The 72089-nt window shown below is 44.4% G+C and overlaps 1 protein-coding gene across 3 annotated transcripts; it reads right to left on the reverse strand.

Annotated features, from left to right (window-relative positions):
* Positions 1–7080: 7080 nt before the first annotated feature.
* On the reverse strand, positions 7081–52296 carry LOC310709347 (uncharacterized protein C6orf132). Of its 3 annotated transcripts, none has more exons than XM_083508818.1 (5): positions 52061–52296; positions 33674–33789; positions 17154–17229; positions 10496–13529; positions 7081–9385 (listed from the first exon to the last, which is right to left on the reverse strand). In XM_083508818.1, the coding sequence occupies exons 4-5, from the start codon at positions 13360–13362 to the stop codon at positions 9280–9282; spliced, it is 2973 nt and encodes a 990-aa protein (XP_083364944.1). In that variant the 5' UTR covers positions 13363–13529; positions 17154–17229; positions 33674–33789; positions 52061–52296; the 3' UTR covers positions 7081–9279. The 3 variants fall into 3 exon arrangements, with proteins under 3 accessions (XP_083364944.1, XP_083364945.1, XP_083364943.1); XM_083508819.1 differs by having other exon boundaries at positions 52039–52296; XM_083508817.1 differs by lacking the exon at positions 52061–52296 and adding an exon at positions 50256–50749.
* Positions 52297–72089: the final 19793 nt, after the last annotated feature.

Consider the following 72089-nt stretch of genomic DNA (forward strand, 5'->3'; position numbering starts at 1 on the left):
AATTGAGACACTTGTTAATTTGGGGGACACGATTCACGACCTTTTTTTATGCCCATCAGGCCAAAATGTGACTCACCTCGGCTAGAAAAGCATTACCTGAATGTACCCTGCTCTGCTTTTGGTGCTTTATGTTGTCTTCAGGTGTTGTAATGTTTTATTCTTATTATGGTTAGAGGCTTCAAAAGCTGGAAGTGGCCTGGGCTTCTATCAACCTCAGGGCCTATGTCCATGTGGAGTGGGTAGTTTTCAGCAAGAAATTAGGGCCGGCCTCCGACGTACACAAACTGCAGTGTGAGTAATGAGTCACTGGTAGGTGGTGCACATGTTCCACTTGTGTTTCATCACAATTTTCCACATATATCACCGATGTCACTTCAGTGTGGCGGAGGGGTTGTATCGAATCCTGCACCTCAAAACAGCACCGCCACACCCTGCTGTGCCTGCCTGGTATCTGAACTCTGCCTTAATAGCTTTGTACATTTTTCTATACTGGGTTTTTCTCTGTACCACAAGGTGGCAGCTGTTGCTTATTTCTTAGTCTAAAATGGTAAAAGGTTTCCCTTGCTGAATGTGAGATTCCCATGCAAGTATAACCTGAAAAGTTTGGTGAGGGAACTTATATTGATGTGTGACTTTATCTCACATTGTCTCTTCCATTCTGATGAATCCTGCTAAAGAAACTGCAACAGGTGCCTGAAAGATTGCTAGATCTGAGGAAGTCGACTCATCTACAAACACAATAAACCTATTAGTCTTTAGGGCAGGGGAAGCCAACCTAATGCCTTCCAGAAATTGTTGGACTACAACTCCCATTAGTCTCAGCCAGGTTGACTCCTGGTCAGGGATGGTGAGAGCTGTAGCCCAAAATACCTGGAGGGTACCAGGTGGGCTGCCCATCCTTTATAGTGTCACAAGATTCTTTGTTGGGTTTGCTGTATGAGCTAGTTGATAGAATTAGCTTGAACAGTAACGTTGAGGCTTTCTGAAAGTGTGGAAAATTACACAGCCCTTAGTAGAAAAGGCTTAACCTTTCAGCTGCATCCTTATCTTTTGAATTGCAGGTAAGTAGCCTAATTGGGTAGTTTATGACCGGCCCAGCTGCTCACTTGTGAGTAGAAACCCTTTTGGCAAGATTGTCAGATGGACCTGCAATGTGTGGGGCTTCCCTTAAGTTTGATCTGGAAGCTGCGCTTAGTGCAGAATGGACTGAGACCTTGTCACCATATAACATCTGTGAGCAGAGAAGTGCTCTGATTTGCTACCAGGCCAAGCTCAAAAAGTGTTACTATTAATATATATAGCCCTTAACAGCTTGGGACCAGTCTGCCTGCAATGTAACCATATTTGCCCAGTCAGTCACTTCAGTCTATGAAACTTGCACCCCATAATACTCATTCTACATTTGTAAGAAATCAGTATTTTAGCGTGGCAGTGCCTACACTTTGAATCTCCCTGCCTATTGACACTGGAAAGGGGCTTTTTGTGCTTTTCGGCACCTGCTAAGCACGTTCTTGTTTAGACAAGCTTACCTACATATGCAAAATGTTGGCATGTGTTTTAATTTATTTTTAGTCTATAGCTGATGTTTTTTATTTTTAAAAAAATCTTTTAAATAGTTGCTTTTAATTGTTTTTACTAATAATTTTTTCAGTAATTCTTTCAGCAGTTATGAATACGCTCCCTGGCTGTGCGCAGAAGAAGGGAAATACAGTGGTACCTCAGGTTACACACGCTGCAGGTTACAGACTCCGCTAACCCAGAAATAGTACCTCAGGTTAAGAACTATGCTTCAGGATGAGAACAGAAATTGTGCAGCAGTGGCATGGCGGCAGCAGGAGGCCCCATTAGCTAAAGTGGTGCTTCAGGCTAAGAACAGTTTCAGGTTAAGTACGGACCTCCAGAACGAATTAAGTACTTAACCCGAGGTACCACTGTATTGATTCCAAAGATTTTTAAATAGACAGTTCTCAGCAGAGCATGGAATCCAATAGTGTTCTGGGCACAAGGCTTCAGATGAGAGTCAGGTTTGGGTCTCGGCTTAGTATCCCAAAAGTTGCTTCCCAAACATGTTTGGTCAAATTCTGCCTCTTTTCTTTGCTAACTTACTGGGATCTTACGGCGCCTTTGCCGCCATTTTAAAACAACATGAACACACTTGTACACTTAAGATACCCATTATACAAAATTAGGATGGTTGTGGTGTTTTTTTAAGTTTCAGAGAGTTTTGTTTTGTGCCTCTGAGAGGATTAATGCAAGTATTCGCCATTTCAAAAGACTCTCCTGTTGGGGCTTGCTGAAAGTAGTTGTATGGACAGCTTTGAATACATGTGTTTTCTATTTATAGCTTGAGTCTTCGTAAGCAGCAGAACAAGCTTTTCTGCTCATGTTGCCCCATCAGATGTGCATCTCTACTTAAGATGACTCATCTGGTCTTGATATTAAAGACAACAGCGAGGGAGGTGGAGGCTGGATTAATATGGATCATCTACCTGGAAGCCAAAAACCTATCCCCAGTTGCCTACAAAAGCAGAGTTTGTGTACACTACCAGAATGAGATGGTATCTAAAGCAGTGGTAGGAAGCATTAATTTGTGGGCCTAATTAGGCCTGTTCAGGGTAAACTGCACACCCCTTTCCCATGCCTGGCTTCATAGGATGTTTGGGGCAGGAAAGTTTTGAGTCGTTTGAAAAGGAAGGCAGCTGAAATTCAGCATCTTTTGAACATAGCTGTCAACCGTCCCTTATTTGGCGGGAAAGTCCCTTATCCCAGCGCCATGTCCCGCTGCTTTCCCTTATTGATGATGTCCCTTAAATTTCCCGGGTTTCAAAGGAAGCAGCTCCTCTCCCTCCCTCCCTGCCGGCCAGAGAAGAGGGAGGCTCCAGCTGTGTTGCTTGGCTGCATTGTTCACCCAATAAGGAGTCTAACAACGACTGGGGGGGTGGAGCTTGCATGCCTTGTGCCGATCAAATCGGCCGCGTTGCCTGGGGACTTGCCTTTGCTCAGTGCTTCCCAGCAGAGAGGTGATGGGTGGTTTTCCTTGCTGCATCCCCTTTGCTGGGTTGCTGTGCTGTGGGAACCACTGCTTGAGGCTTTGGCTGCTGGCTGGGCTTTCTGCCTTTGGCTCGGAGGGGCTCAGAAGTTGAACATACCTGGGCTAGGAAAATCCCTTATTTTGGCTGCTGATCCCTTATTTTCGAGGCTACTGGTCCCTTATTTTCGAATCTGTAAGTTGAAAGCTATGCTTTTGAACCTGATGCTTTTTTCTGTCAACCTGCATGGCAGCAAACTTGGCATGGCAGTGGTATGCCCCTGAACACCAGCTACTGGGGAGCACTGGTAGGGAGAGTGTTGTGCTCATCTGTTCACAAGGTTTCCACAGGCATCTAGTTGGCCAGTGTGAGAACAGGATGCTGGGCTAGATTGGCCTGATCCAGCACAGCTCATAGACCAGGCCGCTTAAAATATGAGAGAGTTTTATGTGCCCCTCCCCTTCCCAGTTTATGATTCTTCTCCCACAAGCATGTCTGCACAGCTGGAAGGATTATAGCTTTACTTTTTAAAAAAACTGAAAGCAATACTTCAAGGCTATATGTACATTTCATGTACTGTGCTTGCACTGCATGATGTGGAGATTTTGGTCTGCTCTCTGGAATGAAAACGAGGAGGGCTGCAGGCTAGAGCTGTAAGCCAAATTCTTTGAAGCAAAGCTTATGCACACAAAGTCTGAGTCCAATAAGCTCTGGCAAAAAAACAACAACCCATTGACAAAAAGCCACCTTATTCCATGCATATCTTAAAAGAAACAACCCACTAGGTTATGTTGCATTTTCTTCTAATCCAAAGGCTTGGTAATGTTGCAGCATACAAAGCAGTACCTGCAGTGAAATGATGGATATAGTTTTGCTGAATTTGGTTTAATACATTGCTTTGGTTTTGGGTGTTCCAATTGAAGACAAGCTTTTATTATTATTTATTAGTTGAACAGTTACTGTACCATCCTATGGTAGGGTGTGGTGGCAACCAAAGGCAGTAGCGCCTGTCCAAACAGGGTTGGAAATGAGGTTGGAGGAGCGCTCCTGCAATCTTCCCTCTTTCTTTATCGGTGTCCCTGCCCAAGGAAAGTATTTTCCTTCCCATTTGAAACAATCTCCTGTCCTGGCTTAAATTTGTTATGGGTTTGGAGGGCTGTTAGGCTGTTTAGGAAGGAGCTGGATCCTTCGGGAGCCATATATTTTATCCTAGTCACTCCAAGACCAGATATGCCAGCTTGCGAGGGTGATTGGGGGAGCTGGTCATACGTGCAATGCCAGGACATCAAGAGGAGCCAGGGGGGTGGAGCCGAATGCAGCTGCAAACCATCCCCAGTACATCATTTTTTTGGCTGTACCGAAAAGGGCCATGACTACAAAAAAATTCCACAGCAATGGAGCCAGGGGCATCTGACATCAGATTCTGGAAGAAATCCAATTTCTCCTTTGGTTCCAGGGATGTTCTCCCTGGAGCTTGACTTTTAAAATTAAGCTTTGGAGTTCAACTTTTTATTTCAATTTGTTGCCTCACAGCATGAAAGAAAACCAATAATTTCAAAATCACCTCTTGTCAATAGGACTTTTGTCAGAGCAGACATGTTACACAATTGCAGTCAAAATTACATTTGTTCTTCCACAAATGAAGCTTCCAATATTTCTCATATGCTAGGTACTGCAAACCAGAAGCCCTTTGCAGGCTTTGGCGATAATTTACAAGTGGTAAGTTACTGATTCCTTTGGTGTTCATTAATGTTTAAAAATAACTATAATATATTCCTTGCTACAGCAGTTGCATTGGGTACCAATCTTTGGCAGTACTACTTAAATGTTTAATATATGGATATGTGGATTAGAATCCTATGCTGTCTTATCTAAGAGGAAGACCTTCTGAAAACGGGGTTTACTGATGACATGTGCTGTTAACAATAGGATGCCACGGAACGGTCAGGCTTTCATCCTGAGTTCTGTGGTTCATAGAACACCGACACAATTTGAAGGAGGGGCGGCAAAATATTCAGTGTTGGGAGTATTAATTTTGCATTGGTATTGCTCACCATTTTTGTGCAAAGCTCTTCAATCATGCTGTGCTCTTTTCACACTATCGCACAAGAAGCATGCATAATGATGCGCAGAATCATGCACCTTCATGGATTAATGCATCCAACATAGATATGACGGCTGCCAGTATTACAGCTTGTTTAGTACTCTGCGTAGTTGTTTCTATGAACTTTGTTCATGCACAGCTCACTGTTGATTATAGCCACTAACAGTAACTTTTGCATTCTTGTTTTACTCAGAGCAGAAAAGTACAGTAGTTTGGAATTTATTGCATTTTTATCGAATATTATCACTATCAAAAATGATTGTTCATATAATATATGGCAAATAAACACACTATGGCTTCTACAAGTACACACACTTATTGTAAAATTGTTTTTTAAGTGACTATAGTCGAGAATCATTCTTAATTTTAAGGCATTAGAATATTGCGTGAAATTTACATATACATATTTCCACACATTATCTGGAAAAGTGTATGGATGCAATTCCATACACACTTCCCTAGGAACAAGCCCCACTGAACTTGCACAAGACTTACTTCTGAGTAAACATGTAGAGGATTGCACTGTTAGTGAACTAAAGAGATGCTGCATATGGAGGAAAATTAAAAAGTGCATTCAATACGCTTGTCTAGGGTTGCCATATTCCAAACAGTGGAATTCTGGAAGGAAAAGTTGTTGAGCTCTTTTTGGCAAAGTTGTTGAATTGGGGGGGGGGGGGGGTTCCCCGGACATTTAGCCAATTTCTGCCTGGACTGCTGCCAGGTGCAGTATTCCGGATATGTCTGGGAAATTCCAGATGTATGGCAACCCTATGCTTGTCTCAAAGTGCTTTATTTTTCCATAATACAATTTATTCTCTACATGTTTTACATCTATTTTACAGTTCTTTACATTGCCTTATGATGGCAAACTACTACACGAGCTTGTTTCAGCTTTATAACTTTTGAAAGTAGGGTGATCTTTTACAAGTGTTGGCAATCTGAAATGAATTGAAAAATCCTCGATAAGGGCTGAGAATACAAGTCGCTTGTTCCCCTATCTCATATGGATATTCCCTTAGCAGCAACTAATTTAGAACATTGCATGTCAGGAAAAGGCAGCCTCCAAATCAATAAAACAGGCAAACAATGCATGCAAGTATAAGGCACTGAGACTGTTTCATGTTACGTTTCCCCAACACTGCTGTACATTGGGGGGGGGGGGGCTATAATGTTTGGAAGACACTCGAGGGACTTGTGTGCATAATGGAGAGAGCTTTGCAGCTTCTAAACATAATGGTTCGGGTCTTGATATAAGTTAACTTAAGGAAGCTCATGGAAATAAAGTTTCCCATCCCCTCCTTCCCACCCACAACTCATCCCATACTGTTCAGAGGGCCCCAACAACCCTCCAGAGAGGATTTGGGTATGTGTGAGTGCATAGGACACCATGCGGAAGGACAGGATGGGAAAAGTTCCTTCTATTAACATATTTTAAGAAAACTTAGGCTTGGATCCAAGCTTATGGGTTCATGTGCAGAGAACAAGTGCCAGAGGCAGGGCAGTAATGCATGAAAAAGGCAACTGTAGCAGCATGACATGGCAAGCTAAAATCCCTTAAAATACAGGACTCAAAGGTACAGGAACCCTTTCCTGTGTGGTACTTGGCCACTGCATGTATGAAGCAGTCTTAGGGAACAGAGTAATACCAGCCACCTAAATAAATTGAAGTGACCAGAGGAGGAATGGCCACTGGGAGGAGCGCAGAGAGAAGAAATGCCGTGGTGCATCTGCAGCAGCACAACCGGATGTCTTCATCTGCCCCAGCTGCAACAAAACATGTCTCTCTTGCATTGGTTTCTACAGCCACAGCGGATGCTGTAACTCTCTAACAGTTTGTCTTCGTTCCCAAAGGAACACTCTTCTATTGTCTCCTGAGACAGACAGATGTCATCAACAACAACAAAATAAATGGACCAGAGCCGAGACTAAATGAGACAGGAAAGAGTGTTTGTTTTCAGGCCAAATCAGCAAGATTTATATGAGTGGTATCCAGCTAAGTCAGACTTTGAATAGAGCCACAGAATTCAATAGTCTTAAGTTAGCCATCCTGCACATTTTATTGTTTACAGTATTATCTACAAGTGTGAAAAGCTATTCAAGAGGAAGGGTGAGGTGTAACTTCAATAAATAATAATAATTGGGTATGTAATAGTTTTCTTGCAAAATCCACAGCATTTTTTTTGCGAGGTGGGGTGTTTTTGGTTTTTTGCAGTCTTGAAAGTCATTGCTGCTGCACGTGTCAACATGGGACTAATTTAGGAATAAGCTATCCAGGTTTATCACGTAATCACTGACAAAAGCATGACACTTGTCAGCCGTTAAACAGAGACCAGACCAACAAATTCAACACATAGAATGAACAGCTCTCATAAATGGGCAAATAAGCCAAGGTGGATTAATACAATCCCATACTTAGCTTTTTGGAAGTAAATCTCATTGACTCAATAAAACTTACTCAAAGGAACAGGCTGCAAGGCTCACATTTACAGAGCCGAACTTTAAACCTGCATTGCTTCTTTGATATACATCAATATATAACTTGGCTTTAATTTTTATAGGTGCCAGCACCTAAAGTTTTTAATGCCCCATAATGTTAAAACACACACACCTTAAAACCAAACTGTTTGGTGCCCACTTTGACATATTTTGTCACTTTGTATGTAAGATGTTCAGACTGCGAAGGAGATGGGTCCAATCTCCTTAAAAATTTCCAGGACAGCAGAAGAAAGATACAGCCTTTTATGCCTCCCATTTTGTTCTTCTGCCCATATCCTGTTGCTTGCTGTGATTAGGCACAGTAGGCAAGGCAAAGGTGAAAGGACCAATGGAGGCACAGGTCAGAGGTCACAGTTACTGTGTTCTTTTAAGGAGACAAACAGGATCTCCAGACTCCATCCTGGCAAATATGGCATTTCGACTCATTTTATCCTGGTGCAGTTTCTTAATTAAAACCTCTCCCCAAAATTCAATTAACAAGTTGCATTTTAAAGTGACAGTACTACACTTAATATTCTGTATGTGTATTGTAGGGGTATTAGTGAATGCTGTGAAGTCTCATTCTTTTCTCTAGAGGTGATTCATACAAAACGCTAAACTTCCTAGTCTAAAAATTGACCTGTAGAATTGTCTGAAGAAGGTGCGATTTCAACTATTTCCAATGGATTCAATAACACCTGGGTCTGACAATGCCTTCTAGGCTAGCAGATTTCTCTCAAGGTTCCTGTGTCTTTTGTACTTGCATGACAAATGGAAATCCAGTAAGTTTGGCTTTTTCTGACACGGAGATGCAGTGACGAAATTTTTTTCTTTCTTTCTGTGGAGTTATTAAAGCAGGGACCGAGAACTAATGGGCTTCCAGAGGTTGTTGACTTCCAACTCCCATCAACTTCAGCCACAATGGTAAGAGATGATGGAAACTGAAGTCCAACATGACCAGGAGGACCACAGGTTCTCCATTCCTGTGTTAAAGCCACAGCTACCAGAAAAAGTAAGCAACCTTAGTCCTTCTCATCTATTTGCTTTCTTCTGCTTTATCCCTCTAAACCCTTCTTCCCCTTCCCTACTACTATGCCATCTTCTTCCAACCACTAGGCTCTTCAAATTTCAATTCTTGGCCCCACATACCTATTGGGGCCACTGCCATTTAACCTTGGCTCCTGCTCTCCTTTTCTGCAGCTAGATTCCTCTTCTGTTCCTTGCCTCCCACTAGGATGAAGGCATCCATCCTTTCTTTGCTGCTTCGAAGTGTCAGATGCACATTCAAAAAGGAAGATGGTGCTGAAAATTTCTTCCATAAACTGCTAGTCTAGATATAATCTTCTACAGGCCAAGCTGGCACTAGTCACTAGGAAGTCTATGTAATTAATTACTTAAATGCTTTAAGCAAAGGTTGCTGAGTGACTATGTGGCATAACTTGCCCCCTTATCCATTTTGCACAGAAGCCCTTAGAACTCATTCTTACCTTGTCCCTAATAACTTACAAACAGTCTATTTACAAGCGGACACTTGGACTACTTTCAGTCTAGGACAGGCTCTTATGCCTCATATTACAGCTATCAAAGGAAGAGCCAGAACAAAGCAGAGAGGACGAGGCCTATAACTTGGCCAAAGCTGGTGCAAGGCGATACAGCTTCCTCGTACATGCCTTATCGAAGACCTCCTTGGTACGAATAAGAAATGGGTTGTCGTGCTCCAGGCCTGACGGTAAATGTATTTGCAGTTCCACTATATTGTTGATTTCCATGAGAGGATCTGAAGAGGGAAGGGAGAAAAACAAAAATGTCACCACATGAATGGAAATAATTAATCATACAATACAATACAAAGTCCTGAGAAGCAATATGGGGTGGGAAAGTAAGAAAATGATCTTTGCTCAGCCCCAGCTCAACGTATTTTGAATGTTTTCTATGCAGTCAATAACCTTGCCAAACAGACATGCTGATTTTAAGAGGAAAAGTGCTTCACGTGTGCAGTTTTCCTTGCTCTTTACCTAAATCTGGTATTGTGACTACATACCCTTCAAGAGTTCTGATTTTCCTGGGACATCCCAGAATTACTTTGATCCCAGAATGTCCTGCCCCCCCCCAAGTGCTGCCACCGCCAAGCTTGGAAAAGAAGTTGAGCTGGGGCTTGCAGTGGTACTGCACTTCTGTATAAGTCAGCTGGCGAAACAAGGCTAATATTCCAGAAGTCCTTGTCTTAGACTCTGTGAAAGGATTCTGTGGAACTGTAACAACCCTTCATGTGGATTATTGGACTCTAGGAACTGACAGGTAGAATAGACACTTATACATGTATGGACCTGATGCATGAACGGAATATAAAATGAACGGATCCACTGGGTCTTCTGCTTTTTTCATTGAACTTTATGAGACTTCTGTTGAAATCTACAATTTGAAACAATGGATAGTATACCTTATTTATTCAAAAGTACAGTCGGTTACGTCTTGTGTGGGGTACTGAGAAGAATGTGATAAAAAATGTCCCGTCAGGGATTTCCTACTCTTCTCTAGAGAGGGGGAAAGGACTGGATCTACTAGGTCAGGGGTGGAGAGCCTCGGGTCCAGAGAGCCATACATAAGCACTTCTAAGTTTTGCACGGCTGGAGTGGAGCCAACAGTACAAACATAGAAGTCATATCCCTTGCCCCCACCCACTACTGGCAGGTGGTCCCTGGAAGGTTGCCCACCACAAGCGAATGAAGCCCCTGGCTTGAAAAAGGTTTCCCCACTCCCACACTAGACAGTGCGTACTGGAGGATTTTATAGTTGTCGCCTGTATGCCTACACCTTGCCAGCAACACTTTCCTTGAAGCTCCCAGATCACATCACAATTCCTGCATTTATGGCAAGCAGAACATACCTGCCAGCGGCTGCTGTGTTGCTAGTGTATTCTCCGTTCTGGCCTTTATACGTGGCTTCACTGGCAGCATTACTGTAAGTCACCATCTTCCCAGGTAATTCCAGGGACACCCTTCGCCCTTGTGCGCTGTTTGGACCATTCCTGTGAGTGGAGTTGGCCCGGCGCATCCCTTCCGCAGCCTGAGAGTTGTATGACATTGTACTGTGGCCATAGGAGGAGGTGGGTGTGCTCATGCTGCGAGAAGACATGGTGGGCCGGCTATACGACCTATCTGTCTCTGTCACATAAAGGCGCTTCTTGATCAGAGGACGGCTGTTGTCATAGGAACTGAGGTAGCTAGAGGAGTAGCTCCCACCTGGGTAATGGTGACTGTATCCACTGGGCCTCATGCTGTTTTCCAGAATTGATTTGGATGTCAGGGAATAACTGTTACTGTAGTTATAGCTTGAAGGGTTGGAATTAATTTGCTTATTTGAGGCCTGGTTGCCACCTGGGATATTAAAGGCTTTGTGGTTCTCCTCCCCTTTTGAAGAATCGTCTGGGACCACTTGGGCATCGTTGCTGAACTCGGGTGGAGGGGGAATGATCTCATAATCAAAACCCTCTTCCACCTCGTCGTTGTCTTTGGCATGGTTTTGGGGTGCTGTGAGAGAGTGCAAGGGAGCTTCCTGCCTGCTGTGACTTAGGAGGCCTTGAACTAACATGGAAGTCCCATGCCTGTTTGATGAGGGAAGATTCTGGGAGACATTCATCTCCTTGACCTTTTGCGCATTCCCACATTGTTCTGAGGCACTGGAAAATGTCTGAGGCTTCTGATCCCTCTGCCCCTCTGACAAGCCCAAGGTGCTGCTGTCAGGTATACCTGCTCCATTACGCTGCTTGTTTTCGGAGGCTGCAAGTGATTCCTTTTGAGGAGACTTTGGTACAATCGTGACAGAGTTGGGCTTGGAGTCACTGTAGTAAATAGTGGGTGACCCAGTCTCTGACTGGCTGTTGCTGTGCAACTTCTCTGATAACTTGAACTGGGGCCTCTCTGACAAATAGCTGTTCTGTCGGGAGGCAGAGGCAGAAGATCTACCTCTTTGGGCCCTCTGTTGTGCAGCTAAGAGGAGAGCCATTGGGGATCCCCTCTCTACTTTTTCTCCTGTAACAGGGTGAACCAAAACTTCACTATTCATTTTCTCTGTCTTCCAAGAGGATGTGGATGTCTCTGAGGGCCTGCGCTCAGCTGAGTCTCTTTGGTTTTCATTATTATTTGTGCTGGTGGTTCCGTCTTCTGTCGTTTGGGAAGAACTCCCAGAAGCCAGGCTGTCAATGGAACCGAACCTCGTCCTATGCATCTTGTATTGGAAAAGAGAGAAATCCGTGTTAGGAGATGCAGTTAGTAGAGGTGAGGCCGTGCCAGAAGAGGCTGGTGAAGGCGCAGATGGAACCAAGAGTTCATTCTTTGGTTTCAGAGGAGAGGCTGGGGGTTTACAAGTGTTGTCAGGTGCCGAGTGGCCAGCAGAGGTGCTAGGAATCTTAGGCTCTTTCTCTGTCACTTCTGTCATTGGTGTATTCGGACTTGTTGTGGGTTTTGGAAGCCCGGGCTCGCCACTATTGGTCTGGCTGCCACCAAACTGAAGAGTAACTTGCTTCTTTGGTTCTGGAGTATGTCTTAGGTTTGCAAAAGCCAAAGGTGGCCCCCCGTCCTTGGTTGGTGACAACAAAGCTTCCAGTTCATCTTTGAATTTCAAAACACTGTTTGCTTGCACAGAGGTGGATTTGTTGTCTAGTGTTGAGGAAGCATCACTGGGGGATGATTTGCCCATGGAAGGTGTATTAGCAGGCCTGATTCCTTTCCTTTCACTTTCTGTAACCGCTGGTGATTTTGGGCTTGTCACGACAGACCTAGCTTGTTTTGGTTCATCTGGAACAACTTGGTTGCTGTTGGTAACGTTGACTTTAGTCTTGGGAGATACAGTTCTGTCTAGTGGCCTGTCTTCCTTTCTGCACGAAGAGGACAGCAGGGCAGACAATTCATGCTTTAGCTTGTCCAGGTTGCTGCGTTCCTTCCAGTCTTCATCATCAGAGGACGCCCAGTCCGAAGAATCTGTTTCTTTGCCTGGTGGTGCCTCATGCTTCAGCAGGGAGGCAGAGGAGCCATTAGACTCTGATGTCCGTTTTGAACTTCCAGCCTCTGTGGTTAACATGGAAGGCTTTTCCACGGTGGCTTTCCCTGCAACTTCTCCCTCTGGGTGAACCGTGGCTGCACTTCGTACAGTAAAGTTAGATGGCAGGGCAGGTCGGCCATGAGGAGTCAACTTGGGGAGCTGCTCATCTCTTGGACTGGATTCTTTTTCTGCCGAGGATATAGAGGACGTTCTCACGGGAGTCGGGGGTGGTACTTTTAATGACCTCGGAAAGGTAAGGTGAGGCTCTGGGCTGGATTGTGGCAATAGTGACGCCTTATGGGTGGGAGTGCTTGGAGAAGCAAGATTCGGATTGGGGGAAATGGTTTCGGGCTGCCTCAGGTTCAGAACAGTCTCAGATTTCCATTTGGACACACCATTGGAGAATGGTGGGGTGTGAAGTGCTGGTGAAATGGGAGGCATACGAGGGGCTTTGCCATCCCTAAAAGCCAGAGGCGGAGGAGTAGGAGGAATGAAGTCGGGTGGGGATGGAGTACTGGGGGAAGACAAATTGGAATATGAGAAGGAAGGTGGAGCCAGGGATGAAGGAGATGGCGCTGGCATTCCTGGAAGAGGTGGCGGGGGTGGAGGCACCATTGGTGGAGGTGGGGGTGGGGCTTCCACAGAAGGTGGAGGTGGAGCTTCCATGGGAGGTGGAGGTGGAACTTCCATGGGAGGTGGAGGTGGAACTTCCATGGGAGGTGGTGGTACATCAACCGTTGGTGCTGGTGGTGGAGGAGGGGGAACAGGTGGTGGTGGTGGAATGTATTCATCATCCAAGTAGTTCTCTTCAAATGCCTTGGGCCTCAGATCAAGAACCGAATTGTACTTTCTGTAATTGCCATTGATCTGAGAAGCTAGTCCTGGGGAGAAAACAACACATACAGTGGTGTTAAGGTGGCCTCTCATTTTAGTCAACATTAAGGCAGGCAGACATTTTCTGTTAGGCAATGCTAAGAAACTCTTTAATAAGATGGGTAGGCGGGGATAACAAACAAACAAACAAACAAACAAACCCCGCCCATCTGACTGGGTTTCCCCAGCCACTCTGGGCGTCTTCCAATAAAACACTAAAATACAATAACCTATTAAACATTAAAAGCTTCCCTAAAAATGGCCCCCTTTCACTGAAAAGTGAAGAAACAGACATAAAATCATACAAGTCCATTCATAATAGTTTCTACTTTTGGTTTCCTTCCATCCTTCCATTCTAAGTAAAACATTCTGTCCGCCCCCCCGTTTTATTCACCTTGAGTGGACCAGAGTGAAGCCTGCTCACTCGCAGTCCGCTCGGCTGGACCCACCTCTATCAAAGCCTCTGATTGGATTATTTGAACTGGGGTTTGGTGGGAACCCCCAACGACTGCGACATCAGGGAGGCGGGCCAGCACAACCAGGTGGCAAGTCTCACTTGGCTTGGGGGTGCTGCGCGTGGTCCTGCAAAGGGCACCCACAATCGGAGGAGTGAGCGTTCATTCTGTCAGCACAAGGACTGGCAATTGCGTACTGGATCTCCCTTCCCCCACCCCTCGGGGGGGAGGGCTTCCCCCCAACCCTTTGGAGCAAATTTGGGGAAGGTGCAGGGTATAGGAGCCAACTCCTAGGGGCCCTGGGGGCTTTGGCCTCCACAATAAGCACCCACAAAGTTGATGGGCATTCCCATTCAAATGGTGTGTGTACACTGTGCCATGTGATTGATTATGTGGGTTGGGGTTTACCTGGGTCCCCACAATATTTTATTCAAGTTGGCACCCCGGTGCAGTGTGTGGGCAGGGAGAGGAGAGGGGTCTGGGTTCTGTTACACAAGTGGAAATTTTTGTGCTGATGGAGGGCATTGGATAAGTTTTAGAATTCCATGAAAGTGAGAAGACTGCTTTGGTCCCTGACAGTTTTTTCTAACTAAATAGCTTTTATCAGTTTTCAGAAACTCTTTCAGATTCTAAAACTGATACAAGTTGGCGATGCAAAAGGAAAACTTTATCAGTAACATGGCAACCACAAAGCAGTTCTTGTCTCATTCCAGAGAACCATGTGTGCTCACATGTGGTTCATAATCTCCTGTGCATGCGAAGGAGGTCTATGCAGGTAATTGGAGGGAGATCAATCATCTGGATCAAAAAACCATAGAATCATAGAGTTGGAAGGGACGCTGAGGATCATCTAGTCCAACCCCTTGCAATGCAGAAATATGCAGCTGCCCCATATGAGGATTAAACCTGCAGCCATGGTGTTATCAGCGCCACACTGTAACCAACTGAGCTATGCAACCTCCCAGATGATTAGATAACTGCCTTGTTTCTTTTGCTGAGGCAGAGTAAGGGCCAAACAAAATGTAATTCATTAAATGGACATTTACATCTAATTGAGCAGGTTTTTACAAATGAAAACAAGATCAGCAGTAGGGGGTGGGAGCTGATTATTGGGACTGCAAAAGGTGACGAGAGGGAGTTGAAGTCTATCGTCCCCTGCTGCAGTTTTGGGGAAGATCCTTCCACGAAATATGCTGTTTGCTTTGGAGAACCCTTGCCCAGCTAGTGCTATCTGCAGTTTTAAAAACCTGTACAGTAAATGCAAATATGCACTGAGAAATTCACATCTAGTTTAGAGCTACAGAGCAAAACCACACATTATGGAAACACAGGAGTCATTTGAATGGGCAGTTTTCTCCTGAAACTGCTTCTTCCCAGCTCTTTTGCTGCCGGTGCTGGATTTGTACTGTTTTATTGCTGTTAGCCGCCCTGAGCCCGGCTTCGGCTGGGGAGGGCGGGATATAAATAAAAATTTATTATTATTTATTATTATCACCTTCTGATTAGAAACATCGCTGCTTCAATTTTAAAGTGACTGGCACAGGTGAGGGATTAGCTCCTTTTCTGGCACCTATCTGTCGATGCTCTGGTTTAAACAGCCCCCAACATACCATTCATGTAGGCTGGGTGGTGACCCAACAGAAAAATTCATCTACCACTGTAACAGCTACATTTGGATTTTCTAGAACAACCAGCAAAGCAATCTCGATAGGAATCTAATGGTTTTTTCTAATAGCTGCTCTGTGAAACTACATTCAGCACTCCACATTGCTGGTGTCCAGGAAATGTTCCTCCCAATGCAGGAACAGATACTGGAGCCTGCAAGACTGGCAGCTTTTTCCTGGGCTGATATCAAAACAAGCAGGACAAATACTTTCCTGTTTCCTAGTGAATATGCGGCTGTAGCAAACAAGACTGACTTATTAACAGGGAAGTAACTTTATATTTTTAAATATGTCTGATAATTGCCATGGCTGCCTGACTGCAGAAACTAGCTGAACGTGCTCTTGAAGAGGTTGATTCAGCATTATGATAGCTGCCCTTAACTCGGTGCCAAGCTGTCTTCCTGTTAGCAACACTAAATATTTTGGGTGATATCCAACCAAGTGATACTCCAGGTAGGCCTATGGAAACAAATGGGCGAAAGTTAGTCATCATGAGTAACTTAAGTCCATTGCTTTCAGTGAGTCTACTCTGAGTCGGACTTACCGTAGGTTCAGCATAGATTTCTAGAAGTTCTCAGACATGTTCTCAAGCTGGAACATGTTCTAACAGAAACTACTGAACTAATGGTGAATATTTTAAAATAAATGTAAAGTGCTTTCTGGTTTGTTTTTAATTGATCATTAAAAATGTCCTGCTATAAAAAATAACAGGATGCCACATTAAAATGCTCATTATTGCTTTGGTATCTCATTTGCTTTGCAGGTTCAATCCCCAGCATCTCCAGGTAGGAGAGAGAGAACCCTGCTTGAAATCCTGCAAAGTCACCGCAAGTCTTTGTTGACAATAACACTGAGGTTGTTTGTTGTTTAGTCGTTTAGTCGTGTCTGACTCTTCGTGACCCCATGGACCAGAGCACGCCAGGCACCCCTGTCTTCCACTGCCTCCTGCAGTTTGGTCAAACTCATGTTTGTAGCTTCGAGAACACTGTCCAACCATCTCGTCCTCTGTCGTCCCCTTCTCCTTGTGCCCTCAATCTTTCCCAACATCAGGGTCTTTTCCAGGGAGTCTTCTCTTCTCATGAGGTGGCCAAAGTACTGGAGCCTCAGCTTCAGGATCTGTCCTTCCAGTGAGCACTCAGGGCTGATTTCCTTCAGAATGGATAGGTTTGTTCTTCTTGCAGTCCATGGGACTCTCAAGAGCCTCCTCCAGCACCATAATTCAAAAGCATCAGTTCTTCGGCGATCAGCCTTCTTGATGGTCCAGCTCTCACTTCCATACATCACTACTGGGAAAACTGAGGTAGGTGGACCAATCACCTGACTCCAGCTTCTGTGTCCCTATGACTGTGCGGTACCACAGTGTGTGTCATTGTGCTGCCGTTGCAAGGAAGTCAATAGTGATGTCAAAAGATCATCAGTATAAAGGTCTGGGACAAGCTGAATTGAATGGTGTACATGTGCAAAGCAGGAGTTGTTGATTTAACAACTGTCATCTTAACAACTGTCATCTTACCTAGAGCTGGTTTTTCCTCAAAGCCTTCTGGTACTGATGGCGTTGGCACAGCCACTCCATGAGGCTCTTGAGCATTCTGAAAAACGTTGGGAAAACAGACTTCAAAGACCATAAACAACAAGTGGTGGAAAGCAGAAACATTCAGAGATTTAAGCACATGGCAAACAACAGGCTTCAGTTTCAAAGCAAACCAGAATCTATTTATCTATATCTATCATCTCCTGGCATTACAAGAGTCAATTCCATTGATGTATAGTTCTCTGGCTTTTGGCAATTCATTATTTATTTGGCATTTGTTATTTATTGATTTTGCACTGCAACTATTTGTAAATTGCTTATTGATTTATTGCTAAGCATTAAGCAAAATGGCAAAATTCTGAAGAAAAGGACCTGAAGGAGGGGTGGCTAAACTTTCTCAGCTGAAGGACCACATTGCAGGATAGACATCCCTCAGAGGGCTGAATCCCACTCATGGCACACAGTACATATATGCTCATGCAGACATACATATAGCTCACATGCTCAGCCCAGCTACATACATACAGCACATGGGTACAGGAAGCAATCTGTCTCCCAGTTTCCCAGCTGGGAGCAAACCCTTTTGAATTCCCCTGCTCTAATCTCAGAAAGTCTTTTCAAGTTTCCCATCAGAGAAAAAGAAATTCAGGTCTGAGACTGGTGTGCTATAAGGCATGGCTAGGCAAACTAAGGCCTGGGGGCCGGATCTTGCCCAATTGCCTTCTAAATCTGGCTCGCGGGTGGTCCGGGAATCAGCATGTTTTTAAATGAGTAGAATGTGTGCTTTTATTTAAAATGCATCTCTGGGTTATTTGTGGGGCATAGGAATTTGTTCATCCCCCCCAAAAAATATATATAGTTCGGCCCCTCACAAGGTCTGAGGGACAGTGGACCACCTGCCTGCTGAAAAAGTTTGCTGACCCCTGGTTGGCAGCCTGATCTGGCCCACAGGTTCTCCAACACTAGTCCAAAATGAACAGATTCATGTATTGATCTGAAATATGCTAAGTTGGTTCCCAGATGTGCTCTGTTCACAAGTCAAAAGGGGGACCTTTTACAAAATGGTTTTCATGATAGTGCAAACACCACTGGCCATGTTCCCTCTTTGTAGGCCGCTCCCTTGCAAAGCTCAAAGCAGAGTTCGCAGTTGGCCTGGGCTTTCCCCTCTGCTCTTTATGACTATGATTAATAATAATAATAAATTTACTGCCCTATACCTGCAGGTCTCAGGGCAGTTCACAGGATAGAAACACAAAATATATAATTAAAATAAAAACAAAAACAACCCAATAACCCCTGTCCCAACACATTTTAAAAGGGCATTGAATGTCAACCAACCAAAGTGGAACATTATTGCCTGGTGCCTAAAGGCATATAATGAAGGTGTCAGGCGAACGTTCCTGCACAGCAGATGTGGCTTGGCTCGGGATGCTAAGTCTGATCACCTAGATTGTCTACAATGCTTGTGAAAATGTCAAGATAATATTGGGCTATACTGGACGCCCACCTTCCTCTGCTCTTTCCCTGAAAGCCGTCTTAGCAGCCCAGAACGCTGAACAAGGGATTCTGCTGGAATCCAGCCCCATGGAATTGGACTCAACTCGCCTCTCCACTGGTGATTCACTATTGCCATCATTCCACAAAAAAAGGCATTTATTGCTTCTGCTACTCTCTGAGCCTACACTAATGCATCTAAATTACAAGGAGGTCAGTGTCGGGAGTTGAAGTCATGCTTCCTTCTTTTGGGGACAGTGACTTATTTAGTAGCACTGAGTTTCTGCCCCACCCAAGTGCAATGAACCTGCATCAACACCATTCCTTCAGCAGTTTAATTCATATCTGGAATTGGGACCCTGAAGATGTTGGATTCCCACTCCCATCACCCACAGCCAGAATGGCCAACAATCACTGATGATGGGGGCTGCAGTATGACAACATCTAGAGGACCATGGGTTCCCTAAAAGGTAAAGGTAAAGGTACCCCTGCCCGTACGGGCCAGTCGTGTCCGACTCTAGGGTTGTGCGCCCATCTCACTTAAGAGGCCGGGAGCCAGCGCTGTCCGGAGACACTTCCTGGTCACGTGGCCAGCATGAGAAGCTGCATCTGGTGAGCCAGCGTAGCACACAGAACGCCGTTTACCTTCCCACTAGTAAGCGGTCCCTATTTATCTACTTGCACCTGGGGGTGCTTTCGAACTGCTAGGTTGGCAGGCGCTGGGACCGAACGACGGGAGCGCACCCCGCCACGGGGATTCAAACCGCCGACCATGCAATCGGCAAGTCCTAGGCACTGAAGCGCCACCTGCGTCCCATGGGTCCCATGGGTTCCCTACCCCTGTATTATAGTTGCCCCACTACTAGTCATGGGGCAACACACTCCACAGTGTCTGCAAACATGAGTTGATCAAGGCAAGAGTTGTTATTTTACTACATAGGCACAGCTCAGATCATCATATCAGAAATGAAGCAGTCCCAGGTGCAAACATAATTTGGAAAATCTTTAAGCACAATCTTTTAAGACTTTTAAGACGTAATGTAGCTTCCAGTGCAGCAAGTTCAGCACAGTTACACAGCTGAAAATGCCGGAAGTGTGCCTGGAGAATGCAGGCGCCTTTCCCTCTTGGAGACACTTGTGCCCATCATAGAAAGTCCACCTTTGCATGTCGCACAAGATGCCGCTTCATCCTAACATGTTTCCTGGTCATTTGTGTGAACCAGAGAGGGACCACTAGATAGAAGCATTATATGGGGTGGCCACATGTCCTTCTAGAAAACGAGGTCCGGAATGCACCACGAACTCCTCCCTTGTTCTCTTATAATGGCAATGGCGCTCACCTAAGAGGTACTGGAATTGAGTCCTGGTAAGTTCCAGCTGAAAAAAGCCCTGTGTCCTTCTTTACAGAAGATCAATCTCTATGTGAAAGGCTGGCAGAAGGCCTCTATTTGAGGATGTTCTCTATTTGAGGGACTGTCTGCTCAAAGTCCTGTTGAAAGACCGAGAACTCTAAGAAGAGAGAGCAGCAGAGGTCTTGATGATGCCCATCAACATTTAGCACCCAGACAGAAGCCCCAGCAAGAACATGGGTCACCATGTCTCTATGATGAGGTGTATTTTATTTGAATTTAAATTATAGTAATTATTTCTAAATGTGCACCTATGAATTAACATGTAAACACTATGCAAATCTTTGTATTGTTCTGTCCTCTTTTTTGGACATCTTTGCAATGCACCTGTTTCAAGGAAAACAAGAAGTGCTCTTATGATGCTTTTCACTAAAATGATTTTACTCTACATCATCTCATGCATTCTTTTAACACTGGGTGTTCTTACAAATAATGAAGAAATGGGAATTCTTACTGGTGGCATTAAAATGCTCTGCTTCGTTTCAAGGGCTTTTAACTGCTCTGCTATGCATACACCCTCTGATAATTATTAAGCCAAAAATCTGTGCTTTTCACTGAGCAGTTTTCATCATTCAAGGAGACTGCAACCAAAGACACACACCACCCTATACAACTCAAACCAGAACGTCAAAGAGCAGATAAATTGTGACAACCTCCCTCCCTCTCTTTCTTTTTTGGTAAAGCAATGAGCTATACCAGTTGATGAAGACCAGAACAAACGTCATGGTATCCTGCCTTGCAGCGGCCACAACCTAATAACCAATGAAATAGCTGTGTGGCCAAAGACCTTGAACTGAGGAAAGCTTTCCTTCTAACCTATGCAGGCCTGCAAATAATGTGGAAGCAGAATGAAAACATTTGCCAGTAATAAATTGTGGCAAGTTTTGTTTTTAAATCTAATCTGGTAGTCTCAATTTCACAGTGTTAATTGCATGCTATGAAAATGTGCATATTTTTAAATTTTACTGGTTTTGTAAATTAAACTCGAAAATGTTTGTTTGTTTGTTTTATCATTTTAAAAAGTTAGTAATTTCAATGTCTTAGGTGTTACGAAAATGTGCACATGATTCCTCATTCCCATTGCCCTGCTCTCTGCTTACAAATCTTTCAAACCAATTTCAGCTTTTGCCCTCATTCCCCATTTGCCTGTCACAGACCAAAGCCAACCCTCTGTCTTTCATTATATTTTAAGGCTACCTACCATTTCTGTATTCATGTACCTGAAACTATTATTAAGCCTAAAGTTGATTCACTTGGCACACACCTCCGAACCTGTCTGACCCGCATGTCTAACCTGCTTAGGCCCATGCTATACATTTTTTAGGGACAGAGGAACACGAATAGCAGGATTGGGTTCAGCTTGCAGTGACTAGCGGGCTTGAGAAGCATTACTTCCCTACTTTAAGGAAATCCTGCAGCTCTGAAATGCCTCTGGCTTCAAAGTTGGGAAGAGTCTGGAGCTGTTAGCAGAGTCAATTGTATAAGGTGTGCCTCTCAACCAAGTGCCCAATGATGCTTTGATCCTCTTCCATTCTCGCCCCAAAACCAACACTACACTTCCTGCTTCAGTCAGTTAATTCTCATGTAAAGTTGTTTGCAAGTGTCAGACACACCAAATCGGTACATCTTACACCAACATGGGGGTGCTAGTTACAGGTAGGTAGCCGTGTCTGTCTGCCGTAGTTGAAACAAAATAAAAAAATTCCTTCCAGTAGCACTTTAGAAGCAAACTACCGTATTTTTCGTCCCATAGGACGCTCCATCCCATAGGACGCACCTAGTTTTTGGGGGGGAAATAAAGGGGGGGAAATTCCCTTTATTTCCCCCCCCCAAAGCAGGTCGGGGAAACAGAACCAGGTCGAGGAACAGCGGGATGGCGGCGCTGCGCCTCCCTGCTGTCCCCGAGCTTGTGGGGCTGGCCGATGTCTGCCCCGCGCGAGGGGCGCTCTGTATCAGGGCGCCCCCCCGCGGGGCGGCAGGCTGCTATCCGCAGCGTGGGGAGCCCTGCAGGGAACTCTTGCAAGGCTCCCCACGCTGCGGATGTCTGCCTAGCGCGGGGGGCGCTCTGCTTTAGGGCGCCCCTCGCGCTGGGCAGCAGGCTGCTATCCGCAGTGTGGGGAGCTTTGCGGGGTACTCCTGCAAGGCTCCCCACGCTGCGGATGTCTGCCTGAAGCCTGGAGAGCGAGAGGGGTTGGTGCGCACCGACCCCTCTTGCTCTCCAAGCTTCAGCAAAAGCCTGCATTCACCCCATAGGACGCACCCAGATTTCCCCTTCATTTTTGGAGGGGAAAAACTGCGTCCTATAGGGCGAAAAATACGGTAAGTTTGTTATTGGTATGAGCTTTCGTGTGCATGCATACTTCTTCAGATATGGGGATGCTGATGATCTCTATTATGCTAGCTGCTGCAGTGCTAATACACACACACACACACACACGTGTTCAGTGTGGTGAGTGTGGCACCACTGAAATTAAGAAGTAAAGCATCAGCCAGCCCTTTGCTCTAGTTCGCACCTTATGGGTTGAAGTGCTTCCTCATTGAAGACAATCAATGTGGTGTAGTGGTTAGCATAAGCCACTAGGGCCTGGGTGACCAGGATTCAAGTCCTACCTTACAGGGCTGTTGTGAGGATAAAATGGGGAGAAGGAGAACCATGTTGCCACCTTCAGCTCCTTAGAGGGAAAGGGTGAGGTATAGATTTTAATAATAATAATGCACTGAAAATGATAAAAGAAGCTGTGACTGGAAGGTTGTGGTTCCTTCCCAAAGCAGAAGGTAGCAGGAAAGGAACCATATTTCTAATCTGAGTCTTATTTCATGCCAAATGAAATGTAAAAAAGAGAGAAAGGTTTCCCATCACTGAGTTTGTAAACATTTTTTTAAAAAAACGATTTTACCAATACAGATACATACAATGCTTAGCCAAACCATGACCAAGCACAAACACACGGATCTGTCTTATGGTTGCAGGTTGTTGTTGTTAAAGAAGAGAGACCTTGATGATGATCCTGGGTTCAGATGGACCACTAAGCCAGTTCTTGACATAGTTGCTGCTATCGTGTGCTTTTTAGCCTGGTGAGGAGCTAGGTGAGTGTGAGCTCCTTTGCAGGAGCCAGCATAACATGCCAGCATAACTCTGGCTTACAACGATGGGCAAACCACTTCAAAATCCATGATTATTTTACCCATATTACAGAAAGTGGAGCTGTGTCAGAGAGAATGTGGATTATTGTCAATCAATCAGAACTTTATTAGCAAAGCCAACAGGCCACAGCTATACAAGAATTAAAAATAGAATAAAATAAACATAAAGAGGGGATAAAAACAAACAAAAGGAGGTCCGTCAGATGAACACGTCTGTCACTCAGATGGTGGCCCTCAATTTCACAGCTCTCTCGATGTACCTTGCGACCTTCTCTGTTGTCTGACTGTCCGTATCAGATAAGAGAAAGAACAGTATAATGTCTTGTGGACGGCCGGGGTTGGAGAGAATGAGTGGAGTAATAATCTCATTCCTTAGGTCTTTATAAAGGGGGCAGGATAGGAGGACGTGGGACACTGTTTCCGTGTTGCCATCTCTGCATGGGCAGAGTCGTTTTTCAAATGGAGTCTTTTGGTAACGACCTTCGAGTACGGCAGAGGGAAGAACATCCCATCTAGCCAATGTAAAGGCGCGTCTGTATTTTGGGATGGTTAATTTAGACAAATATGAAGCTGGGAAGTCAAAGTGGGCAGGGGGAAAGTAAGTATACCATGGACACATTTTCTTTAGAATAGTCAGGTTGTTTTGCCGTTCAATGTCTTTCAGGCGCTGGCCTATTAGGCTCTTTGCTTTACTAAGGCCCATTGATAGTAGGGATTGCGAATGCAGACCGCATGTAAGGAGTTTTTGATGCACAGTTTTGAACCACATGCTTTTATGGGGGTCTTGCATTACTAGAGGCAGTAGACCGGGTGGATTTAGATTAAGGCGAAGCCAATAGTTGAGTGTTCTTTGCCAGGTCTGAGTTTCTACAGATGGAAGGCAGGCCTCGAGTCGTAAAGCTGCGTTTGGGACACAGGAGGGGACACCGAATATTTGCCTTAGGAATTTAGACTGAACAGTTTCAAGACTTGAGCAGTGGTTCCCCGTCCATATTTGTGCCCCATACAGTAACTGCGCCAGAGGTTTTGCCTGAAAGACTTCAAAGGCTGCTGGGATATATCTGCCCCCCTTCGTGTAAAAGATTATTGTGCCAGCCTTTCAAAGTAACCCAGTGTTATTATACTAATTCTGCTTGAAGGAGAAGAGAGAGAAGTGCAGTGTGTAAAAGCCCTGAAATGTAATCCAGTATTATTATAATTTTAAATTCTGGTGTGGTTTTTTTAAAAAAGGGAAATGTAGTGCAGTTGATTGTATTAACTGGACAATTAATTAAGGGCTGGAAGGGCTGAAGTGAAGGAGGAAAAGAACTGAGTTTCAGCTGTGAATGGAAAGGCATCATCCGGATGTCAGGTAGACTCATGGATGGATAGCATGTCTAATGTTGAGAAACAAGAAAGATGATAGACCTGAAATACATGTTTCTCAGAGGCCAGGTCTACCCAGGTCTCAACGCTGTTCAGTCACCAGATCTAACAGAAATAGTAGACATGCAGTGGTGCTAGTTATGACTGATTGTTTATAGCGTTGAACTGAAAAAAATTCCGCTGGCATCCATGCTTTAGTCTCTTTCTCTTCTCCTTTGTTATCTATTATTACACTAGGACCTTCTATCTGGATTCCTTTTTATGCTGTAAAATTATGCCTGTATTTGGGAATTGTTGCTTTGCACGTGTATAATTCTACCACATTTCTAATTTCAGCAACCATGGGGACTAGAAACATGACAAAGCTGTTTGGATTAAGCACAGATGTCACATGTGCATTATTTCAAAGGGTTAACCTTTATTCTAGAACATCACATTGTCTCTATCCAACATTATAGAGACCAACATGCACCTGACGAAGTGGCCTCTGGCCCATGAATGTTTATACTTCAAAATATTTGTTAGCCTTTAAGATGCTGCAAGAACTAATACTGTTATTGTAAACCATGGATGTCACTTTAATCCAAACCACCATAGCTCTGAAAAATTCCTTGGATTTCTCTTTGAAAAGAAAGAAACTCTGGCTACTCAGGAATTAAGCTTCTTTTCACTCCAAAGTACAGGAAAGTTATGATACAAACCACAAGTCTGCAATAGTACAATAAATAAAAGTTTGCTGAAAAATAACCTGCAGTCCCATACAAAAGGATATTGATTGTACAGTGAAATATGACCCTTGATTTCACAATTCCAAGTGTTGCACACTTGAACACACAAATACTTCGAATTCTCAAGCTAACCTTAAGAGATTCTGCTAATATTTAACAAGCATTATTCCAGGCCAAGGTTGAGGTTTGTTTGATGGGTCCCCCCCCCCCCCCCGCAATGGGAACAGTTAAACTTGGCTGTGCCAAGGAAGGCTGTTCACCGCATATTGAGTGCTTTTATTTGTTTTATTAATTTAGTCCACCTTTCTTCCATGATGAAACTCAATCCCAACAGTCTGGAAGTGCCATAGAAAGAAAGAAAGAAAGAAAGAAAGAAAGAAAGAAAGAAAGAAAGAAAGAAAGAGCAAGTGATCACCATGAAAAGCTTAAAAAATAATAATTGGGTTTTAGGTAATTCAACTGAGCTGCTCTCTAGGGACCACTGAGAAATACACCTCCTTCATCATTTGGTCATTTCGTCATGGATATGTCTTGTAAGCCCTTTGTCACCTTCATATTTTAGAGAGTGCTGTGGAATAAAGAGTCAGCAGTAGTAGCAGGAGCAGCCTTACCCTTACATTTATCTGAGTCATCAAGGGTCACTTTCACAACACAGGGCGACTTAAAACCAGCTTTTCAAGCTTGGAGAATGTAAATCATGAGCAATTCAATGCATCAACCATCCGCTGTGGGACAAGTCTAATAGCAATACTGAAAAGCTACGTGATGGATGTTCGGGAGTAGAATACACCTTGGACCGGGATAAGACAAGACCCTCATTGTCACATATGTACCATCGGAGGCATTCTCTGCATCCCCTCTTTCTGTGGAAGTATGGTGGCTGTGTAAAAGAGGCAGGGCCCATTCTGTCATGGACCAAGACAGCTGAATCTTCCTCTTGTCCAAATGTTGCCTGCCTGGCTCCATCTCCATCTGCCATTTTGGTGGGCAGTGATACATATTTATTCCACTGTGTCTTTGGGATGTCTTTTGAACTGGATGTCTTGTTTTACTATTATTGAGAGAGTGTAACGTTCACTGCTGAATGAAGTTTCACAGGCAATATTCACAGCTGCTTTGGGCCATTTTGTAAAGGAAAATGAGACAGAAATCAACAAAACAAACACGTGGCCTGCAAATGTGTCAAGACAGGCCTAAAGACACCTTGTTGTTCCATGTGACTGTGGCATACAACCCAAGGCATGCACTCAAGGATGCTAGGCCACAATTCTTGGATCACACATAGTTTCACTGGTGCCATTGAAACCCATCTTTTTGGTTGCTTCTAATGTTTGGCCATCACTACGCTAAAGGGGAAGAGCCAAAGTATAAGGGGTGGTAAAACACATGCCCTGCGTGCAGAAAACCTCACTCAGCTAGAGCTGGGAATGTCCCCTCCCTGAAACACAGAAGAACTGCTAGTCATGGAAGGCAATACTGAACTAGGCAGACCCATGAGGCCCCCTGCTTCCAGATTCTTAATGCAAGTAACTGGGAGGAGAAACAAGATGGCAGCATTAATCAAACCCTCCAGCTTTTAGTTAAGTTTTTATGGTTTTAGCTCCATTGTTTTTAATGTTTCTAAACGCTTTATGGCTTAGGCTTATTGCTGCATCATTCTTCCCATCTTATTTTACTTAATTGTAATGCAAGTAACTACCTTCTCTTATTTCTTTTTGGAAAAAGAATCTGGCAAGTTCCAATCTAGTTTTTATATCATTGCTTCCTCTTACATATACTCTTCCTCCTTCAATTGGAGCAAAGTGGTAGAAGGAGAAACTCTGGATATGCAGAAAGTGGGACAAGGGGTTGTTCTTAATTTTGTTACTTATTTATACCTAGGGTATTCTTCAACAGAAAGGCTCAAAGGCAAAAAAGTTTAAAATGAAATTATAAAAACAGTCCCATTTTCAAGCTTTATTTAAAAAAATATTAAAAGGGCACAAAAGTGACAGTGAAAAGCCACAAGTAAATTTTCAAACGACTAGCAGGATGTTGCTGTTGCTTCTAAAAAAAAAAAAAAAAGAGCAGATTTAAATAATAATCAATGTGTCAGCAGGTTTCAACTAACCTGATTTACAGAGCAGAGGTTGGCACTGTGGGTGATGGGACAGGCATAGGAGATGGCAGAGCACAGATGAGTCAAACTGATATGCACAAGGGGACCCAAGAGAAGCAGACTGGCCCTGTGCAAATCTGCAGCTACGGATGCTGGCCAAGACATGCTCCGGCAAACATTGCTTAGAACACAATTCATTTCTCACAAAAATATGGAAAAAAAAGCTTCCTGGATGCTTCACTCTGCATGTGTGAGACAGGTGAGAGACTTGGCAGACGCGAGACACATGCCAAGTTCAATACAGGGCGTGGCAAGGAAGTTTTAGTTTTACAGGGGGTTATTTTCAAAGCAAAGGAATATGGATGGGCTTCCATCCAATGCTGGGTGTACACAGTTCTTAAGCCAGTTCAAATATTGACTCATACCTACATCCATGGCAGCTGGACAAACCCTCATTCCTTTCTGAGACAGAATTGCACAGCTCTCAATGTCTGTCTAAAGGAAGGGCTTGGAGCTTTGAAAGCTTCAGATTTATACATGGCTGAAGACATGGGCTTGGGCTCACGTACTTCATTTTTAAGGCTCATTTATCCCTTTAACCCAATGCTGAAGAGCCTAACTGCACATTACATAAAAATGCATGAAATGAAGCTACGTGGCTATTCTTTGTAAAGAAAAGCATCTTCTGGAAGGGTGAGTCTGAGGACAGATGCATCAAATAGGTCTCCGTGGGATTTTCCCTTCCTTTCGCCACTATTTTAATCTTTGTGGTGTTCGAGATACATGCTCACAAGAATAGCATCTGCCTGAAACCAATGCGAACTGGTCCATTAGAGTGAATGGGGCACTGCTCCACCAACCTCAGTTTGCTCTCAGCCAGTGCTCACTTGCAGGCCTTCTTACTTACAGCCAACCTAGGCAGTGGCACTGCCTGACAGCACCATCTGCTTACAGCTTATCCATACTTCCACCGTCACTTTTCCTCACGGAAACCCACTCTTTACCACAAAATTGGAACAAATCAGGTTTTCTGTGGATTGCCATTTGGTCCGATTTATTGCTAAAGAGCGAGTTTTCCAAGGGTAAGCAGTGGGACACAGGGCTTATTATTTATTTGTGTAGCTTATTTACTACAGCTGCAATCCTAAACACACTTACCAGTGACTGAACACAGTGACTTTTGAGTAAACATGCATAGAATTACACTACAGTTCCCCTGGGACAGTCACCCTCTTTCACCCTAACCTATCCCACAAGATAAAAATGCAGGGTTTGGCATATGGAGAAAGGGAGGCATTGTCATTCCTCCTGAGCAAAGCCGGTCTTAGTCTTTTCTGCTGCCCAGGATGAATAGTCTCATGCCCGCCACACTTGTCCTCCTCACCGAAACACTTGGTTGGCCACCTTGTCTTCTGGCAACGGTGGTGGAAAAGTGTTTTCAAATTACGCTGGGCGTGCACATTACACATAAGCTTCCTAGTTAATTGAGGATGATGTCCTCTTTGCCTTCAAGCAACCACACTAGGATAATTTTATGGTACCTCATCAGCACGGGAGCTGCTGGAGTGTTTCTCATCACTCCCATATCTCTGGGCCCAATGGGAGGAGGCTGCTATTTTGTTCCACACCAGGGTGAATAGGTCAGAAACGTTCACAGCTCACATCTTTCCCAGAGTGAGATAAATTGAGCTTCAAGGGCAAACAATGTATATTAAAATATACATAATGAAGCCCCAGCATTTTTTATTTTATTTTTAAAGTGGGAAATAGCCTGGGGAAATGGTTTGAGTAAAGTAGCAGCAAGCTTAGCTGCTTCCTACCACTCATCTTCCTGTTCAAAATCCCCCATTTGCTTTCCTACCTTTATCGAAACATATCTAGATCCCTCCCAGGTAGTGGGGAGCAGTATAGTTGGGCAGGGAGCTTTTGGGTAGAGAAATGGACAGCAGGGCAGGAGCTAAGCACTCCTTCCCTCTGCCACTCCTGTAGGCAAAACTGGATCATCCCCAGGCTGTTTTTCTTTGCTTTTTTAAAATGAAGATTTGTTATATGCACCTGCCTGCAGATTTCACTGTTGGGGGAAAATGCATACCACCTTTTCAGGGCTCCACAGGAAGCCCAGAAAGAACAAATGGTTCTTATCAACCCCACCTTTGCATTGATGTGTGACCCTGAAGCTTCCCACCCAACTAGCTAAAGACTGCAGGAAGCGGGAAAGGAATTGTGTTGATGCAGTTTAGAGCTCAGGAACTGCCCCCCCCCCAAATCAAAACAATTAGTCAAATCTATGTGATTCAAAATCCAGTGGTCTTCTCCCAAAAAAATAGGTCTCCTAATTTCTTTATCGCTTTAACCTCAAGTGTCTGTAGTCAAAGTGTAAGTTCTGATGTAGCAAACATGGATCTATTTCATGACAATGCTTCAGTTACAGATAGGTAGCCGTGTTGGTCTGCCATAGTCAAAACTAAAAAATTCCTGAATAATACCCCAGTAAAACGCTGAGAGAACATAAGCAGTAGTATGGAAAGTCAGGCTCAAAGACACACACGGAACAGCTTTATCAGGTTAGTATCTGAAGAAGTGTGCTTGCACACGAAAGCTCATACCAAGAACTAACTTAGTTGGTCTTTAAGGTGCTACCGGTAGGAATTTTTTTGTTATGACAATGCTTGTAAGGGAAACAGTTGTGGTTTCTCTCCACAACAGTGTAAACAAGTGGGCAGTCCCCAAGTGAAATGCATGCATGAATTCACCCCCAAATGTATGCTGAAATATTTCCATTTCATTCAGCAGCATTATGTGAGGCATCCTCAGAGTTCATTCATTTATTTCCTAAATGACACCTGAGCCGTGATATTCCCTCCCACTTAATGATGCCTTTGGAGCCATTTGTTCAACATCACTGACTTCTAATAATGCCCTCCCATGCCATTTCTCTAGTCAGCACCACTTCTTGGTATTGCAGTTATTCAATGGACAATTCAGTTAAAGAAACACAAGAAGGGACAGAATCCAGCTGAACACATGTCTGTCTGGTAGACATTAGGAACTGGAAGTGAACATTCAAGGCATCCTGTCTTCATATCACAAAACACACGACTTGTTGACTTGCAGCTGGATGTGCAAACTGACTCCATGGCGTTTGATCTTTGCCAGGCCTTTCACACATGCTGCAGTTATCAAGTGATGGACATGCATTTGGGATCCACCAGCTCTTAGTAGAGATTGCCTTTGCACTGGATTAAGAGCAATTCCTTAAAACAGTTCCAGAGAAATGCTGTTCCCACTACTTCAAGAGGCACATATGTGATATGGGATATCATGTTTGTTTTTAGCAGAGCACAGCTGAAGATGACACTGGCAAATCACATAATGAAAAACAGGTGTGGAATTCTGCTTAGTATGTGTGCCTCTGCATGGAGACAAGCACTGCAAAGAGCAGAAGATAATGAAAACTGCACGTGAAGCCACCCCAATTTAACTCAGGATACATTTTTCCCCAGACATGAACTTTTCCAAAATCACGGTAATCTTCTCTATAAGAAATTATACAGGCAGCTAGTCTCTTGGTGTTTTGCCAAGGAATTTATGCCGGTTTTCTTTTATCTAGTCATTTATGGAATATTAATTGAGCAAATCTTAGAAATACTGTAGTTCTAAAACAAAACTATTTCCAAGATTTGCTCAATCTTGGAGCCTGTATTTTTGCGTTTAATCTTGTTTTTCGAGTCTGAATCATTGGTACTTTATCCAATTTTTTTCGTATCGACAGCTTCTGGCTGGCAAACATTTGATAAATCTGATACACACACTTACGCACAAAATTATCTGATCCATTTTGGCCTTCTGTCTATTACTGCAAAGCCACACAGGCACAGACTTTCTTATCATAAACATGCTATTTGTCTACCAGTTTTAAAACCTGGTGTTATCAGGATAATATGCAGAAGTGGTGCTTTCCCAGCCTCTTCTCTTGTACTTGCTGTAGTCAGCAGAACTGAAGAGAAGGGTGGGAGGAGGGACTGCTTGAGCAAAAGGGCAGGAGGCTTTGCAGCAGCTGAAACTCTCTTGCTGTCTCTGAGCTTTTAGAATGTCAACAGTTAATGGGTCTCATCTTAGAGGGGCAAGCGGAATTAATGGGTCTCATCTTAGGCCACGTTCTCACCATGCATTTAAAGCACTATGATACCACATTAATTAGTCAGAATTCTGGAAGCTGTGGTTTCTTAAGGGTGCCGAGATTTGTTAGACCCTACATCTCTCACAGAGCGACAGTTTACAGAGTGGTTTCACCCTTCCTAGGGAGCTCTGGGAATTCTAGCTCTGGGTGGAGAATAGGGGCCTCCTAACAACTCTCAACACCCTTAAACTACAGCTCCTAGAATTCTTTGGGTGAAGCCATGAATGTTTAAAACAGTATCATAGTACTTTAAAGTGTGGTATTAATGTGGTCTTTGAAGACAAGTGGAATTAATGGGTCTCAGAGGGACAATTAAATGGTCTCCAGCACTAACTAACCCTATCTGATACCCACGTCTTTCTGGTTGGTTAGCTAAAGAAGGAAATGAGACTAAAATTTCACTAGGAAAATGTACCGTATTTGTTGGTCTGCTCCCTCCAACAGCCAACTCAACTATAGCAACTCAGCTATTGTCTCTGAAATAAGATATGCTATTTCCAGCTTCTTCTTGTTGTCATGGTTCCAGAAACAGCAAATCTAATGCTGGTGCCCAACATAAATTAAATGAGTACAATACAAACCAAGGAACCCCTAGGATTGTGTTCCCAAAAGTATTGTTAAAAAGAGCAAATGAAGTGGAACAGCCAATTAATCACATAGGCTGTGCAGTTTGCATATTAAAAAATATAGAATTCAGCATAAAGGAACTATAATGTCAAGACCTGTATAAATTATGAAAATTAAGAAAAAAATGGGGGGGGGGGTTCAAAAGGGAAAGCACACCAAATTATGCACCCATTGCCAAGTTGTGAATTTACTTTTTGCACTGGAGAAGAATCATAGAATCCATATAGTCTATAAAGTTTCTCCATTCCACACTTGGATAAAAGTAAACTTCAGAGAGTAACACTCTTACTCCTTAGGAGACATCCAGCATATGCACTGCATGATCATTACTCAAATTGAGGGATGGCTACAGTTCTTAAATTGTATTCATTGAGTCGTGGAGGATTGTAATGGTGTTCAGCAGAACATACATATAATCCTCCTTTAGACCTTCCCACTCAATGTGAGAAGGTCAAAGTTGAAGGGTGGGGTGGGAATGGCACCCATGACCCCATACTGTCTCCACAGGTCCAACTTAAGAAAACCTGAACAGGGCTACAGTCTTCATGTTCATTTTGCCATTTCAACTACAGAATTAGCATCCCTGCTCACACTTCCTCCTCCTTCTATGTTTTTATCCTTCTCCCCCCACCCCACTTCTATTAGTCATTCATTTGATTAATTTGAGGCGTCACTGAAGTCAAGATTACCACTCTGTGACACAACCAACAGGGAAAACTTCAACATGCATACAAAGCACAAGGCCCAAAATGATTTCCATTGCATTTGCATGAAAGGTGCAGATCCAGTCAACCAAGTTGAGAACCAGTTGAATGTATGCTGAGAATGTTCCCTGTACCTCATCTAAGCCTTTTCTGCCTTGGGCACCATCACCAGGAAGTTCTCCATCAGTTCTACTTTTCATTTGTGTTTTTTCTCTCTCTCTCTTTTGCGAGATAAGTTGGGAAAGTATGGATACTACGTCGTTTGCAGTGGCTTAAATTTCTCCACTCATGATAGCCTTTTAAGCCCATGTCCTACCATCTGAAGAAGAACATTAAGTAACAGCTTTTACTGGATCAGTGTGCTGGTGAGCATAAGTAGACACAGCAATCATTTAATAAGTGGTAACTTTTCCACAGTGTACATGTAAGCACCTAGTAAGCTGGTTGACTGCATCCTACTCAAAAATGTTTACCACACAGCTAAGGAGCTCAAGGTGTTGTATATGGTTGTCCCTTCTCTATTTTAGTGTGGGCCTGCTGACCAAACCTCAGGGGCACGGGGCACCACTCAAAGTGCCCCATCAGAAGATCTACTGCAAGTCACCCCCAAACTAGCAATGGATCCCAATCTACCTTATGCCCACCTCTGTCTTACATTGCGTCTCATTATATAGAAGCAAAATGGCAACTGCGTTCCATATATACCATACAAACTAAAGCCAAACCAACCTGCTACACATAGCAAATACTCACAAGAGGTAAGAAAGTCAACAAAGGTCGGACTCTTGGACGTGGCTTAAGTGTTGCTGTTCCAGAATCTGTCACTGAAGCAAAGCGATTATCCCCATAATAAATGCCGTCCACTTCACCTGAAACAAGAAAGAGAAGCAAGTTAGCAACAAAAGGCAAACAAACCACACATTGTTTTGAAGGCGTGGCCGCGAACCCCATCACCTTGAGGGTAATGGGCAGAACTCCATGAGTTTATGTAAAAATCCATGAGTCACTGCTTAAATGGGTATCTTGGATCAGATAGCTATCAAGACAACAATTTAAGTTGGTCAAGCCTGTAATTTCTTCTGTATTGCTCCATATTGGAGCCACTTTTGTTTGTCCCCTGCAAACGGATCCTGCTTGTTATGTTTGACAGAGTGCCCAAGGATGTTCAGGGTTTGCTTGCATGGAAAGCAAGTATCTCAGATAAACTGACTGTTAGAATAACAGGCACATCAGGGCACCAACAATTCAGAAGCACCTGAGATTTATAGAATCCCTTGGAGCTGAGGGTCTCTTCATAGGTTTTTGTAGAAGACCTAAGGGCCATTTGACACACTATACAGAAGCAAATAGGAGTTTGCCACTAAATGTAAACCTAGAGCTGCCATCAACTGAGCTCTCCATAGAATAGATAGATAGATCACATGTGATTGCAAATGTGTTGCTGGCATATCCATGCCAGCAAGAATACATACAGCAAGATAATAAAAGTGCTATCCAAAAAAATATGACATTTTAAAAATGTCATCTTTAAAAAAACACTTTAAAAAGCATATTCTCAGCTACATTCCTAGAATATATAATGGTTCAAATTCAACAGTCACCTATGAATGGCTTGCACTGGTATAAATTGTGACTAATGGTTGCATACTATTGGCAGTCCACCCATGTATATTACTGAAGGTAGCCACAATCTCTAAATATGCATGTATGACTTCTATCATTCATAAATGGTGCTGTTTTCATGTGTTGTTGCTGTTCTCAGGTATCCTGTTAGCATTTAGCTTTTCCTTCAAGCAGCTTAAGTTAACTCATTAAGCAACTCTTGTGAGGGAGGTTAGGATGAGAGGTAGTGGCTTCCTCAAGGTCACTTAGTGCAGGGACCTGTGAACCTCTGGATGTTGTAGGACTCCAACTCCCATCAGCCTCAGCCAGCATGGGGAATAGCCATGGATGATGGGAGTTGCAGTCCAACAATATTTAGAGTCACAGGTTCATTCACATTCACACACACAACATTGTGTAGGACGATTCTCACCAAGGTACCTTCTGTTGAAATAAAATACTCTTATTTTACTATATTCTGTGCTGGGTTTCATGTATGCACAAAAAGTGACAGAAAAAGGAGTCCTGAGAGCCAAGCTCCAGAACACCCCACTTTTTCTTCTTCTTTTTTAAAGTATGAGAACGAGGAATCTACTGAAAATCTGGTAAAAAATACATTCTCATTGATTTCCCCCATTCAAGTTCTAGCATATAAAGCAGAGGGCTGCTTTAGCGGATGGGCCAGGTTCTGCTCTCAGTGGCCCTCAAGTGGTGGCCTTTGGATGACAGGCTTTGGCAGGAGAAGAGATGGGACTGTGGTGCCAGAGCGCAAGCAATGTGTAGCCGCACCATCCCTGCTGCTGCACACCCCCATGGGCAGGGAGTCTGTTTTCAATACACAAGCGCCTTCGGTTACTTTACCATTCAGGCACAGGCCACAGAGGGACAATAAGTCCCCAGTGTTGCTTGAGAATATCACTGCTTTCAGCTTTGCAGCCAGCACCCGCAGTGCCTTTTGTCTGGTGCCTTTGCAACAAACACAGCAAGTGAATTCTTCTCAGACAAGGTGAATTCTCCATTCAGTGAATTTAATAGAGTACACAGTAGGAGGTACAGGGTGAGGCTTTGCATGAAACTGCCGGGTTTTTCTTTGCCTGGCTGCTTCATTCTTTCCTAAGAACGGCAATGAGGAATGGAAAGAATTAGGAAACTATGAACGTGGTGACACCTGCGCCTTTCATAATTACCAGTAGAAATGTTCCTGCACAGCCCACTCATTGGGCAAACAGAGCATCATCCACTGGGCACCAGCCCCAGGTTAGACAAGACAAATAGCTGCAGTGGCTCTTCCTCATGCCACTGCTGCAGCCAGGCAAGGTAAGAGAGGGATACAGAGGAGGTACACGTAAAGCCAGGAACAGGAAACAATTCAGAGACTGTAGAATGCAGATGGTTGAGACGTTTTGGTGCCTGGGGCAGAAAACTGAGAGGGTGGCAAGAAGATAATAAACAAGGTAGCAATCATTGACAAATGGCTGTCATTTAATGTTACCCCAAATCTGGTCCTCAAGGCAGGTCACCCTTCTGTGCCTAAATGTAGGGACAGCCCTAGGGCACAATTTGGCTCCTCCATTCAGGTGCATCAAACTATCACATTATCGCTCTGTTAGTGCTAGAAAGGTGTTTGCTTTTGCATTTTATTATCTGACTTATGGGTCCCAGCTTAAGGGACTTTGGCTAATATCACAAGAGATATGGAAACAGATAAAAGAGCTGTAAGATTTTAACCAATTGCATTGGTATGAATTTTAGCTACTTAGTTGATTAAATCAGGTGATTTCCCTCCAAATATTTGTATGTAAGAAAACTTATAAAACAAGAAGCATACTTTATGTTTGTGAACGATTGCCACATATGAGTAGAATGGGTCCCCTCATCTGTGAAAGTGAACACAAAATTCCACTTTCAATATTAAGTTTTCCCAATAATATTTGCTAAGAATACTCCTTTTAAAAAAATGCTACCAGATTAATTCGGGTATGGTTTTAATCCATTATTGGTTTTTTAAGGCTATGCACACACATTCAGGAATAAATCCCATCAAAATCTGCAGAACTTCCAAATAAACATGTTAATAGATTACCTGATTCAAAACTGCACTTCTATTAAAATAAAAAAAATTCCTTCCAGTAGCACCTTAAAGACCAACTAAGTTAGTTCTTGGTATGAGCTTTCGTGTGCATGCACACTTCTTCAGATACACATGTATCTGAAGAAGTGTGCATGCACACGAAAGCTCATACCAAGAACTAACTTAGTTGGTCTTTAAGGTGCTACTGGAAGGAATTTTTTTATTTTGACTATGGCAGACCAACACGGCTACCTATCTGTAACTTCTATTAAAAGACATTGGAACAATACACTTTGAAACCAGCAACATCAAATTTCTCGATAACAGTGGCAGCGGCAGGCTAAAGTCAAGTCAACCTTCAAGTAAACTCAGTCAATGCACTGCACTGCACAGCTTCCAAATAGCCTGCACCCCCTTTAAAAAATGCTTATAAGATTGGCCTCTTAAGAAACAGCATTCCAAAGACAGGGGACCACCACAAAATATAGTTGCCACTGGAAGATCCCAGTTGCCATTCCCAACCCAAAATAGTGCTGAAGGGACAGCACATTACCATTGGGAATGTGGAGGAGCCTTTACTTGGTTATCTAATATATTAAATTCTTATATAATATATCCTCCCAACACACTGCTAGCAGTGTAGTTCAGTGGTTGAATACACTGAGGAGTGCTTCAACCATTACACATTAATTTCATGGAAGCATTTTCACATAGGGAAAGGCATGAAAATCATGTGTAGATGGGTGCTAAGGGCAATACAGGTCTCTTGTGTCATTGTATGGGACCATGTTACTGCGTAGCCACAACCTTCCAATTGCACCTCTGTAGTATGTACTGTGCAACAGATTTTCATGTAGCCATCACTGATTGACACAGGATGATATGCTTTCTATTTCCTAAATCCATGTCCTTTCCACAAGAGACATATATATCATTTTAAATAGCTCATGAACCAGAGTTCAGGTCAACTACATTCTCCCTCTCAGTTTCCATTTTCCAACTATAGTAATAGTGACTAACCATACAGGGTAGGTGTGAAGGCAAACTTAATAAAACCTGTATAACATATTAAGAGCACAGTCCTATACATGTCTACTCAAAAATAAGCAAAGTTGCAATTCTGTATACACTTCACTGAGCTTAACAGGACTTAATTCTGAATAGAGATGTATAGAGTTGCACTGCAAGTCCTATTTTAAGTCAATGGGGCTCTGGGTTATATTTCAGTTAGAACTACCTTCTCTGTTCCCCAGTTTTACATTTTTAGTTTGCCTTTATCTTCTTTTTGGAAATTGTATTCATCTGTTGGATGAATACTTTTTGTGCGTTGCCCTAGAATCTTTTGCTGAAGACCAGTTAAGAAATGCAATCTGAACACAAAACACTTTCCTTTTATTCCTTTGTAGTAAGGGCCTTTGCTACCTCTAGTCTGCCCTCCATCTAGCTTCCTGATCTGATGTTTACTCAATTTTTGTGCATGCAGCTGTATTATGGGAACTGCAGTCCACCAAAACGTCACTTCCTAACAGAGATAAACAATTTATAGTCTGCCCTTCACCAAATGAGCCCAAGGTGGGTTACAAAAACACCACATGAACAAATGATCACTAAATAGAAAAGAAATAAAACCACAGAATTAAAAAATAACGAAGTCAACAAAACAAAGAATGTGCAGTGTAGATACTGTCAACGCTATTTCTGCTGTCATGTTGCATTTGCAAAATCACTGAAATATCCAGCCTTTTTTTAAAAAAAGAGGAAATAATAAAGAATCATGTTTCATTAAAAGGTTTTTGTAATCCTTTGGGATGAAAGGCAGGATATATACTGAAAAAATAACAATTATAACAATTATAATTTTCTCCTTAATATTTTGTAAACCGAGGCTTCTGACAATTAAGTGGTTATGAATTTTATGATGATGATTTGAATGCCCATGACTCCAAGGTTTTGTTATACCCCCAATCTGGAGGAAACAGAGTCTATATGCAATGTTTATTGTGAGGTCCCTGTCATGTTTAAACAAAAGCGTTTCTGGAGTCCTTGAGTCTCAGCAAATACCTGATGGTAATAGCCGCTGGAGCCAGTCCTGTTGGAAAGAGAAACTATTTGAAGTATCTGATCTCTTCTGTGGGCACAGACATCCTTCCTAAACATTATGTTAATTGTAACTATTCCCCTTGTAAAGCTGACAGGGGAGGAAACCTGATGACAGAATTGGTGTCAGAGCTGAGAATAGATCTTGGGGACTTCCTAGCTTCCATCCTTAAGCACTTGCCTTGGGACCACACCTCTCTGAGCTGTTCTTTCTAGTAATGAGCACCACAACCTGTAATTTACTTTAATAAGGTTCTCAGCTGAACATTATGAATTAACAGGTATGATCAGCAGAGACACTCCGCTTCTATAAACCCCACCTCTGCTTAAAGGGCTGCTCTGCAGCACTTTGCTACTGAGAAAGTGAATGTGTTAAAGTCAAGCAGAGAGGAAGGTGCAATGTGCAGAATATGCGCCATCAGCCACAAAGCAGGATGGATTGCCACATGGAAAGAAAGGCCCACACCCAACCCTATCAATTACATTTCATTGCTGATTCAGCCTTAGAAAGACAGAGAGGGAGAGTGGAAAGATAATTCCATTATCAGCCAAAGTGCCACATTCCCTGAGGCCACATGGCAGCAGTGGACAGGGTGACAGCACGAAGCAGGGCCAGATTTAGGCTTGATGAGGCCCTAAGCTCCTGAAGGTAATGGGGCCCTTTATATGTCCAGCTGTCCTTTGTCAACAACAAATTGTCACTGTTTTTTGTGTTGAATATATGCTATATGGTAATTTATGGACCTAATAGGTATCTAAAGCCATTTGCACATGCAGAATGAAGGCACCCTATATATAGAAATGAGGAAACCAGTGATATTTTAGGGAGCAGGCTAGCAAGCAGGGCCCATTACTTACATCATAGGAGCCTCCGCAGCACTAAAAACTGTTGCTCTATGTAGGTTTTATTTTATTTGTTTCTTATCTTATATTTTGGAAATGTACATCCAGGGTTTTTTCCCTTTAATTTTTTTTGGGGCCCCCAAGAGAGTGGGGCCCTAAGCTATAGCTTGTTTAGCTTATATGTAAATTTGGCACTGGGTGAGAGGCAAAGTGGACAGAACAATAGATGTGATTACCGTATTTTTCGCCCTATAAGGCACACTGGCCCATAGGACGCACCTCATTTTTTGGGGGGGGGGATGAATAAAAAAATTTTATTCCCCCCCCCCAGCCGCGGGGCTGGGGCAGGGGAAGCCCGAGCTTCCCCCGACCCCAGCCCACAGAACAGGCTGCTGCCCGCAAGCCTTGCAAGCCCGCGGGAACTCCCGCCGGGCGCGCAAGGCATGCGGCAATCTGCCCGAAGCACGGGGCGTCCTCCGGAGGGCGCCCCGTGCTTCAGGCTGCAGGCTGCCGCCCCAAGCCTTGTGTGCCCACGGGAACTCCCGCTGGGCTCGCAAGGCTTGCGGATAGCTTCCTGAAGCGTGGAGAGCGAGAGGGGTCGGTGCGCACCGACGCCTCTCGCTCTCCAAGCTTCAGCGAAATCCTGCATTCGCCCTATAGGACGCACACACATTTCCCCTTCATTTTTGGAGGGGAAAAAGTGCGTCCTATAGGGCGAAAAATACGATATACAACAAGAAACATTTCAACCATGCAGAAGTCAGAGCTTTCCACACACACACACACACACACACACACACTTCTCCAGGCAGACAAACAAGAGGCCTTATCACTGTTCAAGGACAGCCAGGCAAAAGCGCTCAGGAAGAGCGGGGATAACATAAGTGTGGATGAATATAATAGTTCCCTACCCCTCCAAGAAAGGATTAAGTCAGCAAAGGTATACATACACACAGTGTTGAACCAAAGGCTGAGACAGCTTCTAGCCACTTTTCCTAGCAATGGACATTTGTATAGAAATTGCAGCACACATTCCTCCCTAATGCAAGAAGAAAAGCTGGGCATATGCTTCTCAAGGTGATACCTGTTTCTTTTTATTTTTGCCTTACTCACTTGCTTGAAGCTAAAATAAAAAAATTCCTTCTTGTAGCACCTTAAAGACCAACTAAGTTAGTTCTTCGTATAAGCTTTCGTGAAGAAGTGTGCATGCACACGAAAGCTTATACCAAGAACTAACTTAGTTGGTCTTTAAGGTGCTACAGGAAGGAATTTTTTTATTTTGACTATGGCAGACCAACACGGCTACCTATCTGTTGCTTGAAGCTGAAATTCTTCAGATACCTGGTTGTCTGGGCTGTCATGATATTAGAGGTTACTGACACCCAAAGTCTATGACTCTTTTGCCTGGCTTCCTTTCTATATGGCCAAATTAAGCTTTAAAAAGGGAGCAGATAATCAGGTTAACCTTGAAGTTAACAGTCTGGGTGAGGTTCCTGCCTGCTACAAATAACCTCATCATAACATTGATTCAACACATCTTCATAAAGAAGGTTTCCTCTAAATCGACTGCATGAGAGAAGGAAGTCAACCCAAGCTGACGGCAATAAACCAGTTGGCATGATGTTTTCAACGCATCTCCAAACTGCAGCTTATCACTTCTTCCATCCATTTTTAGAACCTTTTCTGAAAAGGTGGCAAATTATAATTTGGATGTCTGTTTGTCGCAGTTGGATCACATCCAAGGTACACCAAATGGTACATATAAGGTAATATTGTACCAGTCAAATGACTAGTTTAATTCCTCTTGTGTTGGTCATGCCAAACATGACGGTTTAAATGGGAATAATAATAAAAATAAAAATAAATTATATTACACCCATCTGACTGGGTTACCCCAGCTACTCTGGGCAGTTTCCAACAAATCAAAACACAGTAAGACATCAAACATTAAAAACTTCCTTAAAGATTACCTAGTTAGTAAAAGGGAGGGGAACTGCAATTTGAGAGCAAACATTTCTTGGAGAGCGGATCACACTACATAGGAACCTGTCCCATTTATTCCCCAAGTGTTATGTTCATGTTATTAATCAAATTCTTAAAATGCTTATTAGGGAGTAAGGACCATTGAATGGAATGGCATTTATGACTGAGTAACCATGAATAGGATTGTGCCACATGGTTAGAATCCTGTGCACACCCACCTAGGAATAGTCCGCTGTACAGTCTACATATTCTAAATCAGTTTCATTCTTTGCTTACTAAATTGCACTGGCCTTGTATCATAATGCATGAGAATTATATGTACCATGTACAGCCCGTATTTCTTATCTCATGCCTGTGCAATCTAGAGGCTCCAAGGTTTTCACAAACTCACAAAAAGGTTCTCTGTGAGCTGCTCTTTTTACCCATACAGCAGTGTAGTCTCTGCCCACACAGACTCTATTCAGGTGGCTCGTCTGCCTTTCTATGTTGCAACAGCTTGCCAAAGGCAGGTTTAGGGTGCCGTGGGAAAACCAGGCAGCTGCAGTATCCACCAACCTGTCCCCATCTTTCATTCAATGCCCTCACCTGGAAACCAGGTGCCTTAAGAAACTTTGATGCAGCATTGTATCCAGTTTTTAAGGGTATGTGAGATGAATTGCATCTATAGCCTTCTAGTAGGAAGTTGTTTGCTGAAAAACTGCATCTATACAAACCTTTCAAAAACAAAAAACCAAAGGTGCCAAGACATGATCTGGTGCAAAAATGTCCCTGTGCAGAAAATGCCCCTATGCAAACAGCAAGGGTGCTTCCAGACTGCCACTATTCAATCACATACTGGCAAATTCAAGTTGTGCATTAATAGTGGAATGGGAGGTCTTGGACAACAAACTCACTTTCCCAGAAGATCAGACTTTTTGTAATAAGAAAAGCAATGGGAAAATGCACTCAAAGGTGTGGGATACCACTTGCTTTGATGCAACATCATGCAACCTCCCTGCAATCAAGGAAAGGAATGTTCATTAAATAGCCAAAATAATTTAATCTCTATGCAAACAAATGGGGTTGAATGCTCAGCAAACATGTCATCTGCTTCAGCTCATCTGGCACTTAAGAAATGGCCAGTAAAATAACAGCAAAGAGATAAGTACAGAATTAAGGTGGTTTTAAGGACCAAATATATGCAACTCACTTTGTGAAACAGTTAGTATAGGGTTGCCATTCGTCTTGAATTTCCCAGACATAGCCAGAATAACTTTGGCAAAAAAGGCTCAACAACTTTTGTGCTCAGATCTTCACTTTTTGAAATATGGCAGTCCTAAGCTGGTAGTGAATGCTTAACTAGGCTTGCCATACGTCCGGATTTGCAGGTGTCAGGAATTCTACTTTTTGAAATATGGCAACCCTATGCTTAACCCTTTCACGTCCCATTATTTCTTGGCTCTAAATTCCCTCCAGTGTCTTCCACCAAGGGGTTAAAAAGGGGACAAAAATGCATTTGACACTGGAGGTGGGGAGATAGAGTGGGAAAATAGGAGGCAGAAAATGACTCCCATATTGGAGAGGAACTGAACTCCAAAGAAGTCTTTGAGAGTCTGTCTACCCCCATTTCCTTTGCTAGGCTAAATACACCCTTTACTTTAGATCATTTACTGTGTTAAGCTCTGTGGACAAATCCTCATGAGCAAAACCTGTGCCAAGCAGCTGGCCTGGAATGAGAAGGAGGCTGAACATTGGAGAGACAGGGCACTCCTGTGAACCAAAAGCTATGATACCTGTACTGACACCCGTATGGGCATGTCTGTTCAGCATGTGAGTCAGCTGCAAAAAACAACTTGAATAACATGACAGAACTCAGCTGGCTTTCTCCAGGTTTTGGTATATTTGGCCAAAGTCTACGCCTCCAAGATCGTTGACAGTCCACAGATCCTCACGCCATCCCTGCCCAAGGCAGTAAGAACTGCCAAAGTCCTGCAGGGACTGAAAAGAAGCAAGAGTCCCTGTCAATCTTTGCTCTGCTAGTGCAACCTCAAATTTTAGATTCCAACAGGTTTGTCCACTTGATATGAGGGCACCACAGAACTGGCTTCAGTCTTATACAGGAAGCTGGGGTCCTGGCTGACTCCAGCTACAAAGGCTGCTGCAGAAAGTGCCAGAGACCATCTCCCTGGAAGTCCTGCAAGAACTGATCCCTGCTCTTAAGTTAGACCTTTTCCATCTGATCCAGGAAGGGAGAGCCCTGACCAAGTTCAGCGCTGAAGGCTGCCTCTGTTGCTCCTGGAGCTTAGAGATATGGGTTCCATACATACCATAAATTTAAAGCAGCCCCTGCAAAAAAGAATCCTAGGAACTGTAGTTTGTTAAGGATGCTGGGAATTGTTAGGAGTTACCTGGGAGGAGTGAACTAGTTTCCAGGGTTCTTGGGGTGAGGAATGTGCTCCAAATGTATGGTGTGTGAAGACCCCGACAGGGGTATTATTTAGGGGTTATTGTTGGGGTCAAGCTTTAGCTTCAGAGATGTATTATTTTTGCTGTTATCTGCATTATGCTCTTGTATTTTTATTGGTAGACCTTATGATAAATGATCAGTGGCTTGTTTAATTTTATTGTATATTGATTGATAGGAGAAGTTTTCCTTAGTCTGTTGTTCATATGACTGTACTTGTTAGTGCATTCTCTTATTGTTGTTGGTGTTATTAGCTGCTTTGAGCACGATTTATCATGGAAAAGTGGCATACAAATAAACTATGATGACAACAATCCCTTTAGAAATAAAAAAGACCCAAAATCTACTGAAAGCAGAATCAACAAGGAGTTGCAACTGGTGAAATGGGCTATGGTCTACAAAAGCTTTTGCCATGATAAATCTGTTAGTCTTTAAAAGATACCACAAGCATCTTTTGCTGGTTTTTAAAGCAAAAAGTCTCTTGTGGAGGGTGCAGAGAAGTGAAAATAAGCTGTGCAAGAGACAGTACAGAAGAACATCACTGTGGCTTGCATTTGTCCAGTTCCACTTAATGCAGAACCATACAACCTCGGGGCGCTTCCCCATTGGCCCTATTTTCAGGTGGGATTCAATCAAATACTGGCAAATTCATGTTGTGTGGTTAAAATTGATTTGGAACTCTTGTGCAAAAAAAAACTTGCCTCGGAAACTGCCTTTTTGCAGTAAGAGAAAGGATGGGAAAATAAATGCACTGGAAAGTGTGCGATAACATTTCCTTGATGCAATGTTGTCTAGTCTCCCTGTAAACGAATCATAATTAATGCTCAATAAACGGCCAATATTGTCGAATCTCCCCGTAAGCAGATCAGAATGAGCCCTAAGTAAACAGGTCGTCTGGAGACAACCTCAGTTAACGTGCGGCTTTGCAAACTAAACCACCTTGAGTCAGGAAAACACGACAAAGCCTTCCGGAGACTGACAAAGAAAACTGTCAGGCACAATGGGCAACTGCTGTCACCCTAGTTTCATATCTCATCATCGGAGAAGTCAAACAAAGAGGGGGTTCAGGGCATGAGATCAGTGAATGCTCTCAGATCAGAGAAGAGTGTAAACAGCCCCCAAAAGGGAAAAATGGTCTTCAGTTGAATCAATCAACATACTGGTAAATACATACAGTACAGCCTACATGTCTACTATTTCCTGGTTCAGTAAAATAAATCGAAAATGGAGTCTGTTGAAGGGTCAGGGAGGACCTGCACCTTTGCTAGCTGTTTGAGTATCCTTAGCCCCACCCCCTGCCACAATGACTTTGATAGTTTCACTAGGAATGGTGATTGTCATTAAAAGTGTGTGCATATCTCTTTCAGCTATAAATAAATAAGTGAATGTGCATTGTGCTCTCGGTTCATTAGTATGACCATTTGGTAGGACCCTATTTCACTTACTATTCCTCACATTCCAGTTTTATGCATAAACACTGAACACAGAGGACAGGACACATTTATTTAGAATCATGGAATTATTTTTTTTAGAGTAGGGACCTTGGAAGTCATCCTGTCCAACCGCTTGCCTGTGTAGAAATATTGCCACGATAGCATCCCTGACTGATAACCAACCAGCCTCTGCTTAAATATGTGCAACAAAGGACAGCCCAACATCAGATATTTAAACATCCCCAGAAATTATAGACATTGCGGATGTTCTTTAAATGCGCCGGCCACAGTAGAACATATTCTTTTCTACGGTCCATTGTACAACCAGCTACGCAAACATGTGCTATCCCCTTTTTTGGGTAGTCTAACATCACGGCACAAAGAAAATATCAGATTCTATCTGTCTGACATTAACCTGGAAGTAACTGCAAGGGTGGCTGAGTTTTTATCAATAGTATCTCTAGGAGTGGTAAATGGCACTATTTAGCAGGAAGAAACTCCAATGAAAATCCTGGTTATTACATATTTTTACATGGCTGTTTCCTTGTGTGTGTGTGCTGTTTCTCCTGAAGTGCACCCAAAATCTAGTCCCTTTTCTTTTCCATTCCACTCATTCTAGTCCTACCCTCTGAAGCAAGAAAAAACAAGTTATTTTTACCCCACACTGTCATTGCCAAAATTATTTCAAAATTATTGAAACTAAGAGGGTAGGGCTGTGCATGGCCGTCTGATCCTATTTGGGACCTGATCTGATTTGGGATGGTCCAGGCCCAACCCAGATCAGGGTCCTGAGCTAGATAGGGGGCCTGGCACAGTTTTCAACTGATTAAACATGCAGTTGAGTGGGGGAGAAGGAAGTGGCTGAAGCTCAGGTGCATCAGTCCCTTCCTTTCACAGCTGCAAAAGCTGATACAATGCTTTAGCTTTTTCATGACAGACAGGATCCAACCCGGAGCATCTTCAATCCACTCTGGCCAAATTTTGGGTCAACCCAAATCAGCCCGAATTGGTTTGTGATCCAGCCAGAGCAGTTGCACAGCACCAGTAGAAAATGCTAATCGACCTTGTTAGGAAAGTGGGATTCACATCTACTCTTTCACTATTTCCTAGTTTGTTTGCAAACAGCTGTTTATTGTGTATTGGGTTCTCCTCAATCCTGCACCCCCCCACTCAGTGTCCACACAAAGCCACTGAACTGTCACTATTACCTAAATGCCTGATTTCCCCCCCAAGTGTGCTTGTAGTCATTCTGAAAACTCTAAAATTGCCCTTCCCCATACAGTCCTGGTTAAAAATGAAAGAGTAAATGTTTTGGGCCCTAAAAGGAACATTTGAGTAGCATCCTCAGCAATAAACATCCACAATGCCCAATTTGATACTTGGAGAGAGGAGGTAACAAACAGTTATGCTTGTTGAGGATATAAAGAAAAAATGGTGAAATAATGGGTAAGTTTCTAGTTTTCTGGTTACATTTGCCCAAGGGACATAATCCAGTTAAATAGAATCCTCTGCCTGAACTTGACCCTCTCAGATAATTTTATATATATATATATATATAGTTGTTTGGAACTATTTCTAAGACACATCTATGTTGTGTCAGTATAGCTTAGTTGGTAGAACATGACACTCTTAATCTCAGGGTTGTGGAGTTGAGCCCCATGTTGGGCAAAAGATTCCTGTGTTGCAGAACACTGGACTACATGACCCTTCCAACTCTATGATTTGCTGCATTGCTCACGCGAGGTGTAGCTTTCTCTTTATGCCAATTGCATCCATAGCTTTAAGGGAGGTGTAGCAGAGAGGGCGGGGCCAGGGACTAGATTCAGGAATCTCTGAGTCAGTGACACACACAAGCCCACACCCATCTCCGGTTGGGTAACCTGTGTTTACTTTGCAACTCATCAGACACAAACTAAGGTGGGGATTAAAGCATTCAATCTCTTTTAGCCCATGCAGCATGAAAAGCATGCAGCAAACATTTAAGGTGGTTGTATAACACAGGCCTAGGGTAACCTCACTGCTATCTTGACCCACTGGTGCTCCTCAAATTGGGAGCTTCTTCAAGGTATCTCAGTAGAAGTCAATACAGACTTGGGACAGCTCTGCATAATTTTCCCACAGTGGTCCACAGCAAATCACAGGTGGCTGCTGGCCAGAGCCATCCTCACCGACACCCCCTCCTTTTTATGTGCATGTTTTGCTCTGTTTTGACTGGATAAGGGGTGGGGGTTTCTTGCTCTGGATGGGTGTTGGCAACCATTCAAACCACTTGGAGTGAGAGCACAAATTTGTTTGAGAGTGGGGGCGAAAGGTGTTAAGTTACTCAAAAGCCACAGAGTGAGTCTGTTGGCACAGAGTGGGACCATTTGTTAATATTCCAGCAGTTGACTGCTTGGCTTTGAATATGTTGGTGATTGGATTTGGGGATGTACCTGTAGGCTGGTTGATACAAACGGGTTCTGACAGTTTATTCCCCCAATGCAATCTTGCATATCAAACTGCATTGATATAGTCCATTGTGACTAGCAGCCATTTTCATAATGGTAGGGTGGTAGAAACTTTTGGCAGCTGTTGAGATGGCGGGATGGTGGTGGGGAGACTGTTGGCCACTGCAGAATGTGTCCACACACAGTCCATCTGGAGCAAATTTTTTTTGTACAATGTTCTTCATGAGATGGACTCCAGGGAAGGTGGGAGAAAGCCACATTTCTTATTTGAACTGACCATATGGCAAGCTTACCAACATGTTCTCCAAGGGCATGGAGGACAATACAAAGATAACGCTCAGGGCAGACTCCCCTCACCTGGTGGCCTTCAGAAGATTTTTGACTACATTTCCCATTATCCCACATCCTTGGCCATGTTGCCTTGCATTGCTTGGAGTCCAAAACACATGAATGACAGCAGGATGAGGAAGGTGAACTCAGACCATCCAAAATCAAGTGAGCTAAAATAATGCCTTCTAAGCCATTTACTAAGGGGGGGGCAATGTTTTGTTTGTTTGTTTGTTTCCTGCCCTTCACTCTAAGGTCCCAGGGCAGGTTACAACTTTAAAACACAATATTAAAAACAATTTAAAACAACTGTCATAGGAGCATAGGAAGGTGTCTTCTCCTGAGTGAGATTCATCTGGCTCAATACTGTCTGCACGGACTGGCAGTGGCTCTCCAGCATTTAAGAGAGGGGACATTCCCAGCCCTGTCTGGAGATTGAACTTTGGACCTTCTTCTTACAAAGCCAATGCTCTATCACTGAACTGCAGCCCTTCCCAAAATTGCTCCTACTTCATTGCTTTTGCTATTAAACTAATGCTGAATGTACAGTTTTTAACCTACTCACATGGTTTCCTTTCTTTCAGGATTGGCATTGTATACCCTAACTGAGGCTTCTTGATCCAATAGAGACAGAACCACACCACACTTCTTCTTTTTTGCAGTTATTGTTGGGCCAACTGGTCCATCCCCCTCTCCATCCTAGAACTTATTTTAGAATGACATTTGTCACACAGATGGAACTTGGGAAAATGCTGCCTGAAATGACAGCTTCTCATTGCCTTGTGTAAGAAGGCCTATCTTGATTCAACAATATTTAGGTTTCTGCATGTTTATTACGTAACCCAAAGGACACCCACAGCCCAGAAAAAGGAAGCGTGCATGGATGGGAAACAAGAACAGCAGCAGAGAACAGGAAGAAGAGCAACAGATAAATCCTGAGGGTGCAATATTATCATTATCGTTCAGTCTTTGCCCACCACATGGGAAATCCTGGACACAGAGCTCTGCGATTCTGCAAAGCATCCTATAAGATCAGATACCAGAAAGAAGCTTTAGCACCTATAAGAGCTCCAGTGTTGGCAGATACTGCCTCAGACTTGGAGCACAACTTATTAATTAAACACTGTGTAACTTTTTTCCCCCCACAGCAAAGAAGTGACTCATTCTTTGAACTAGAAGCAAGCCAAAGGGCAAAGCTTCACATTTCATTTCATCCCAGAGAATTTGATTCTCCCTTATTATTACTTAGGTCTCCCTTTCATCTGAAATGTCACAGTCCCGGACACTGCGACAAAGTCAGTGCCACTGCCTAGCGTGAACCACACACAGCTACAAGTTTCGCAACACTGGTGGCCTCCAAAGGCGCCATCTATGAAGAACTCGGCTGCACACCCTCCATTTGTTCCAACAGCTCTTGTGTGGGATTTCTGACACTCAGCCTGTTCAGACTCTATTCAGAATTGGCACCCACCCATCTGAGCCTCCAGTTTGCTTTTCCACAATTACAAACTTCAAGAGAATAAATACAGTATGCAGAATAAACACATCTGCTGCTGTCAACACCAGAGAGACCTACCAGATATCCCTGTAAAAGCTGTCTTTGGGTTTCAGTCAGTGCTAACTCTAATCTCCCGCATAAAAATATGTCAGAGATTTATTTACAACTGCCTGGTGGATCTGCTACTTGTCTTACGCTCCATTACACCCATATTCCTGCTCTACAGGAGACTTGCTGAAATCTGCACATTCTTCTTGGGGTTGGTTTTTTTTTTAAGAGAGTGGATCACAGGCTGCTAATTTAGTTTTGCAGGTTCTAACAAGTTTCTCCTTAATCCAGTCATTCCTACCAAAGGCTGTTGTTTTCCGACAGCACGGTTTATTAATAAAGCTTTCTCAAGGCCCCGATGGAAGTATCCAGAGCAACATCAAAACTGCGCACCCCACCTCTGAGTGTGCCAGTAGCCCCCCACAGTTGAACATCCTACAAGCTGAAGCCTGATTGGGGGTGGGGGGTGGATAGTGGAAGGGCAAACAGGCTCCTCCGAGTCCTCTCCCTGAAAGCTCAAAACAAAAGAGAAGCCATACTGACCAGTTCTTGCCAGGTTGTCAGTGGTGACCTCCTGTGTGAAGATCCAAGGGGGGTTGGTGACGTAGAGGGAAGTGGTGGAATTGTTGCTGGCATGTTTTTTCCCGAAGAGCCTGCTAATAGTCCCCTGCACAGAGTGATTCTTCTTCATCCTGACTGCTGCCTTCTCCGGCGTGTCTTCAAACGCTCCCTCTAGCAAAACATATTTCCACTTTGCTCAGCTACCACCCAGCACACAGAGCTCCAGCAGGTGCTCGTCTGCTGAGCTAACTTTTCAGCTTCTTTAAAAGCTAAGCCACCTGAGCAGGTAGAGAGGGCTGGCTGCTCTCACCTGGCCACACCCCGTAGCAGCTCCTTTGCTCACATTCTTTCCGTGCTGCTACAATAAGCCATTGTTACACCCAAGGCAGCTCTTAAGCCTGGGAGCTCGTAGAGGTCTTCCCTAAGGCATTGCCATGTCCAACGGGGACTGAAAGGTTTACAATGTTTCCTGGTTTAAAAAACAAAACGCAGCAAAATCCAGAATGCCTCCCAGGTTTTTAGAAACAAAGCCAAATAAATAAAAAGCATTGGTCTCAAACACATGAATTCTCCGACTGACCACACCAATATTGATTTAGGATTATCACTTTTCCTGTTTGGTAAGTCTCAGAAAAAGTTACGTTTCTAAAGCTGTGTGTGTGTGTGTGTGTGTGTGTGTGTGTGTCATCTACAGTCAGATGAATATTATTTTTAAACAAAGATATAAAATATACAACTGTAAGCACTTCCTACTTATCCACAGTCACTGCATTTCTCCTTTTGCAAACTCTATAGAAGCTTGAGCTAAGGCTTTGGTCAACCTCCCCAAGGCTAGGAAACAACTAGAAAATTCTCTCCTTGCAAAATATCTTTTTCTTTTTTAAAATTGACTTTCAGAGGGAACATTGAAAAGGTTGCTTTCACAATGAGAGAGGTGAAAGAGGTCTATGGAAATGCTCTCTTCACAAAGACTCATCTCCATCCCCTCCATCATGTTTAACACATGTCAACACCTGCTATTTCCTCATCACATGGCCATTTCCCTGTCTACATGAGCCTCCCCCAGGAAATGTGCTGTGATGTCCCCCCATGAAATTATGAAGGGCATATTTACTAGTTTTTGTACATTAAATTATGGCATCAGAGACAAGTAACCAACAGGAGGTGTTTGCGGGAAGTAAATCAGAAGATCTCCTGTGGCTTCTGAAATGTGTATTAGTGTAGTCACTCCATTTAGGAGCTTCTGTGTCTCTACAAAGCATGGCGGGTAGCGCTGTGGTCTAAACCACTGAGTCTAGGGCTTGCGGATCGTAAGGTCACCAGTTCGAATCCCTGTGATGGGGTGAGCTCCCGTTGCTTGGTCCCAGCTCCTGCCAACCTAGCAGTTCAAAAGCATGTCAAAGTGCAAGTAGATAAATAGGTACTGCTCTGGCGGGAAGGTAAATGGCGTTTCTGTGCACTGCTCTGGTTTTGCCAGAAGCGGTTTTGTCATGCTGGCCACATGACCAGCGTACAGGAAGCTTCCTGTACGCTGGCTCCCTCGGCCAATAAAGTGAGATGAGTTGTTCGTCGTGACTGGACTTAACTGTCGGGGTCCTTTACCTTTTTATGTCTCTACAAAGTCTCCAGATTGTTAGTACTGAGCACTGTGAATCTGCAAATTCATATTTAAAAAGCAGAAGTAGAGCACAATCTGCATTGCAGTGTTTGGAATCCAGTTTCTTCATTTGAATTTCAAACTCAAATTTTTAATCCTGAAACTCACATTTTGGTGCATCTTCGCTTACTTCAGCAGAAAAATTATAAAGCAGAGTGGAAAGGCTGTCCTGAAATTCTCCACCTTATTTGCCAGTGTCAAAATTGTGTGCGATGATGGGAATCACTTCACCAAATATTCTGTCAGAGGAGGAGGAATTTTCCACTTTCTTTGTGGGTGAAGTTTGATCTTTGTGGTGGCAGTAGCACAGTTTCTTTCCTTCTTTTTTCTAAGGTTTGTTTTGCTGCTGTTGTGGTAACTACACTGGCAGCCTGGCCACCGTTATGTTCTCTTCACAGTGAGCTGGACCTGGGATCATTCCAGGACATTGTGATGGTGGTGAGGAATTGTGACCACCACAAAAAAATGGTAATGAATATTCAGAAAATGTTTGGCAAAACAACCTTTTTTTTCTAAGAGTTGAGAGTGAGAAAAATAAAGTTTTCCTCAGAAAAATATATTTGGATAAATTTTGGGCATGTTCTAAAAAATTCTACTGACGAGTTCAGTTAAACATGTTAACATCTTTTCCACAGTTCCACCTCAGGTACCAGCTGTTATGGTTGCTTCATTGTGTCAGTTGGGCCAAATTAAAAAGATGAGAATACATGTGGGAATCTTTTCACATTTGAACTCATCACACTTAGAACAAGCAAAAGGCTTTTTCTTCTTTATTATTTCAAAATTCCGATTCACTTTTTGTAAATTTGAGAAACCCAACAATCCACAAGCTCGTGAATTCTACACTGAAGAAAATATTATGGCAATGAGGTAGCTTTTACCGTAAGAATTTCCTCCCCCTAACTTTAACACTATATTTCTGTCTCTTAATCCAGGGGTGGACAGATAGCGCTCCATTGGTAGGCTATTGGCCAGCAAGTGCAATTTCAGCAAGGTACATAAAGGATTCCACAATCACATAATATGAAGGTCCCTATTAAAGGTCTGGGAAAAATATAAAGAGTTACTGGAACCTAAAACTCCGTGGTGGATATCACCTGTTGCAGCATTGTCACTCAAAATGTCCTCAAAGAAAGGAATATGGCCAACATATAGAGAACTATTAATTGAACAGGAAGGGAAATTAAAATTGAAAGAGGATGACAAAATAAAGGAATATCTACAGAGTTGGTTGCACCATAGACAACTGAATGAAATTTTTAAAGAGGATAATAAAAAAGGATTTGCCTATTCATTTTCCAAATTCCAAAGGGATGTTATAGATGATAACTCTAAACTGTTAAAAAAAGGCATATGGCATACTTCTGGAATGAGAAACTAAAAATGAGGAAGTTAAATCAGTAATGATTAAATGGGCACAGGATATTGGGCATAATATACAATTTGATGACTGGACAAAACTTTGAAAAGTGGACTTGACGTTTACGGATTGTATATTGTTACAAGAGAATTATATGAAGATGATGTACAGGTGGTATGTTACACCAACAAAACTGGCAAGAATGTATAAAACAGAACAAATAATTGTTGGAGATGTAAAGAAGGGGAAGGTACCTTTTACCATATGTGGTGGGAGTGTAAGAATATTCAAATCTTTTGGGAAACGAATATAATGAATTGAAAAAAATATTTAAAATGACAGAAGCTTTTTTGATAGGAATTTTAGGTCAACTGCCAAAAGAAAAACAGACATTATTTATGTATGCGATGACAGCGGCAAGAATTCTGATAGCACAGAACTGGAAAACTGGAGATATACCATCAAAGGAACAATGGCAAGAGAAGTTGATGAACTATGCAGAGTTGGCAAAGTTAACAGATAAACTGTGTGAAAAAGACAATAGTGATTTTGAAAAAGAATGGGAACCTTTTACATCAAATTTGCAGAAATAACAAAAAAAAAAAATAGTCATTGGTAGGACTTAAATAAACATTTGCAATTTTACTTATAAAAAATAAGAAAGCTAATAGTAGGACAAGATAGAAGTATATATAAACAACAGAATGTAATATGAGATGTAATAAACCAGGGATGGAAGTTGAGGGAAGTCAGTGGGGAAGGGGGAAATTGAAATTCGAATGTAATGTAATGATTACAGATTTTTTTTAAAAAAACACCAATAAAATGATTTTAAAAAACCAACCTCAATGCAACACTAATACCACTAACATTTATGCTGCATGCTTCAGGCTTTCCCATGCATTATCACAGTAATCCTTACAACAGCCCTGTAAGGTAGTCTAGAAGCATTATCCCCAAGTTACAGATGAGTGTCAGTGGCAGGGAGAATGGTGTCTTATCCAGAGCTGGATTTAGGTTTGATGAGACGCTAAGCTCCTGAAGGTAATGGGGCCCTTTATGTGTCCAGTTGTCCTTTGTCAACAACAAGTTGTCACTGTTTTTTGTGTTGAATATATGCTATATGGTAATTTATGGACCTAATAGGTATCTAAAGCCATTTGTACATAACAGAATATATATTTGTCAGAGCTGCTTGAAGATCCTAGCTCACACAGGATCACGCTAGCCAGCGATCATTAAGTAAAAGTCTTTATTGAATTACAGTTTCCATTCTCACGCTGCTGCGCGCAACTCTACGTCTAGTAGCTAGATCGGCGAAGCTCCGTCTGAGTCTCCGCCCCGTGTGCACCAACTTAATATCCTAGCCTTGCTCCACCTTTTCCGCCTGACTGTCCTCCTCTGGGTCCCTCTACCCCCCGGGGCTTCTTCCTTCCGGGATTCTTCTGACGCTGACCCGGACCCTCCTGCCTCCTTGCGCCGGGCTTTAGGACCTGGCTCCCTTTCGGGGCTGCTTACTGCGCCGCCTTCCTCTGCATTTGAACTTGGCGCGCGCGCCCAACCTTCCACTTTCCTCTTAACCGTTTCTTCGCTCCCCGATGGAGGTGTGGCCACTCCTGACTCATGTCCTCCCTCCTGTGGTGAGCTGCCAGCGCTTCCCCCCTGGCTCCCTTCCTCTTCCCTGCTTCCTGGCGGTGACGCTGGTCCCGATTTCCAGCTGCTCCCCCCTGAGTCCCCTCTGGCTCTATCTTCCTGGGGTGCCCCCCTAGACTCCCCCCTTGCCCTGGCCACTGGTGCTCCTTTCTGTGAATCCTCTGATTCACTGGAAAGACTAGGAGATCTCGGGTCGTCGTCATCACTCATCTTTTCTTCTGCCTCCTCCCCTTCGCTCTCTGTTTCCTCCCTTGCCCGTGCCTCTGCTCCTAAACCCCTGACATCCATCCCCCCCTCGAAGCCCCCCATTCCCCCCTCCCCTCCTTCCGGTGCCGGAGCTGGGGGCTGCTGTTGCAAAGGGACGAACGTCGGATATCGGTCGCTTCCCGTGGCGGGCCTCCCTCTGAAGTCTCGCGGGTCTTCCTCCCTGCTCTCGTCGACAACGGTCACCTCCGCTTCCATCTCTGTGCCGCCGTGCTCGAAACCAGGGTCGTCCCCGAAAACGTCCATGTCCGTCTCTCCCTCACTTCCTCCTGGCGGTGTTGCTCGTCCCGGGCCTTCCAGCCACCGTCTGCGGAACTGCTCTTCTGGTCTATCGTCCCACCAATACGAGGGTTCTGATGCAGATCCCGAGGGTGACCCCTCCGGGGAACGGACGTCTTGTGTCGGGTCCTCGTCCGAGTCGAACCCCCGGAAAGTGCTGGCCGAAAGCGTGGGCGTGAAAAGCCAGTCGTCGAAAAAGTCTGCTGGCATAGGTCTATGGGGAAAGAGGGCATGAAACTCGTCTTTGAGGAGAGGTTCGTCCAAGGCGTAGCCCGGCACCCAGCTGTTCGCACTGGCCGGGGTGCCCTCCTTGGCGAGAAAGTATTCTACCCCCTCTTCCCCCCATCTGGAGTCCAAAATCTCCGTGACTTCGTTGATGCGCTCCTTCTGTGCCACTCCCGCGTGCCCTGTTCTGTCTCTGACCGGACTCGGCGCTGTTCCGGGTTCCTGGAACCTGTGCGGTGCCTTGTAGGGAGTGAGCACCGATCTGTGGAATACCGGATGCATTCTGGAACCCTCCGGAAGTGCCAGTCTGAAAGCTACCGGGTTGACCTGCTCTTCGACTTGGTAGGGCCCCAGTTGTTTATGCCCTAGTTTCTTCTTGGCCAACGACCTGGCCGGCACTGCGTGGGCTGCTAACCAAACCCAGTCTCCCAGGTGGAGCTCTTCGCCAACCCTTCTGTGCTTGTCCGCTTGTACCTTGTATGCGTGTTTGGCCAGCTCCAGGTGGCGCCTCAGCTGATCGTGGACTTCCTGCAGCTCCGACGCGAACGCATCTGCTGTCTGCGGCTCCCCCTCCCCCCTTCTTTCCAGTCCCGGGAAGGTTCTGGGGTGCCTCCCGTTGTTGGCGAAGAACGGCGTGACCCCCGTGGACACGTGCTTCGTGTTGTTGTAGGCAAACTCGGCAAGCGGCAGGTAATCCACCCACGTCGCAGGCTGTTGATTTGCATAACATCTCAGGTACTGCTGCATGATGGCATTGACCCGCTCTGCTTGCCCGTTGGTCTGCGGGTGTCTCGCCGACGCCAGGTTGATCTTGACGTTCAGGAAGCCCATCAGCTTCTGCCAGAAATTCGAGATGAACTGCCGCCCCCGGTCGGACAGAATAGACCGTGGCAGACCGTGAACCTTGAACACGTGGTCTATGAACAGTTTGGCGGTTTGCTCCGCCGTGGCCACCTTAGCACACGGAATGAAATGCGCCATCTTGGAAAACAGGTCCACCACCACCAGCACTGCCGTCTTGCCCCTCGAGCTGGGCAGATCCGTGACAAAGTCCAGGGCCACCCTCTCCCAAGGTTCGACCGGAGTTTGCAGCGGTTCCAACAGTCCGGCCGGCGGTTTGTGCACTGGTTTGGCCCTCTGGCAGGTGTCACACCTCGCCACATAGTCTGCGACCTCCCCTCTCATTCCAGGCCACCAGAAATCCCTGGCTACTAATTCCACCGTCTTCTCCTTGCCAAAGTGCCCGGCCGTGGGCGCGTCGTGCAGCTGCTGCAGCACCTTGGCGCGAAGGTCGTCTCCCGGCACGTAGATGGCCCCCTTACGGATGAGCAAACCATCTCGTAGCTGGAAACCGTCGGCCGCAGCCGTGCCCCTTTGCACCTCTGCCATCTTTGCTTGCGCGAAGGAGTCATCCTGCAACGCTCGTCGCACCGCCTCCAGGTCCACAGTGGCCGCGGCGCACGCCCATACTGTTGGTGCGAAGATGTGCATGGCGGCCGCTGGCGTTGCGTCCTCCAGATACTGTGGCTTACGGGAGAGGGCGTCCGCCATGATGTTAGTGTCCCCCGGGACATACTCTATGCGGAAGTCGAAGTTCGCAAAAAACTCCGCCCAACGTATCTGCCTCTGGTTCAGGAACTGTGCCGTGCGCCAGTGCTCCAGATTCTTGTGGTCCGTGCAAACCTGCACCGTGTGCTTGGCGCCGATCAGGAAGTGCCTCCACGCTTTGAACGCTGCATGAATGGCCAGCAACTCCCTGTCCCAGATGGTGTAGTTCTGCTCGGACTTGCTGAGCTTCCTGGAGTAAAACGCTGCCGGTCGCCACACCCCCTGCTGGTCCTTTTGCAGCAGGACCGCCCCCACGGCTCTGTCCGAGGCGTCTGTCTCCACCCTCATCGGCCTGCTGGGGTTGACGTGAAGCAGCTGCTCTTCCGACGCGAAGAGACGCTTGAGTGCCTGAAAGGACTGCTCCGCCTCCTCTGTCCAAACGAACTTCTTTTTCTTGGAGCTAAGCGTGTCTGTGATGGCCGCTGTCTGCATCGCGAAGCCCTTGATAAACTTGCGATAGAAGTTCGCAAAGCCGACAAACCTCTGGACCTCCTTCCGGTTGCGTGGACTCTTCCAATCCAATACCGCGCGAACCTTGGCGCTGTCCATGGCGAGCCCCTTGTCAGACAACTTGTAGCCCAGAAAATCCACCTCCGTCACGTCAAATTGGCACTTCTCCAGCTTGGCGTAGAGCCTATGTTGCTTTAGTCTGGTCAGCACTTCCTTGACGTGTCTGTCATGCTCCTGCTGCGATTCCGAAAAGATCAGGATGTCATCTAAGAAACAGACGCACGTCTTGTAGAGAAGCCCCGCCAACACGTGATGCATGAAAGCTTGAAAAACGTGGGAGCCATTTTGCAATCCAAAGGGCATAACTCTGTATTCGTAGGTACCCAGTGGCGTGAACATGGCCGTCTTCCACTCATCTCCCTCCCGCATACGAATGAGGTTGTACGCCCCTCGCAGGTCTAACTTGGTGAACACTTTTCCCTTCCGCACCTTCGCCAGGAGGTCGTCGATTCGGGGCATGGGGAAGTCCGACGGCTTGGTCCCATTGTTTAAAATGCGATAGTCCACGACCAGTCTTTTTTGGGGCGTGTCTCGCTTCTTAACAAAGAATACTGGGCTGCCCCCCGCTGCCTTGGACTCTCGGATGAAACCGCGCTCCAAATTATGATCTATGAACTGTTTGAGTTCCTGCAGCTCGTCCTCTGACATGGAATACAGTTTCCCCTTAGGCAGCGCCACCCCCGGCAGCAGGTCAATCTTGCAGTCATATGGTCTGTGAGGGGGCAGCCTGTCCGCCTCCTTCTCGCAGAAAACTTCCAAAAATCCTGCGTACTTGTGGGGAATCGCTTGCAGCGTGCCTAGCAGCAGCTGTGACTCCTCTTCCTCTCCTTCCTGCCGGGGCACGATGCAGTGTTCAGCACAAAAGGAAGAGCCGAAGATCAGCTGCCTCTGGTACCAAGCCAGCGTTGGGCTGTGCTTGTCCAGCCAACTCATTCCCAATACAATGGGCGTATCCGATAGTTGAGTGACATTGAAGCTGATGATTTCTTTGTGATTTCCAAGTCGCATCGCCATGGGCGGCGTCTGTTTCACCACTTGCCCCCCTAGCAACTCCCTGCCATCCACCGTGACAACCTGCAGGGGCAGTGTGGCCGGCAGCAACTGTATAGCGTGTTTGTCGACAAAGTCCTGCCCTATAAAGTCCGCATTGCTGCCTGAGTCAATGGTGATTGGCACGTCAGTGGTGATTCCATTGGGCAGCTGGAGAGATGCGGTGAGCCTCACCACTGGTTTGGGCGGGAGGGGGTTCACGGGCTGTAAAACCTCTGGGGACTGCGTCACTAACACGTCTGGCTGGGCCCCAGGGCCTCTTCCTCCAGCCAGACTGCGTCGTTTCCCTGCTGTGGTCCCCCTTGCTGCGGTGCTGCAGTCACCATTGCCGAGGCTGCAGTAAGCTTGTGGAGCCTCTGGGGACACTCTTTTGCCATATGCCCTGGCTCCTCACAGACGTAACACTTCCTGTTCCCTCTAGGAGGCTTCGCTTTCACTGCTGCCGGTGCTAGGGCTCTGGTTGCTGACTGAGCCCTTGCACCTCCAACCTCCATAGGTTCGGCTCCTCCTCCTGGCGGAGGCGTGGATTGCGCCCGCGCTGCTTCTCTGGGAAGGAAGGAGGGGCCCCTGGCTGGTTCGCGCCCTTCACGCCCTTCGTCCCTGCTCCACGGACGTCCTTCCAGCCTCACCCCCACTGCCAGTGCCCTCTGAACGACCTCCTGGGTGGTTCGGGGTCTCTCCCCCCTCGCGATCTCATCTTTAATCGAGTTGTGCAGCCCCTCCCAAAAGAGGTCTCTTACAGGAGCCGAATCTCTGTCCCATTCCAGGGCACTGACCAAGGCGAAAAAGCGGGCATGATACTGCCTGACGCTGGCCCTCCCTTGTCTCAGCCCATGCACCTCCTTCCGTGCAAGATCCACGTCAATACTTGATAAAAAACACCCATCCATCGCTTTAATAAAGGCATCTGCATTCTGGAGCGCCGGATCCTTATCTCTCCATAAATTGCGTAGCCATGCTTTCGCATCCCCATGCAAATGGGACATGATGAACCCCACTCTCTCTTGTTCATCTCTAAAGTCTTTATGCAGCAGTTGCAGTGCGCACAGTACGTCGGCTCTAAAGTTGGGATACTGTTGCAGGTTCCCATCGAAGTGAGAGACCAGCCCGCCTGTCCGTCTCGCCAACCCAATTCCCTCCTGCCGGGGTGTCTGCTTTGTCAGCACGTCTAACCTGACCTGGAGATCCCTGCAGGCGGCAGCTGCCTCCTCCTCTCTCTTCCTGGATGCGAGAGCCTCGGCGTTCAGTTGTGCCACTGCGTTTCTGAGTTCCTCTATCTGCTGCTCAGCCGTCATGTCGTCTGCCGTTCGTGAGCTCGCTAGTAGGCACCTGTTTCTCTCCCCTCCTCGAGGCTGTAGATGCCCACAAGAGGGAGACGGAGCTTACTGTCAGAGCTGCTTGAAGATCCTAGCTCACACAGGATCACGCTAGCCAGCGATCATTAAGTAAAAGTCTTTATTGAATTACAGTTTCCATTCTCACGCTGCTGCGCGCAACTCTACGTCTAGTAGCTAGATCGGCGAAGCTCCGTCTGAGTCTCCGCCCCGTGTGCACCAACTTAATATCCTAGCCTTGCTCCACCTTTTCCGCCTGACTGTCCTCCTCTGGGTCCCTCTACCCCCCGGGGCTTCTTCCTTCCGGGATTCTTCTGACGCTGACCCGGACCCTCCTGCCTCCTTGCGCCGGGCTTTAGGACCTGGCTCCCTTTCGGGGCTGCTTACTGCGCCGCCTTCCTCTGCATTTGAACTTGGCGCGCGCGCCCAACCTTCCACTTTCCTCTTAACCGTTTCTTCGCTCCCCGATGGAGGTGTGGCCACTCCTGACTCATGTCCTCCCTCCTGTGGTGAGCTGCCAGCGCTTCCCCCCTGGCTCCCTTCCTCTTCCCTGCTTCCTGGCGGTGACGCTGGTCCCGATTTCCAGCTGCTCCCCCCTGAGTCCCCTCTGGCTCTATCTTCCTGGGGTGCCCCCCTAGACTCCCCCCTTGCCCTGGCCACTGGTGCTCCTTTCTGTGAATCCTCTGATTCACTGGAAAGACTAGGAGATCTCGGGTCGTCGTCATCACTCATCTTTTCTTCTGCCTCCTCCCCTTCGCTCTCTGTTTCCTCCCTTGCCCGTGCCTCTGCTCCTAAACCCCTGACAATATTTTATCAAAGTAATTGTTGAACTGAAATACAATTAAGAAGTAGTATATGAATAGTGAAATACAATTAAGAAGAAGTATATTTTGGGGGGGTCCTCAAGGGAGTGGGGCCCTAAGCTATAGCTTGTTTAGCTTATACATAAATCAGGCACTGGTCTTATCTAATGCTTCTTAAATGTGTTTGTGGCTGTGTCAAAAATAAATTTGAACTCAGGACTTCCTAGGAATCAGAAACTCCTGGAGGTCCAACAGCAGATCTCAATCCACCTTCTCCCCACCCATTGTTTTGCAGCACATTCACACTATCTCAAATCAGTCCTGGACTGATCCAACACAGAAAGTTCATGACACATTTTATCACCTGCTACAAGCTGATCAAACCTTCCAGCAAGACTGAGGAAGTAACAAGAGGGCACCACAGGGTACATCTGGGTACCTCAGGCAGTGATCTGTATCAGTTATTTGGAAGCAAATTCCACTGATATTTATGAGAGTTCTAAGCAAATATTTGCACATTTGAGCAAATAAGACAGAGATGAAAGAGAGAGAGAGGCCTGGTTCACATGACATACTAAGCCAAACTATGTCTTACTGGAAGCAAGTGGACAGTGTCAGCAACCACTGTTGCTGCTTTCCTTCTCCTTGGTTATTTTTACTCCCAAACCACGCCAAGCTAAACCACGTTTTGGCTTAGTGTGACATCTGGACCTGGGCTTGTGGTTAAGCTCTCTCCATCATTTCAGAAATTCAGTTCAGTTCAGCTGATCAGAATCTGCAAGGCTTTCATCAGGAAGGTTTCGGGGAGAGTCTGTTGTGGGCCTTTTGCAAGCACCCACACTGTCCCTGGTTAATCCTCCCACATGCCAAGGAAAACTGATAAGCAAATCAAGGTGCTTTCAGATGGCAGCTTCCACTGTAGCTATGCTACCAAAACAGGAAAGTAAAGGGGGAAAGGTGAAAATTAACCTTATGGGGGTGGCACTGTTTTGGTTGACTTTTCACCATAGCTGCTGTGTCAGCCATGCTGATCCTGCCTACCTATTTGGATTAACAGTGATCAGCTCACAGAATCTCGATGCACTTGCAAACCCTTCCATCTGAAAGAGTATTTAAAATGAGAATTGTTACAGAGTAGCTCAGTTCATCTGGAATTCTGTACATGCCCAGAGACAGTGTGCGTGATTTGGTTTCACTGAGCAATGAGTGTGTCATTGTAGAAAGCCCCTGGGTTACAGCCAGCCCAAACTAGCAATAAACATAAAGTTGTAATTTTCCAATTGATCCCATGAACCAATTTTCATATCAAATACAAGTGAATATCATTTGCTCATTAATCATCCAAAGAATGGATGCCAGCCCAGGCAGTCTTAGCTCTGTTTGCATTTTCCAAAAGATCTAACTATGGTTCCTTTCAGTTATGATAAGATTATCCCATTAAAAATAAGATGTGGCTGGCGGAGGTGCCTTTGTGACTTTTATTTGACTTTTCATTTGACTTTTGGGCCACTTTTTAGGCAAAAATGTCTCTCAACTCATCTATAATACAGATCCGTAAAACCCAGCAATAAAATAACTAAACATTTTCAGCTATCCACTTCCATCCAAAGTGTAGATCAATACATCATACAATAAAGTGGGGAGGGAAAAGATACTGAAAGTAATATGCAACCATCATACTTAGTGGCCACCAATGGGCTTTCCTATATACTGTAGGCTGCACTTCCAAAGCAAGATTCTGTCATTCCAACATGCACAGAATCCAAACATTTGGTGCATGCTTTCTAGGGCTTGCCTGTCTTGGGTGCACCAAATAAGAACCCCCAAGTTTGGAGGGGGGCCGTTCTGCATGCAAGCACCCAAACAAACAAAAAGGCATTTCTCTTTCCATCCCATTTTTGGCTGTGCTAGGAAGTTGTAGAATATGAATGTCTTTTATCTTTGTTTTCCTTGGAAAACCCTTTATAGGTATACTGGTTTTCTAAACTTCTTAGTACACTGTTTATGTACAATATCATCTTGGTACTCCTCAGCATGTGTTTTGTGGCCATTTTTCTCTGCAGTCAACCATGCATGAATATTGCGACGACATTCAAATCAATAGAAGTTAATTTTTACCACTTCCACATTAATGACTTATGCTTCCAGGTGAGCATAATTGTGGGCCCTTTCTTGTTAATCTAAATCAGGTGATACAATGAACTATAGTTATATATTTACACACAATCACATAGGGCCCAGCAGTCCATTTACATGACACATTTTGACCATTGTTCAAAAGTCACAATGGGGAAATTATTGTACAAATGCATTGTGGGAATAGTGGAAGAACACATACTATTCATCTGCAGTCGAAGAGTCTGAAATTCAGTGGTACCTTGGGTTACATACGCTTCAGGTTACATACGCTTCAGGTTACACACTCCGCTAACCCAGAAATAATGCTTCAGGTTAAGAACTTTGCTTCAGGATAAGAACAGAAATCGGGCTCTGGCAGCGTGGCGGCAACAGGAGGCCCCATTAGCTAAAGTGGTGCTTCAGATTAAGAACAGTTTCAGGTTAAGAACAGACCTCCGGAACGAGGTAAGTACTTAACCTGAGGTACCACTGTACTGGTGTTTGGACCCGGGATAACTAGTCTTTGCTAACATGAAACCTACAAACATCCTTAAATAGGACATACCTTAAGTGGGTATCTTTGCAGGTGCTTTCAGAAACTGGAGGTTTCTGAATATTTGTACTTAAATTAGCCAGTGTGCTGACATTGTATTTGTGGCTTGATTTCCTCTCTTTCTTGTTGGGGGTGCTCTACTAATGGGACTTCTATTCACTTATGGTGGGAATGTCAGGCTGTAAGCAAGTTTAGGGGATGATTTGTTCCACATGATTTCTACAATTCTGAAGAGTACAGTGGTTAAAGACCCAGGTCTGGCCTTGCTATTGTTATTTTGAGGAGCAAATGGATATATTTTCTTTAAGCCATTAATAAACTATTTGCATGTTCAGACCCAGAAACCTCCCCCCTAAATAAATTCACACTTGACTCAAATTTTGGTTTTGGTTTGTGGCAGAATTTAGGCCACAACCTTATTGATTAAAGAGGCTCTGGTTCGACTAGCTCCCTGAACCGTTGCAGGTGGTGCTGACCCAGGGTTCCAGTATAGGTCAGCCAAGGGTGAGCACCTGGATAAGCGGAAAGCCAGGAACAGGCTATCTCCGCCACCCAAATGTCTCCCTGGACTCAGGCACGGGCACAACCCCCTCACAGGGGTTGACCAAACCATCGAGTCCCTGGATTCCTTTAACGAAATACCCTTCACATAGGGATGGCGAGAGCGTTCTCCCACCTCTATCACCTGAACCAGAGCCTATCCACAACCTTACAAGTTGTGACAATTTAATACGTGGCAGGTGAAACCCAAATGGCAACAGCCAGTCAGCCAAGTGGGGAAAATTCCTGCCATGCCCCTGTCCCAACGACAGACGACACACAGCGGCATAGCAAGGTCAAGCGCAAAGCCCTAAAAGTAGGGAGAGGTGGGTGGGTGTTCTGAATGCACACGCCGAAAGAGGAAGCTCTGGGTCACGTGCATGGGCATTAATAGGTCCCTCGAACCATTTGGACTGCATCCCATTGGCCAGATTGCACCCAGCTACTAGGGACCTACCAATCGGGTGTTGTGGCTGACCAATCATACCCACCCACAACACAGAGTGTCAGTTTTCAGGTCTCACCATAATACGTGGCCTCTTTAAGGGAGGACCTGATTTCCTGGTAGCAGCCTTGACAGAGATTGCATTCTTACAGAGAAGTGATCATTTGTTAACTATGCAAAACTGGTATGATAGGTTTTGGAAGGTTATGCTTGCAGACAAACTAACACAACATTGCAGAGTAGTCAGAGGCAACATAATCAGAGATAAATTTTTCATTTAGGTATCACATCACCGGCTCTCTCTAAGGTTTAAAGGTGGTTGTTGTTAACTTTGCAAATCTGCTATTGTAAAACATGCTATGTATTTGGCATTTGTAGATACATTTTTCCAAAATGTGTAATGAAGACGCACAATTCACTTGCACTTCTTCTCTTTCAACATGATCTTTGAAATGCTTTGATCGTTTTACATTTGTTTGTTTTAATGTACTGTCTGCAATTAAAAAAGAAAGTAAAAAAGTTAAACAAAGAGAAAGAAACTGACCTGGTAAGAATCACGTTTATTATATTATTTCCATGTGTCTGTGCATGTGCCTTGCATACTGTAGCTATGTTATGTGATTATGCTATCTATCTGAAATGACGAAACATAGTTAATAAGTAACATCACTATTTATTTAAAGAGAACTATATAAAGAGACTGCACTATTTTCAGCTCTCAAATCATATTGGCTAACTGCATGGGAATCACAGTAGTAGTACTATACTACCATCTCCGCCAGCTAGATCTCTGAGTAGGGGATGTGTTTGTGCCTGGCACTTACGAAAAGGACTTAAGCACTCATAAATTGCTTCCAAATCCCACCAGTGCTCAGAGCCCAGATCCAGTAGAAGCTTTCACCTACAATGGTCCCCCACCAATTTTCCACCATGGCATACACGATGCAGTCAGCCCTTCTTGCTTCCAACTCTTGGTGCATTGGCATATCGTGAGTCACACAACTTGCATGTTCAAGTGATATTTTGCCACATTCCAGCTGGGCAAACCCAGCCAGGTACATGAGATCTGCTTTGTAACATGCCCTTAAAAAGCACATTGTAGATTTCAGCATGTTTGATTATGTTAAGACTGGGACACCCCCAAAGATAAATGAACTCAATTTAGCTTCTATTGCTTTTTTAGGTCTTCTCGCTCCCTCTGTATCTGGTGAACATTCCAGAAGTGTGCAGACAAATATATCAAATGTGATGCTTTGTGGTTATTTGCATCTCATCCATGGAGGCCAGCTTGGTACATGTATATATTTGTGCAACCAGGTTCAACCCTGCCCTGCAGTGATGAACCTTTGAACCAAGGCAACTTACAACTAAGAAGCAAGGTACATATAACAATATCTGACCATGGTCAGCAGCTTCCAAAAAGATTTAATAATATTAGCCAGGACTTTCCAGTGCTTAGATCATGTTGCTTTGTTTTTAAGCTAAGGCTCAGCCCCCAAACTCATGAAGAGGTGATTTTGATGACTGTTCATCTGAGCACACACAGAAAGTATTTTTATATCCCTTTCCACACATGGGTTTAGAAAGAGAGCTTCCATATCAGATGGTGCAGTTTCCAAACATGCTGGAATGCCAGTGCACTTTTCCTTTTAGACATTAACAATGGGACATAATGCTTCACCAAATTGCATGAGCCTGTAGGGCCATGGGAAGCGTGGGTACTCACTGGGTGAAATTCACAGGGGGACCTGGGGCAAGTAACTCTTTCTGAACCTAACCTACTTCATGGGGTTGATGTGAACTAAGGTAAATTGAAGTAGGTAATTTTCTCATTTTAAAACATACCATTCTCATACAGATCTCCAAAGGTCTCCAACACCGACTGCACAGGCCCAATACATATTACCTGGTTTCAAATTGACATTAACCCGTGATGGAAACTTTGTTCATGCCAAATCTAACCAACTCTTCGGTTGTGCCTGACACAACCCAAAAGTCAGCCAAATTTGGGTTAACGAAAAATAGTATTGCACACCAAGCAGTGTGAGATTGCAGGAGTTCCAGCTGCTTGCCCAGGGTTCATGTTTCCTTTTGGAATGAGGCTCAGCGGAGACTGTGGTGTCTTTAGGATATATGGTTTATTTACATATATACAACCTGAGCCTACGATGGGGGGTTCACAGCATCAGGGCCGTCTTAAGCATATCCAGCACCATGGTGCAAAGATCCCTCCGCCCGCTCCCGTTTCCCAGAGTTGTCAATCTTTTCCCAAGCCCCTGCGGGAATCGCTCTCCTCCCGCGGAGGCTTGGGAGGGAAGCTGCACACTCTTCAACCATATGGTTGACGGGGTGCAGCTGGTGGGCGTGCAGGGAAAGGGGAGGCCGCCAGCAAAGCCGCGCAGCTCCCCTACTCGCTGTGGCACCCCTGAGAAGCCAGCACCCTGGCGCAACACGCCACTAAGCCCATTGGGAAAGACAGCTCTGCACAGCATCAACACCCCAAAAAGGTTTTGCTTCTTCCATAGTCACAGGCTTAGATTCAAAGAGACATCAAACATTCTCTGTCTTCCAGCTTGCTGCTTTCCATCTGGCGCACATCACTGCAACTCAACTCTAAATTCTGCTTCATCCTTCTAACTAACCTTGAGATGGGGAGGAGCCCTACCCATTTGCCATCTCCCACGGAGCCCCTTTCCTTTGTATCCCTTAGTGGCCCATCACCCAAGCGATCACCTCAACACAGGAAGCTCGTCTGACTTATATTTTAATGTTTGCTGGCTCCAGGAGTCAGAAGGATCTCACATACAGCCTGCTTCCTCCCCTCCCCAACTTATAACCAGCGGCTGAGCAAGGCGATCGGGTGCCTGGGGTGGTGCGTGTGCCCTGTGCCCAGGGGTGGGGCCAGTCACCTGCAGGGTGGGGCAGGGCACTCTGGAGGGCCTCTGCCTGCCTCCTCCCACTCAGCCGCCCTACAGTTGAAGGGGAGGTGGCAGGCAGACTGTTTGGGGCAGTGCAGAGCCTGTGGGCACCCAAGCCACTATGTCACACCCAGGAGAGATGCGTGGCTCGGACGCGCTGCAGGCCCCGCGGTGAGTGCCACCCGCCATTTTGTCACCCCCCTCAGTGGTGACAACCGGGACAGAGCGCCCCCACTGCACCCCCGTTTCTCTGCCCCTGCTCATAACACCAGCAATTTGTATATTTAGTTGTATGTGCACATCTCTATCTATTCTCACTTCTACAGAAGCCATTGTGCTCTCTTTAAGTGATAACATTGTTCAGACCTTGTATTTTTCTACCCCTGCTTGTTGAAAATGCAAACATATCATCAAATCTTGATAATAATAATAAAAAAAACCAGCAGTAGGAATATTAGTTTAACCAAACACAAACACAAGGTGTGAGAGCTTTGCTCCTTGCCCATTTTATGGTGTGGAAATAAACACCTTTGTTTTATACATCAACAGTCAAAACACAGTTGGTACCAGCACCATGGCGGCGAAATGGAACACGCTGAACAATGAGAGTCGTAAGCTAGAAAATCTAAGCAGAATATAGCCAACAGTAATAATGAGTAAACACATTTAAGAGTTTTCACGAATCTGTGCAAAAAAAAAAAATGTATCTGATCTCCACAGTGCACACCTTGGTATTTAAGTTTCTTGTCAAGTTTCTCCCATTACTCAAATGGGAGGGAATGATGTTACCTTGCCATTCTTTGAGGTGTTGCCTGTTGATATTCTACTGATTGACGTTTCCCCTTGTTGAACAGCTAGAGTTTGTCATGAGGTGCTTCTCTGACAGCACCTGCTACAGGCTGGGTCTCTTAGGCACTGTGCAATTAACATTGCATTTAATATTGCACTGACAGAAAGGGAACATTAGAATTTGGTACTAATCATACAAGGGTTGCTCCAATTTGCACCAACTGTTTATTGCTATGGATGTCAGTGTTTTTTTGGACAATGTTTTTTTCTAGCAGAGTAGTGGTTTGGGAAATTTAAGTATCATTGATTGCATCATCTGCTTTTAAGTGGAGAAGAGATAAGTTTCATTATCATTCCCCAAATCTGTATTTTGTAGTAAATCAGTACTTTCATTTCCAGGATAACCAATATTTCAGCAATTTGTTCCTTTTGCTACAGGTACTGAAAGAACACAGTGGGCTAGAATTAATTCCAACCCACTAAGCAATACTTCAGCAATGGTGGGGCCTGGCTGGGTTTTGACCAGGGCTGGATTTAGGTTTGATGAGACGCTAAGCTCCTGAAGGTAATGGGGCCCTTTATTTGTCCAGCTGTCCTTTGTCAACAACAAATTGTCACTGTTTTTTGTATTGAATATATGCTATATGGTAATTTATGGACCTAATAGGTATCTAAAGCCATTTGCACATAACAAAATACGTATTTTATCAAAGTAATTGTTGAACTGAAATACAATTCAGAAGAAGTATATTAATAGTGAAATACAATTAAGAAGAAGTATATTTTGGGGGAGTCCCCAAGAGAGTGGGGCCCTAATCCGGCACTGGTTTTGACTAATAGAAATGATTAGGGTGTTTCATGTAAATCAGTTTGCAATGGGCTAGCAATGAGCAGGCACCAATGTGACTTACCCCCCCCCCCCCCCGGAGGGTCCTAATAACTCAGCTTTCTTCCTTTTGCACAACAGCCAAATCAGGCTTATAGCTAGGTAGGAAACAGTGTGATTACCTAAACTCAGATACTTCTACACTAATCAAAAACCTATTTCACTTCCAGAAATCAATTTTATAGTGGGAGATATACCATGCGGCTGGTTAGAGATATAGCAGATCATACATTTTCCAAATCAGCCAGATATAATGATTCAAGCATTATGCAGCTTAAATAGTTTTGAGCAGCTACTCAACTCAAGCAACACACTGGGAAAGGGAATCATCTTCCATGTATATAAAATCCCCACACAACTGGCTACCCTTCCTCTCACTTTATTAAGACTAAAATGGGGAAAAGATTTTGGAGAAGTATTAGAAGAAGAACACTGGGAACAAATTTGGAATAAACTACCATTTGGATCCATCTCAATTAGAGCGTGAGAAAATGCTTTAAAGACACCACATTGCTGGTAAATGTGCCCAGACAGATTATGTAGAATTAATCGCAACACATCCAACCTTTGCTGACAGCAATGCAATTTACCTGGCTCTCTAGAACACATGTGGTAGCTTTGCCCCCCAATTATTCCCTGTTTTTTGAACAATCAAATGATCCTCCTTTTATTAGCTGCAGTTAAATTTTTGATTGCAAAACACTGGAAAACTTTAATTGCAAATCTTTTTGTAGCCTGAATTTTGCAAGTATGGGACATTGTACTTACATATCACAAATTAACCATTTGACAAAAAGAATATTGATTGGAGTTGGAGGGGGAGAGACTCACACCTTTTAAATGACATGGTATCCTTTAAATGACCTTGTTAAGACAATTGAACATTTGTTAACCCTTTATCAACTCATGGAAACTGATGGAGACACTTTCATTTGACATCCTTTCTTGGCACATCTAAAACTACAACCATCAGCCACTAGTTTTCTTTCTTTTCTGCACAACTACTAAGCTCTGTATTCTTTGTATGGGTATGTTTTGTTACTTGGAATTAAAACTCCATTTTAAAAAATGGATCTTTAAAATTAGATCTGTCTGAATTCTCCATGCTTCGTGCATACACGGTATCCCCGAAGAGCAGTCGTGCAACAGAATTCTCCTGCATACGTCTGGTGACAGGACTGTGACTTCCAGAACTTTTCTGTAGTTTGATGCGGAAAACAATGAGATATATATATTTGGATCCAGAACAACACAGTGCAACCCTACCCTGTTTGAGGATCATCCTATTTTAGTCTTCAATCCTTCATCCAGTTACACGCATGGCAGATGGCAGAATGGAACAGGGTGGAGAAACTTACAATGTGATGATATCAGGTCGTGAGTTAAGTATAACTACATGTTATGAAAGGGGAGGGGAAGAACACTACAAGTTGTTGATGGAACCAGCCCTACATCACGCTCAGGGCTAGTTCTGCCACAATGATCCCTAGGAGTTGTGGTGGGGGAGAAATTGCAAAGGTAATTGGGGAGGGGGAGACACGTAAAAAAGGGGAGGTATTAAATCAGTGACACGTGATACTTGTTCAAGAAATGAAGAACCCTGGAACTGTATTCAAGTGTCTTGGAAGTTAGTAAGATGCAATTGGTTCTGGAAAACACAATGCAAGCTGCTCAAATATAGGTGCATGATACCTATACGTGCCCATCCTTCACAGATCTATATAGTCAGCGACAGCCACAGTGCTTATAATAAGCAGGTCATGGTCTCTGGGACTGTTCATTTGCAAAATGGATAGAAATATAGCACGGAGGTTGCATAATAGCAGGACACTCCCTTTCCTGCAAGTATTTGTTATGACATGACGCAAGTTATTCATGCCGCTAACTCACATGAAACTCAGCTATGCGTATGCACAAAAATGGTGCATACCCAGAGGGTGTAGTCCCCATTCTAAGATTCTTCAGATTTTTAAGAATGATACGACTGTCACAGCCAAGCAAGCAAGAAGCAAAATGATTTATATAGCACTCTATCAACAGCCAGGGTACAATTATACAGCAGTGACTTCTCAAGTATGTAGGACTTGTTTGGGGAACAAACCCAAAGCTTATTTTTAAGTTTATGCGAACTTCCTAGCAGCCACATATTAATTACCATATTTTTCGCTCTATAAGACGCACCAGACCACAAGACGCACCTAGTTTTTGGAGGAGGAAAACAAGAAAAAAAATATTCTGAATCTCAGAAGCCGGAACAGCAAGAGGGATCGCCAAGCAGTGAAAGCAGCAATCCCCCTTGCTGTTCTGGCTTCTGTGACAGCTGTGCAGCCTGCATTCGCACCATAAGATGCACACACATTTCCCCTTACTTTTTAGGAGGGAAAAAGTGAGTCTTATAGAGCAAAAAATACGGTAATGTATTTGTGTGGCACTGACAGTAATTAAAACAGTGCACAGATGGTTTGACTGTAAAGTACCATGCTGATTGGCTCAGCACCTTACAATATTTCTGAATAGCACACAAAACTTCTTAGGACTACATATGGGTTGCTTTGAAGTACACCCCACCAAAAAGAAAATCATGGGAACTATTGTTTACCCCCAAACTATGATTCCCAGCAACCTTAATAAACTTCTAGGAGGGAGTATGCTATTTTTTATTTTTTTAAAAAAATATATTAAAGATTTTCTTGGTATACAGAAGTATGTGCATCTTCTCCTTTTTCAGGTTGTAAAGTCTTTTCTACAGATCAGTTACATCTGTTATTAGACAGTAGTGTTGAGAACTGTACAGTGGTACCTCAGGTTAAGAACTTAATTCGTT

This window comes from Podarcis liolepis (genome assembly GCF_965112155.1).
Source record: "Podarcis liolepis genome assembly, chromosome: 6".
Lineage (NCBI taxonomy): Eukaryota > Metazoa > Chordata > Lepidosauria > Squamata > Lacertidae > Podarcis > Podarcis liolepis.

Coding starts and splice junctions, on each gene's coding strand:
- LOC310709347 (XM_083508817.1), bottom strand. CDS start 50,403: ATGAAGAAGAATCACTCTGTGCAGGGGACTATTAGCAGGCTCTTCGGG. Junction 33,790..50,255: donor TGACAACCTGGCAAGAACTG/GTCAGTATGGCT, acceptor TTCTTGTTTCAG/GTGAAGTGGACGGCATTTAT. Junction 9,386..10,495: donor AACACAGCAGCCGCTGGCAG/GTATGTTCTGCT, acceptor TTCCCTCTTCAG/ATCCTCTCATGGAAATCAAC.